Genomic DNA, 70,191 nt, shown 5'->3' with positions numbered 1-70,191 from the left:
GGAGCGCCCGCTCGCTCATCCCCCGCCCCGCCCCCGCCCCGGCCCCCGGCCTCACCTCTTGGCCTTCGCGCCCTTCAGCACCAGCTTGGTGGACTTGACCGAAGCGTACTCGGCCATGACGGCGGCGGAGGCCGAGAGCTCCCGAGCCGGGTCCAAGCCACCGCGAACGCCGCTCCAGCGAGCCCCGCCTCCGGGGCTGCGCAGGCGCACGAAGCACTTCCGGTGCGTCCCGCTTCCGGATCCGGCCCGGAACTTCCGCTCCGATCCCGCCCGGGGCGCTTCATCGCCCCCGTGTGGAGAGGAGGACCTATGGCAGGCGTTCCCTGCTTTTGGTGGCTCTGCTTCACGAGTAACGCTGCTACCACCCCCATTTTACAGGGGGGGAAACCGAGGCAGCCTCAGAGACACCGCGGGACGCCAAGAAGGGGCCGACCCGCGTGGGTGGAGGGAGCTTCCTCACTGGGAGGGCCAGCCCTCATCCTGAGATGCCGTGCGCACGTGATTCCAGAAGGGTAGCCCCTCGAGGGCAGGGCCGTCTCCCCTCCCCCTCCCCCATGGTATACAGCAGGCGCCTCATAAATGCTTATCATCAATGAAATCTCATTACTTCTGTGCTGGCAGGGTCGTCTTCGGCATGGAAGGATGACACAATCCTGGGAGTAGCCTCAGCACCCGCTGTCCTGCCTGTCTCCCCCTCTCTCCCCTCCCCTCCCCTTCCCTTCCCCTCCCCTCCCCTTCCCCTCCCTCCCCTCCCTTCCCCTCCCCTTCCCCTCCCTTCCCCTCCCTTCCCCTCCCCTCCCCTCCCTCTGCATTTTTGAGACTATACTCAGTACTGCTTTTCTCACCCTTTTCTGGACTAGGAGGGCTACTCCATTTCTCCTAAGGGATTCTTGCCCGTAGTAGTATGTGTAGTCATCCCCTGAATTAAATCCACCCATTCCTGTCTATTTGGGTTCACTGGCACCCAAGCTGTGGGTGCCTAATCTTTCCACCTCCTGCCTGACAACATCCAGCTCCCCTTGGTTCATAGATCTTACATTCCTGGTTCCTGTGCAACCCTGATCTTCACAGCTTCGGACCTTTCCTTTCAGCACCGGATGCGTCTGCAGCTGAGTTTCCTTTGGGCTTTGGCCCAGCTGCTTCATGAGTGCTGGAGCTCCTTGCGGTTGTCCCCTGCTCTCCCCCAGGAGCGTCGTGGGCACCTTATGAGCTAGTGCCGTCACAGTTTCATTGGACAGTAAAACGTGACAAGTCCTCCAAGAGAAGGTGTGCCAGAGCATCTTGTCTCCAGAGGAACCTGCGTGCGGGTCAGGAAGTAACGACTAGGATTAAACCTGGAACAATGGATTAGTTGAAGGTTGGGAAAGAAGTGACAGGGCTGTATGTTGTCATCTTGTCTATTTAACTTATCTAAGCAGAGGACATTGTGTGAAATGCCAGAACTGAGGTTGCCAGGAGAAGTATCAGTGATTTCAGCTATGTAGATGACACCGCTCTGGTAGCAGAAAGTGAAGAAGAATTAGCAGCCTCTCGATGAAGGCCGCAAGAAAGGAGGGTGTCAAAACTCAGCATTAAAAAAATACCCAAGATCTTGGCAACTGGTCCCATCACTTCCTGGCAAATAGAGGGAGAAGAAATGGAAGCATTGACAGATTTTAAATTCTCGGGCTCCAAGATCACTACAGATGGTGACTGCAGCCAGGAGTTACAAAATGCTAGCTCCTGGGAAGGAACGTTACGTTACGGCAAATCTGGACAGCTTACTGAAAAGCAGACATGTCCCTTTGCCAGCAAAGGTCCGTATAGTCAAAGCTGTGGTTTTCCCAGCAGCAGCGTATGCCTGTGAAAGCTGAATACAATACAAATCATGGTGCTAGAGAAGACTTTTGAGAGTGCCTTGGACAGCCAGGAGATCAAATCAGCCAATGTTGAAAGAAATTAACCCAGATTATTCACTGGGAGGTGAAATACCGAAGCTTAAATGCTTTGGCCACGTAATGACAGAACTCATTGGAGAAGACCCTGAAGTGGAGAAAGAAAAGAGGCAAAAGGAAGAGGATGAGATGGACAGATAGGGTCCGACTCGGAGAGATAGTGGAGGATACAAGGGCCATGGGGCCATGAGGAGTTGGTGGTGACTGGACAGCAATGAACACCCAACAAAGCCAAGATGTCCCCTGATAGATAAGGGCAGCAGTCATTGGATGAAGACCAATGATTGGCTGAGAAGGTGGCCCACACCCCTTTCATCCTCTTGTTCTTCCTGGAGAAGGTGACACGGAGGAAGTGATCGCTCTCTCTTCTGCACCCCTGTCATTAGAGGCAGCTGGCTGATGCGGGGAATATAACGCTAAACCCAAGTTCAGATGCAGCCTCAGATGGTCACTCAGGGCAAGTCACCTCACTTGTTTGCCTCCGTTTTCTCAGCTCTGAAATGGGAATGATCATATCACTCACAGGGCTGTTGTGAGGATCAACTCAGCACAGTGCCTGGCACCTGCTTAATCAGTGCTTGGTCCTTTCTTCCCCATCAGCAATGAAGTCTTGGGCCAGAAATACAAGAGCGTCAGGGGTGGGCCTTCTCTTTCCTCTCTTCCCATTGGCAGGGTGTCTTGCAGCAGAAGGACATGGCTGTGTCCGATGGAGCCGTATTGGCTGCAGAATCAAGAAGTAGTTGGCTCTATCTGCAGCTTGGCTTGGTCTGACTCCAGGGAGTAAGACATCCTTTCCAGGATAAGCTGATCATGCCAAATCTCATCCCTATGAGGCTAACTTAGCCTTGGATGCTCAGCTCTTTCCCACACCCCCTCAGTCTTCTCTGCCCTCTGATTGGAGGGCTGGGCGAAGCACTAACCCCTCCCCCCAAAGCTTTCCTTTACAGAAGGCAGTACTTGGATTTTCCAGCTCACTCCATCTCACTCACGTCTCTACTTATTTCTAATGCCATGAAACAAAATACCCTTTGGTGTCCTTCTCCCTCACCTCCCCTTCCAGTTTGCTTTTGTGTTAGATAGTAATTGCCTTGAGGGTAGGTACTACCTTTCTTTCTCTTATTTGTGTCCCTAGTGCCCAGAACAGGCCTGCAATATGGCAATAGTAAATTACTATCCAGTCCCTACATTACACAGTAAACACTGACTAAATGCCTACTGTGTGCCAGGCTTTGTGCTGTACAACTACAAACCAGATTTCTCACTCCATTAATATTACAGTGGTTGACCACAGTGGTAGTGCCAACAAAGGTTGTAGAAAAATATTTGTCTGAGGACAGCAGCATCCTCTAAGAGTGTGACCCCTTTTGGCAGAGAAAAGTCCCCCAAATGGGCTTCTGTAAGTCACAGATTCTAGAGATCTGGCTGAGCAACTGAGGCTGAAGGAGGCTACACCACAAGGAAACTCAGGAGGATTCCATGAGGGAAGATAAGAACTTCCAGGGCTTTCTCTACAATCTGCCTCACTAACACTGTCCTTACAGTTTGAGCCACACTGCGGGTGCAGTGGGGAGAGTGTGGGCCTAGAGTCAGGAAGACTCATCTTTCTGAGTTCAAATCCTGCCTCAGACACTTCCTAGCTGTGCGACCCTGGGCAAGTCACTTAACCCTGTTCACCTCAGTTTTCTCATCTGAAAAGTGAGCTGGAGAAGGAAATGTCAAACCACTCCCAGTATCTCTGCCAAGAAAACCCCAAACAGGGTCACAAAGAGTCAGAAATGACTGAACAAATCTCCGTGGATGTCATTTATATTTGTGATAGAGTATACTCCATATTTTGGGGGAAATGCCTTGTACCAACTGTCCTAGTTCTGAATCTATGATCCTGATTCCTGCCATGCCTTTTTTAGTAAACACCTTTTACAAGAAGTTCATTAAATCTGACTGGCTGACCATTAATGGTAAGTAAGTACACTGGTGGGGACTCATGAGGGCCACTAAGTCAGATCCTCAGGAATTGCTTGGAACCCTGAGAGGAGGAGCTGCTTCTCTGGGGAACCCAGCCTACCAGTAAAAGTGTGAATTGGGGGGATTTGCCCCAGAAGGGGTGTTATATTGGGCTGAATTGAAAAGGGCAGCAAATGACCATGTGCCCCTCCATCTGTACAAGAACAGGAGGGTGCTGGGAACAGTTCATGGTACAACCCCCTACTAAGAAGGCCAGAGATCTAAGAAGTGCCTGTGCAGGGCACCAGATCAGAGATCATGATGCACCTTAGTCCCAAAGCAGAAGATGGCATCTTCTCTCTGCCCCTGGAGTCCTCCAGTGCCTTTACACCTGCTGAAAGGCGGTAGGTACCCTGGCACTGAGATCCAAAGGCCTCGGTTCTAATCCTGCTTCCGATGCTCATTTCCTGTGTGCTGTTGGACCAGTCACACCCCTCCTTGGGCCTCATTTTCCTGCTTTGTAAAATAAGGAGAGTGGACTAGAGACTTGGAGCCTGTCCAGTACCCCCAAAGGCCACAAGGTGGTGGTGTTTCACCAGGACTGGAAGAGGGCCATTTTGGCAGCAGGTTGTAGGATGGATGGATGGAGAAGAGGCTGGGGACGAGGGGTGATGAGGGGCTGGTTAGGAGACTATTGTAAGGGCTTGACGAAAGAGGGGGGCGATGAGGGCCTGAAGAAGGGTGGTGGGCGTGGGACTGGAGAGGCTGGGAGACGGAACCCAGGGCCTGGAAGGATGGCAGTGCCCAGGCAGGAATGAGGACTTGGGGGAAAAGAGGGGAAATCCTATTCCACTCCACATGCATTGATCAAGTCCTCGCTGTACCAGGTGATATAGACACAGAAACAAAGAAAAACTAGTGTCCAACCTTGGGAAGGTACCTGGACAGTGAGGGGGGCACAGCTCAGAGCTCTGGAGTCAGTCCTATCTTGGGAACTGCTGACCCTGGGCAAATCCCCTCACTCCTAATTTCCCCATCTGTAAAATGGGGATAAAAGCACCTCCTGTTCACAGGGCTGTTGTGAGGATGAAATGAAATGAGATGATGTGTGATGGTGTTTTGCAAACCTTAAGCTCTAGGTAACTGCCAGCTACTTCAGAAGTTTGCTGGATCCAGACCCAATGGATTGTTAAATTTTCAGTATGGGCATTTTGAAAACGACAAACCCCACAAATCAGGACTTGATTTCTTTTGCTGATTGTCGAGTCTTAAGAGAGTGATGCCCCACATACATTCCCCTTTCACTTGCCTCCAGATTGGTGGTTAAAGCTCTTAGCAGCAGCCCCTGGCTGTTATCCTCCCGAGGTGAGGATGGTAAGCCCATGTGGGCATGGGGAACAGCATGCTCAAAGGGATTGATCCAGCAGAGAGAAGGCTGAGAATTAGGAGAAGGATGTTCAGGCAGCTGCTAATCCAGGACAGGAGTTCAGGAAAGGGCTTAGGGTCGGATGCATGGATTCCTGATCATCGCAAGAGAGGATGGAGAGAGAGGAGGGCTCAGGGCAGAACCGTGGGAACACCAGGTCTAAAGACAGCTAGAGCACTGTGGCCAGTGCGGTGGCTATTGTAGGGAGTAGGTCATCCAGAAGGACTGGGTCCTGACAGTGGTGACCGAAATGATAAAGAGATGCCGCAGGTCACAGAAGCCCCGGGAGGATTACCTCAGTGAAGACAAAGCAGACAGTGGGAGAATGATCACTGTCTTCAAGAATTGGAAGACTAAATTCATTCTGTTTGGTCTGAGGGGAGTAGGAGCAGGTGCGATGGGGAGAAGTCCCCAAGGGGCCAACTGAGTCTGCAGCTCAGGAAAGTCTCCCACCCCATGAGAGCCGTCCCGGAGACGAAGGGGTTGCCTAGGGAGGTGTTGGAGCATGCTTCTGTCTCTTGTGGTCAGCCCTGGGCCAGCCTGGATGCCCACTGAGCTCCCTTCTGATTCAGAGCCCATATGGGACCTCTGGTATGAAATGATCCAAATGGTAGACTTTTGTTCAATTCAGAAGGCTTGTGTGCAGAGTATCCTTTGGGCAAAGATGGGAACTGGCTGAGTTGTGGAGCCAGATAAGAAAGGGTCCTTGCCCCCTGGAGATTGTAGCCTAGTGGGGGGAAAGACTTATACCTTTCATACTTTTGTATGGGAGACAAGGGGGTAAAGTGCTCCCCATGGAGGGTCAGAGGACCTGAATTCAAATCCTATCTTGGTTTCTTTTACCACGTGCATGAAAGGAGCAGGTACCCTGATCCTGAGCTCACTGAAGTGAACATTTGGAAGTTAGCTAGTCTGATCCCCTCATTTTATTTTATTTTTAATTTAATTTTTCAATATTTTATTTTATTTCAAAAAGCCAATTGAACTTATTGACATACACTAAACTTTATAATTCTTGCCCCACCACCATTCCTGCCCTAAACCCTCCTCACGTCCTACCTTCCCTATCACTGTCAAGGGCATCATCATCATCCTCCCAGTCCCTCAAGCTCCCAACCTAGGAATCCCCCTGGACTCCTCACCATTTTGCACTCCTTATATACAAGATGGCGCCAAGACCAGGTGATTTCACCTTGGCATCATCTCTGAACACGCCCCCTTCTCCTGGTGTAGACCCTCATCACTCACCCGTTGATTGTTGCAATGGCTGCTGGGGGGCAGCCTGCCTCTAACCCCTCCTCCCTCCCCTCCAGTCCCTTCTCCATTCAACCCCCAAAGGGCTTTTCCTAAAATGCAAATTGGACCAGCCACCAGAGCTCTTCGCAGCCGGCCCCTTCTCCCATCTCACTCCCCAAGACTTACTCTCTAATTCAGTGGTGCTGGCTTCCTGGCTAGTCCTCTGTCTCTTGTTCCCAGGCATTTTCTCTGACTGTCCCTGGCGCCTGGGACACTCTCCCTCCTTGGTTCTGACTGCTGAAATGCCACCTTCTGCAGGGAGCCTCCATTCTGGTGCCTTCCCTCAGTGAACTGTTTCCTATTTATCTTGTCTAGACTTGGTTTGTACCTTGTTTGCTTGTTTTCTCCCCTGTTAGATCGCTCCTCCAGAGCAGGGACTGCCTTTGCCTTGTTTTTGTATCCTAGGTACTTGGCAAGTGCCCAGGATATTTCATATGAAGGTGCTTCATAAATGTTGATTGATTGGTTGGGGGCTTAGGAGCTCTGGTTTGCGGTGGTTTCTGACCTATCCAGAGGCTTGAACCTGGGGTAGTTTAGGGGAGTAATGGAAAGAACCCCAAAGTAGTACCACAGTCCTGAGTTCTAGTCCCAGCCTTGCCCCAGACTCTTTTGTTAGGTGATCTTGGTTTGGCTTTTCCTCTCTGGACTTTAGTTCCTTAATCTGGGAAAGGCAGAGGTTGGACTGAATGATTTCTAAGCCAGATCCCTTTGTGAAGTAGCTTTCAATTTCACCCACCCTCAGAGATCAGTGGAACAAACCCCCCTCTCCCTTCTCTCCTCTGCCCCGCCCCCCCCCCCCAGTATTCCTGGATCCCCTTAAGCATCTCATTAGGGCACAATGCCAGAGCATGGGCCATGTCTGGAAGGAGAACACCCTGTTCCAGGAGGGCACAGTCTGTTCTGATCAGTCATCTGATAAAAGGCCCAATTTCCTCCATGCCTTGGAAGAGTGGCACCCAAGATTAGGGGAGCCGATTTTGGAAGCTCAACCTGTGATGTGGAATGCAGCCAAGTGACAGAAGTCTGGATGGCCTGGCCAGATGATGCCTGAAGGTCTGGACACCCACATGGGCAAGCCAGAGTGGGTGTGGCTCAGCCAGGGAAGAGGGCACTTGTCCGGATGGTCTCAAGTCAATGGGATGAAGGGGAGGGGGCCTGGTGTGGGTGTGTTCTCCCAAGCCCAGACAGCCCTGCTTATACACTGAAGAGTGATTTCCCAAAGGGGGCTGCCTGAGGTCTTGGGGGTTGACCTGAGAAAGTCTGACAGACTGGAGCTTACCTTTGCTTTCTGTAATGGCCCAGTGCCACACAAACCCCCTCCTCTGCAATGAGGGGAGACCTGTGTTCTGAGTCCCTCCTCAGAGTTTGGAATCTAGAATCTGTGCCTTCCTCTCCAGGGGAGGAGAGGAAAGGGGAGGGAAGAGGAGGAGGGGAGAATGGAAGGGAGGGGAGGGGAGGGGCATCCTCCTGTGCACTGTTCTGCCCAGACCACAACTGGAGAACTTCATGCAGTCTGGGGTGTTACAGTTTAGTTAGGACAATGCTCGCCAGTAGGCAGCCCAAAGGGAAAGTCGGAATGCTGAGTTCAAGCCAAATAAAGGGCTGTAGAAGGGACTAGGGACGTCTATCCGGGAGAAGGAAGGCCCAGCACCGAGAGCTGCTTCATGCCTTCTCCTGGCCCTGTGCCCTGCCTGGTTCCCAAGGGGGTCACTTTGTAGGAAGATGAGAACAGAACAGAGAACAGGAGAAGGAACATTTGGAGCTGGATGGGCCAAAAAAGGAAAAGGACCCACATGTACAGAAATATTTCTAGCAGCTCTTTGTGATGGCCAATGGAAATTGAGGGAATGCCCATCCGCTGGGGAATGCTGAGCAAGTTGAGGTAGATGAATGTGCTGTCAGGAACGATGAGCAGGCGGACTTCAGAAAAACCCGGGAAGACTTCTACGAAGTGATTCTGAGAGAAGTGAGCAGCACCAGGAGACCACTGTATGCAGCAACAGCAACATTGTAACAGTGACAGCAACATTGTAACAGTGATAGCAACATTGTAACAGCGACAGCAACATTGTAACAGTGACAGCCACAGTGTGCCACGGCTGTTTCTGGTAGACTTAGCCCCTCACAGCAAGGCAAGGATCCAAGACAGTCCTAAAGGACGAATGATGATGCTTACCTACTATTCGCCTCCAGAGAAAGAACCGATATTGATTGAATACAGATCGAAGCATGCCAATTTTCGCTGTCTCTCTTTCATTTTTTTCTTTTATTTGAGTCTTCTTGTACAAAATGACTAACACGGAAATGTTTTACATGGTTGCACATATATAACCTATATCTGAGGAGAGGGAGGAGGGAAGGATAGAATTTGGAACTCAAAAGTTTGAATAAAAATGTAAAAAAATTAAAAAGCCTTCAGGTTCAATCTGCTCATTTCATAGGTTTGGAAACTAAGTCCCAGAGAAGGGAAGTTTCTCCCCCCAAATCACACAGAAGGTGAAGGAGTGTTAGGTTTGACCCTGGGCTGCTGCCTGCAGAGAAGTCAGAGGGGGCTGGGGGGGCAAAGGTGTGGGGGAGCCAAGGGATGGCTCTTGGAGAGGAACACCGGCAGTGGGGGATGGTGTGAGGTGCCCTTCTGACCTTGTCCCTTAACTTCGCTAGACTGGAAGGAAGAGCTTCCTCCTCCTTGACACAGGAGGAAACTGAGGCCCAGAGAGGGGAGCAGCTAGAGAGGTCAGAGCTAGGCGCCCCAGCTGCCCCTCACCTGGGCCAGGGTTGGGTCTTCCAGGGGACTGAGGCTCAGTGTGCTGCTCACTTTCCTGGCCTGGCTTGGCTCCAGTCTGAACCAATTAGCCTAAATGCATTCTGCTTTATACACTCCTCAAATGTCTGCATTCTGGAAAAGCTGCAAATGAAGCCCCATTGTGAGTTTGGAGTTGTGTTTCCTTGGAAAAAGTTCTGGCCCAAGAAAATGAAAGTCATACTTGGGAAGGCTGCCAGTGAGCCCCAAGGGTCTCCATGAAATTAAAATGTTGATTTTCCTAGAGAAAAAAAAGTAAGTGAACACTGATTTTGGCCAGAACTGTCCAAACAGGGGCCTCAGCCTCCTCCAGGCTCCCTTGCCAGGCCTGCCAAAGGGAAGTGGATATTCTCCAACAGTTTCCAGTAAAACAACTGCACCCCCACCCCCAGCCCACCCCTTGTCCCAGTTTTGGCACAGGGGAAGGAGCCCAGACCAGCTGGGGAGGGAGGTCCTGGATGCTGGGCCTGGCTCTACTTCTCTGAGGCTGTGTGACCTTGGGCGAGTTCTCAACTGTCAAAACTGCAGCTTCTTCTAGGCTTTGAGTGACCCCCATGGAGGTCCTTGGGACACACAGGAGTTTTCCTTCTGGGGACATGATGGGAGCAGGACATGATTGAGGTGAGCAACCTCCCCCCCTGCCCCAATCCCTATCCCATGATTAGGGCCTGGTGGCTGGTCCTTGTCCAGCCAAGCTGGGGAGCTTGGTGGTACCAGGTGGTGCCCTGGCCAAGAGGCAGAAGATATTCTAGGTTCTCCTTTGGAGCAGCACCTTTGATCTGGGAATGGTCCCTACAGCTCTTCTTCATGCTTCATTTTCAAACAAGTCCAGCACCACCCTCTCAAATGGGTCTGTTCAGGCTGATCCATCCCTGTTCTAGATGCTGGAGAGGACAAAGACAATTGTCAGAGTCCCTTTATGGTGATGTGACCTGGACACAGATATGGCTTATCAATGGGAGTGAGTGGATGGGACAAAGGGGAGAACCAGACAAGGTGCTCGAAGGTTGTTTGAGGGACAGAAAACTAGAACAAGACACTAATGCCTGGAAGAAAGATGTGGAATCTCAGTGGGGGAGAGAAGGGGAGCAAATGTCCGGCCTGCACCTGCACAGAGACATGGGGATAGCAAGTCAAACTCAGGACCTCTCTCCTGAGACACTCAAGAATCAGCTGCCATGTTTGAGAAAGCTTGAAGAGACATCTGGAAAGAACTGAGTTTATTTTATGGGAAGGAAAGGATTTGTATGAAATGTGAATCACCATCCTGAGAGGCCTGAATGGTGGAACTCTGGTTCCAGTGTCTGTGGAGAAGTCAGCCATTGTAGTGCATGGATGGAGGTGAGTCTGGTCGTAAACTTTCTCACCACTAATGCATTGTTGAAATATTGAAATAGATCGTTGTGGTGTTTGTCACACTTAATAAATTATATTTCCAGTAACAATGTTTATCTGAACCTATGAGATAAGGATATGATGTCAAGAGAGAGATGAGTGAAAACTTATGGGGAAAAGCTTTCTCCTGTATATTTATAAAATGGAGTGGGGGCTCAGAGTTAATTGATTAATTAATGAGAGAAATTGTGCATTTCTATTCATTTATGACTCATAACATATCCCTCAATTGACTTAGAATCCAAGTAGAGAATTACAGATGGTGAGCCTGGAGCAGTTAAAGGGGAGATGATAATTCCACCACACATGAGGAGGGGGTGTTGTCCCCAAAAGCTGTTACGCTTAAATATAATTTTCATAGACTCATGGAACTGGAAGAGAACTCACAGACTTATCTTGTCCAGCTCCCATATTTTACCATGAGGAAACTGACGGCCAAGGGGAGAGACCTGCCAAATAACACAGAGGGAATAGTGGCAAACCAAGCCACTGAACCCAGTTGTTCTGTCTTCAGACCCAGCATTCTATCAACTATATGATGATGCTGCTTAAAAATAAAAAAAAAATTCTTTCATTCAGTGTGCCTAGAAAGAGTGAATGACCCTGATGAAAAACCAAAAGATATCAATAAAAACTCCTTTTAAAGTCAGAATGGTTCTGAGAAAGGACAAACTGCCAACAAGAATATCCATTTCCTTTTCCTTTTATTTACCTTTTCCAGGGCAAGAATCTTTTTTTTTTTTATTCTGCCCATCTAGGACGATTTGACAATCAACTGCCAGTACATTTCACCAACTGTGGCATGAGAAAAACCCATGGGAGAGTCCACAACCCCAGCCTGTCCTTCCTCATCCTTCAGAGAGCTTGAACCACCAGCCTCAGCTGACGAGGCGTCGGCATATTCTGACACCAACAATGCACTGTTGGGTCCCTTCAGCCACTTGGATGCCCCTTGTTGCTTGAAGTGCCCTGGAGGGCAGCCTCTGAGGGTCAGGAGAGGGGGCTGCGAGGCGGGGAGAGCCCTTCTTGTGCTTTGTGGAGCTTATTCACTCCGTATTCCTGAAATGCAGACACAGTCTTGCCAGCCACTGGGCCGCTCAGTGACCCAGCATGGAAAGAGCATGTAGAATTCCCTGCGTAGATGGCAAATGTTCCTGCGTGGCAGAAAGTGTTTTCAGGACATTTGGCCTTAACTCCCAGCCCTTCCCCTCCACAGATGAAGCAGGCTCTTGAGCGGATTGGGTCAGGGTCCGTCCCCTCCATCCCCTGGTTGGGTTCCTTGGCAGCATAAATCACAGTGCACACATCACACATTCAAAACTACCACAAGAACACACGAGACTGTGGGCACCTTGGCAGGGGATCATCAGCTTCTCCCACGGTAAGCCCTTGGCTGCTTTCTGGAAACACCATCGCAGAAGACCAGACACACTCTATCTACAACAGACTCTGCACTGTTTCATGCCAAGATAAAAAGGGAGAGAGACCTATGGTCCTAGGTATGGACGCATCATTCTGTCTCGATCATTCTGTCTGCCTGGCACCTTTCACAGGTGGTCTGTAGAACATTACATGTCACCATCCCGCTTACACTGTACACACATACACAGAGAGAACGGGGACATGGGGATTCATTCACCCAGAGGCTCCTGGAACCTCACACTGGAGCCGTCTAGCAGATTCAAGTATTCAAGAGTGCGTGAGAGAGACAGAGGAACCGATACAGCTGGGTTCTCCTGGCTATAAACATTTGGCATGCCTGCCTATTCGCTTGGCCCCTGGCAGGGCTCAGGGGGCTCCTAGGGCATAAAGGCTGGCCTCCTAGTGGAGGGTTTGCTCTTTCCTCCCCCCAGTTGTGCCTTTCAGAGAGGTACTGAACTTTTAAATGTCTCTAGCATTCAGTAAGTCAATACTTTTTAGGACAAACAGGAGAGGACCTCCAGCTGACCAATGGCCTGGCCTCCTTCTCCTCTCACACCCTTTCCTCCCCAATGGGGAGACTTCCAATGAGACCCATTCCCCATCATCACACCACTGAGGCAGCTAGGCATGATCCCAACCCCTGAGAGCCTCATGTCCCTGGATAGGCCCTTGGAAGCATTTGCCAGAGGGAAGGCCCTGCTAGCTCTTTGCAGGAAATCACCCCAGAAAAGTCTTATTATTATAACCACAGGGAATGCTGCTGCCTGGACAGGAAAACCCAAACCAAGTTCTCTGGGGGCCTGACCTCCTGGTGTTAGGGAGTCAGGAAGGTTTTAGATGCCTCTGGGTGTCCACTTGTGGCAGTGGTTGGTGGTTGCAGAAGAGGTGTGCCTGACTCTTGAGAAGTCTTACAACAGGACAGACTTGGATGAAGACACCTGTCTCTTTGGTGACCCTTTATTGTCACGGAGCTTATTTGGTGGCAGTAAGATTTTTGAGTCAAGCTTTTTGGGCATTGGTGGGCAGGTCTTTAGCTGGGGCAAGTCCATCGAGCAGCCATCTCTCCCTTTGGGCAAATGGCCACCTCGGTGAGGGAGCTGACCACTGGGGGGGGGGCGGTGATGGGGTCACACTTCCTGTGACTTTGCTAGGTTTGACCGACATGAGGAAGCAGGCCTCTCACCAGCCTGCCCTGCAGGAAGAACTTCAGTACTTAGAGACCTGTGTCCTCCAGCTGCTGAAGCTTTGGGAGCCAAGAATTCACCCACAGGAAGGATTTTGGTTTTTATCAGTTGGCAACCTCTATTCATGGCCTGCTTGATGCCTCCATTGGGAGCTCTCAGGGCTGCTGTACTCTCACAGGCTATTCCTTTGGATGCCAATTCTGGAAGGAGCTATACCAAGCTGGAGAAGCTGCTGGGTCCAGGTTGGGTCTAGACCCCACAGAGAGACTCCCAAAGGATGAAATCTGGAGGATAAAGGTGGTTCCCTCCCGGGTAGAGGGGTGCATCTGGCCGGCTCTCTGACTACCAAGGGGACATGGCGCAGCTGGTCTATCCTGCTCAGTGGTGGCAGGAAGGGGGACAGATATCCCACCAGGGCTTGAGGAGCCCTCCTCTCCAATTCCACGGTGATAGAAGAGCAGGAAAGAATGAACATGGATGCCCCATTCAAGCCACCATGGCTGCACGTATGCTCATGAGCGTGTCTGCATGTGAGGGATGAGAAAACCAGGAAGGCAAGAGAAAGACAGAGACCGAAACCAGCCCCAAGTGGGCACAGTTCTCATGCAGAATATTGCACCCAGTGCGAACTAATGCTCGAAGCTTTCAACTGTATAAATCTCAATGTATTTTCATATTATAAAAATAAAGATAAACGTATACATATTTTACACTGGTCGTTGCTGTGCAGCAGCAGTGAGCTTCAGGCAAGGGTCTCTCTTTCCCATGGAACAGAATTGACTTCAGTCTCTGATCCAGCCATCTGGAGGGCAGCTATGGCTTATGTGTGCACAGAAAACAAAATCCCTGAGTGGCCATTAGACCTTCCTTCCCTTTCTTTCCTCCTTCCTTCCTCCCTTCCTTCCTTCCTTCCTTCCTTCCTTCCTTCCTTCCTTCCTTCCTTCCTTCCTTCCTTCCTTCCTTCCTTCCTTCTTCAGCTTTCCTCTACAAGTAGCTCTTCCTTGGCAGATCACAGTTCTGAGGTTCAGATTGTAAAACATTTGCTCCATAGTCTTTCCCTTTCCTTCCTTCCTCCCTCCCTCCCCAACCCCCCTTCTCCGAGCTCCATTTTCAAAGGCTCCAGGTTGTCCACTCCATCCTCTGAAAGTCCCTTCCACATGTGTCCGTGTTGGGAGACCAGCCAAGGCTCCATCCCCTGGATGCCAGCCAAGTCAGCCCAGGCGGGTTCAGGGCTGTCTTCCTCCTCGGGAATCCCCACAGTGTGACTTCACCTGCCATTACTGGTTCCTGTGCTTTTCACCAACATTCTTCCTGTGAACAGCAGGGAGGGAGGAAGAGAAGAGGCTGTTAGGGGATGCAGGAGTTGGGGAGACCATTTCTGACTCAAGGGAAAGGAGGCAGGTGGGATGTGGATGATATCTGCTGGACACGGGCAAACCATGGACCTCTTTAAGACTCAATTTGTTAACCTGGAAAATGGGGAGAGTAATAGCAGCTAATATTTACTTAGCTCTGTAAAGCTTACAAAGCACTTTACCTCTACTGACTCATTGGATCCTCACAACAGCCCTGTGAGCTAGGGACTATCATCACCCTCAGTTTTACAGATGAGGAAATTGAGGCAGACACAAGTTAAGTGACTTGTCCAGATACAAGCAGCTAGTATGTGAGAGGGCATGTGGACTTTCTGACTGCAGGTTGGTCCCTCTCTTCATCTTTATTTTTATAACATGAAAACACATTGAGATTTATACAGCTGAAAGCTTCTAGCATCAGTTCACACCAAGTGGGATATTCTGCATGAGAACTGTGCCCACAGTTCTCCCAGCCCACAGCCCCCACTATGGGGCTGGTTTCTTGGTTTCTCTCCTGTGTGGGGGTCTCTTTCTTTCTTGCCTTCCTGGTTTCCTAATCCCTCACATGCAGACACACTCATGCCCACACGTGCAGCCATGGTGGTAAGATAATGCTCGAGTCTGCTAGGTGGGCTAGTGCTTTGAATGTTGGACTTGGCATCGGGGAGACCTGTTTATGAAACCCACCTCAAACACTTACTGCCCTCTCCAAGTCTCCATTCCTTCATCTATAAAATCCCAGGCGGGTTGTGAGGATCACAGAGCCTGGCACACAGTAGGTGCTTAGCAGATGCTCATTCTTAGATTCTCAGACCCGTGTTGCTGAGCCCAGTGGTGACAGGGCGGATGCCTGGGGGGAAACACCAGCCATTCACTTGTGCCTGGTAGGGACCCTGGCTGTGGAGAGATCTGGACATTCCAGTGAAATTCTGATTGTGAATTTAGACTGAATTTGGTGAATTTAGATTCAGTGTAATTCTAAGAAAAATAATGTTTTTGAAATGGTAATAATAACAATTAATAATTGTTAATAAATGATGCTGGTGATCACTAGCACTGAGACAATCGATGCTGAGGGAAAGGCTGGGGGCGGGGCTCAAGGGGAGCTCACTTGGAACAAGGGCTGATCACGGTGGGTGTCGGGGGGTAGACCAAGGCCACGTTCACTCGCTCGCTGCCGTTCTTGGGGCAGATGATCTCAGCGACCCCCTCTGGCCTGGGCTGACTCAGCAACTCCCCTGCAGGAGAAGAGAGAGAAAGGCATTTGGTGACGCTCTGTCAGAGGTACAGTGCCAGCCCAGCCACTGCCCCCACCCTATGGCCTCCCTCCATGTACTCCTGAACATGGCTACAGTAGGTAAGGCTTCCCCTTCCTCTGGCTCCTCCTTTCTTTTCTCCCTCCTTCTTTTCCTCCTCTTCCTCCATCTCCTCCTTTCTTCCTCTTTTCTTTTCCTCCTCCTCCTCTCCTTGCCTCTCCTCTTCCTCTTTCTCCATCTCTCCATACAGTAAGAAGACCAAGCTCAAGCTGGCCTCAGCCACCATGACCACTGACCAAGGTACCACCAAGAGATATAGCCAGGCCTGGTCAGCTCAGAGTCAGGGTGGATGAGACCACAGAGCCAGGGACCAGGAGCCTGAAAGGAGAGGTTAATCAGGTCACCAGATGCCCCTCTATGGGAACCAGCCAACACATGACATAGGGATTTCTCACACATGACATGTGAGAAAGCAAAGCCTTGAGAGGGAAGGAGACAGGAACAAAGCTACCCTGGAGCCCAGGCTCCCTGACGCTAGAATCAATGCCCTTCCCACTACAACACACTGCAACTGAGAAAACCCATCATGGTTTAGGTGAGAAGTAAGAAGGGTCTAAATGGGGGGCAATGGTGGTTGTGTGAATGCAGAGGAGAATATGGATGGGAGAAGTGTGGTAGGGGCAGAAATGACAAGATGTGCCACCTGATGGAGAGGTGAGAGAGAGAGAGAGAGAGAGAGAGAGAGAGAGAGAGGGAGAGAGAGAGATAAGAGGACCCTAGGCAGAGCCTGGGGGAGGGGGGCCATGGTTGGGGGATGATGAACCAGGGAAGAAGGCTGAGAAGGAGTGGTCAGATAGGTGGCAGGAGAACCAGGCCCAGAGGATGGAGAACCAGAAGGAGAGAATGACCAGACACCAAGGCTGCCAAGAGCACTGAAGAGATGAAGCCTGAGAGAAGGCCATCAGCTACTTTGGTGCAGTCCCAGTTGAATAATTTCTTTTTTTAAAAATTTATTTATTTATTTATTTGACATTCATTTTAACAAAATTTGGGGTTACAAATTTTATCCCCTTTTATCCCCTCCCCCCCCAAACACCAAGCATTCTAATTGCCCCTATGACCAATCTGCTCTCTCTTCTATCATCCCTCTCTGCCCTTGTCTCCATCTTCTCTTTTGTCCTGTAGGGCCAGATAACTTTCTATACCCCTTTACCTGTATTTCTTATTTCCCAGTGGCAAGAACATTACTCGACAGTTGTTCCTAAAACTTTGAGTTCCAACTTCTTTACCTCCCTCCCTCCCCACCCCTTCCCTTTGGAAGTCAAGCAATTCAATATAGGCCAAATCTGTGTAGTTTTGCAAATGACTTCCATAATAGTTGTGTTGTATAAGACTAACTATATTTCCCTCCATCCTATCCTGTCCCCCATTACTTCTATTCTCTTTTGATCCTATCCCTCCCCATGAGTGTCGACCTCAAATTGCTCCCTCCTCCCCATGCCCTCCCTTCCATCATCCCCCCCACCCTGCTTATCCCCTTATCCCCCACTTTCCTGTATTGTAAGATAGGTTTTCATACCAAAATGAGTGTGCATTTTATTCTTTCCTTTAGTGGAATGTGATGAGAGTAAACTTCATGTTTTTCTCTCATCTCCCCTCTTTATCCCTCCACTAATAAGTCTTTTGCTTGCCTCTTTTATGAGAGATAATTTGCCCCATTCCATTTCTCCCTTTCTCCTCCCAATATATTTCTCTCTCACTGCTTGATTTCATTTTTTTAAGATATGATCCCATCCTTTTCAATTCACTCTGTGCACTCTGTCTCTATGTGTGTGTGCGTGTGTGCATGTGTGTGTGTGTAATCCCACCCAGTACCCAGATACTGAAAAGTTTCAAGAGTTACAAATATTGTCTTTCCATGTAGGAATGTAAACAGTTCAACTTTAGTAAGTCCCTTATGACTTCTCTTTGCTGTTCACCTTTTCATGCTTCTCTTCATTCTTGTGTTTGAAAGTCAATTTTCTTTTCAGCTCTGGTCTTTTCATCAAGAATGCTTGAAAGTCCTCTATTTCATTGAAAGACCAATTTTCCCCCTGAAGTATTATACTCAGTTTTGCTGGGTAGGTGATTCTTGGTTTTAGTCCTAGTTCCTTTGACTTCTGGAATAACATATTCCACACCCTTTGATCCCTTAATGTAGAAGCTGCTAGATCTTGTGTTATCCTGATTGTATTTCCACAGTACTTGAATTGTTTCTCTCTAGCTGCTTGCAATATTTTCTCCTTGACCAGGGAACTCTGGAATTTGGCCACAATGTTCCTAGGAGTTTCTCTTTTTGGACCTTTTTCAGGCGGTGTTCTGTGGATTCCTTGAATATTTATTTTGCCCTCTGGTTCTAGAATCTCAGGGCAGTTTTCCTTGATAATTTCATGGAAGATGATGTCTAGGCTCTTTTTTTGATCATGGCTTTCAGGTAGGCCCATAATTTTTAAATTGTCTCTCCTGGATCTATTTTCCAGGTCAGTTGTTTTTCCAATGAGATATTTCACATTATCTTCCATTTTTTCATTCTTTTGGTTTTGTTTTGTGATTTATTGGTTTCTCATAAAGTCATTAGCCTCCATCTGTGCCATTCTAATTTTGAAAGAACTATTTTCTTCAGTGAGCTTTTGAATCTCCTTTTCCATTTGGCTAATTCTGCTTTTGAAAGCATTCTTCTCCTCATTGGCTTTTTGAACCTCTTTTGCCAATTGAGTTAGCCTATTTTTCAAGGTGTTATTTTCTTCAGCATTTTTTTGGGTCTCCTTTAGCAGGGTGCTGACCTGCTGTTCATGCTTTAACTTCATGTCTCTCATTTCTCTTCCCAGCTTTTCCTCCACCTCTCTAACTTGATTTTCAAAATTCTTTTTGAGCTCTTCCATGGCCTGAGCCCATTGGATGGGCTGGGATACAGAAGCCTTGACTTCTGTGTCTTTGCCTGATGGTAAGCATTGTTCTTCCTCATCAGAAAGGAAGGGAGGAAATGCCTGTTCACCAAGAAAGTAACCTTCTATAGTCTTATTTCTTTTCCCTTTTCTGGGCATTTTCCCAGCCAGTGACTTGACCTCTGAATATTCTCCTCACACCCACCTCACCTCCGGATCCTCCCAGCCAGCGCTTGGGGTCTGAGATTCAAATGCTGCTCCCCAGCCTCGGGGCTTTGGCAGGGGCAGGGCTGTTATTCAGTGTGAGATTAAGTTCAGGTGCTCAGGCTGGGGCAGGGCCGCCTCTCGGGCTCAGTTCCCTCCGGGAGTTTATGCACAGACCTTCAACAATGGATCCAGGCTCCTGCCTGCTTGGGGAGCCCTGGTCTGCCGCTGCCTCAGCTTCTGCCTCCCGAGGGGGCCTGAGTTATGGGGGCACCCCACTCCCCTCTCGACCTGCCAAAGAGACCCTCTCACTGACCCCCATCACCTGTGGGTGGAGGGACCTGTGCAGCCGCTGGAGATCCTGTCCCTGAAGCCTGCTCGGATCTGTTCCTCTTGGTGCTGTGGCTGCGGCAGGGCTGGGCTGGGCTCTGCGTCCACAGTGCGACGGACCTTTTGCGAGAAGTTTGCAGGTCCCTCTGGAACAGAAATCTCCTTTGCTCCACTGTTCTGTGGCCTCTACTGCTCCAGAATTCGCTGTGAGTTACTTTATACAGATGTTCTATGGGTTGTGGGTTCAGAGCTATGTGTATGTGCGTCTTTCTACTCCGCCATCTTGGCTCCGCCCCCCAGTTGAATAATGTCATCAGAAACCAAACTTGGATGTTTAGAAGAGGGTAAAAGGAGGGGAGGTGGAGACAACAAACATTCTTTGTAAGAGAGTCTCAATGGTTTGCTGAAATCTAAGTAAACTGTAGTCTTGTAACTAGTTGTAACTAGGCAACATGGCAAAGTAGGTCTAGAGCTAGCTTTGGAGCCAGGAGGAGTTGGGTTCAAGTCCTGCCCCTGATATGTTCTAGCTGTGTGATCCTGGCCAAGTCACTCATCTTCCAGAGCACCCCCCACCCAGTAGCTAAGACTCTAAGTTGCAGAGGGGTCAAATGACATTGGTAGAGGGAACTTTCTCATCTGGGGTCCTCTATGCCAGTGGAATTATACCACCACCCTGTTATCCCTCATCCAGCTACAACATTCTCCAGATCCACTCCAGTCTAATCCTTGTCAACAAAAGAGATGAGGGGGGTTCTGGCACGACCTATCCTTGAACAAGCCCCGCTGGGTCTCTAAGATCACAGCCTCCTTTTCTAGCTGTTTGCCAGTCATCCCTTTAACAGACCTCCTAGACCTTTGCCAGGAATCACAGATGGCTGGCCCAGAGTTAGGGGATTCCATTTTCTTCCTTGTCTGCAAATCAGTCCACCCTTGCCCTTCTCCAATCTTGTGACAACTCTCCTGTTTCCCACAGTCATTCAGAGATCCCTGATAGGGGCTCAGCAAACACAGCCGACGACTCTCCGAGCACCCTCATCTGGCCTCCATGGCGGGAGCTCACCAATGGCAGCCAAGGGCTCTTTCAATTCCGCTACTTATCCTGGGTTTCATCTCCCCATTAGTCATTTTTGTTCCATCCTCTCAAGCACAAAGACCATTCTCCTGGGCAGAGAAAGCAGAGTAGTCACTGGACAGCTCTGCCTTCTCTCAGTCTTCATTATCATCATCCCATTCACCCCCATCAGCAATCCTATCTCTTCTTTGACTCTCCTCTGTTCCCCAATATTACTTACAGCCTCTCTCCTGTTGTCCTCAGCCTCCTTGGCAGCCTCTGCTCTTTCTGAGTCTTAGCCTGGTCGACGCCATTCCTGCAGGACTGTGTCAGGTTTCTGGCATCAGTCCTCTCACCCACCTGCCCTGGTTTCCATGATCTGTCCGCCCTGTTCTAAATCTGAGTGGGATGGTGAGCTGCCTATGTGTCCACACTGTTTAGGCAACTCTCCCTTCTTCTTCCTCACCTGAATTTAGCAAGCTTTTATAAGCACTTTAAGGTTTGTAAAACACTTTCCATATATATATATTATATATATGCATAGGCATATGTGTGTATGTATATAACACACACACACACACACACACACACACACACACACACACACACACACACACATGCACACACGTTCCAAGGGTCCCTACTGATAATTTCCCCAAACCTTGAAAATCTTCTGCACCTAGCCCTACAGAGCATGTCTATGTTTGTCTGTTTTCCTCTCATATCTCAGAAGTTCTTTTTTTTCTTAATTTAATGTTTTAAAAAATATTTTTATTTTCCCCTAATTACAGGTAAAACAATGTTTAACATTCATTTTTAACCTCTCAGGTGTTCTAAAACAGTATATATTCCAATAGGACAGGGACATTTTAATGTGTGTGTGTGTACGTGTGTGTGTGTGTTCCCATCATGTACCTGCCACACAAGCAGGACTTAAAGAATGCTTCTCTATTGAGAGAGGGATCACTTCCCTTCCTTTCTAGCCCATTAGCCAATGTCTTTTCGTTGTTGGTGGTGAAAATCAGACGAAGAGTGGAATGCTCCCCACATTGGTTCCTTCCCCTTTGAAAGGGCAGAATTAGCATTAAGGCAGATTAAGAAATTATCAACAGTTCTGTTTTTGGGGGTGGAGAGAGCGCACTCTGGCAGGAGAAGAGCCAAATACTCCATCACTGCGAAGTTGTGATTCTGGGCCAGAACCCTCAGCTGTTACCAGGACCCCTTCCCCGCCTCCTCTGCCCAGGGAGTCTACAGTGTGCTCTGATGCCAACATCGCTAGATACCATAGAAGGGCACTGCTCTGCAGCAACAACAGCCTTCAAGATCCCCAGAAATTTATGGGAGCAAACGCCAGGGGAAGGTTCAGTAACAGAACTGATATCGAGCCCCTGCCCCAGCTTCCCCGTCTACAATACGAGGACCTGAGGGTCTTCTAGCCTTAGGGCCGTGATCCCAGAATTCAGCGGGAAACAGAAATTTATGTGAAAGGAGAGAACAGATCCACAAGCAGGTCTTTGACCCAGGGAGACGCTGCTGCCCTCATCTCTGGCTGCCATCCTCTGCTGCTGCCTCTTCCCTCGCAATGTCTCTGGCTCTGCCTTTCCATGTCCACCCTGCCGGGGTTTTCTCTCCTCACGCACAAGCACCTCAACCCTCCCTCCCTTCTTCCTCCTTCCCTCTTTCCTTCCTCCTTTCCTTCCTTCCTTCCTTCCTTCCTTCCTTCCTTCCTTCCTTCCTTCCTTCCTTCCTTCCTTCCTTCCTTCCTTCCTTCCTTCTTCCCTCCCTGCCTCCCTTTGCCTTTTCTTCTTTGCCTCCCTGCTGTGTAGCCCTAACTCTGTGAGTCTGTGATGAAGTCTGAGCATGGGAAAGGGAATAGCTGTCCTCCCATGCCCTCCTCAGCCCTGGCTGGGGAGGGGATGCAGCTCTGTGCAAAAGGTTAATTAATGACTGGCCCTCTGGGAATGGGGACGTAGGAGAGGAAGGGGAGGGAGAAGTCAGTCATGGAAGGTTAGAGTGACTGGCAAGAGATACAGGGCCTGAGGGTCCCCTGGAAACTCTAGGATAAAGGGCTCCTACCTCTCACACATACACCTTAGTGATGGGGTAATGAGGACAGATGACAGCTACAGAGGCTGCCTGGAGGTAGCGATTCAGTGACATCTGGGGAGGGATGTGAGGACAGAGAAAGAGGGAGCACTGGGGCCTAATCCCCAGAAGACTGTATTCAGAGGGAAAAGAGTCAGGCTTCCCTGGCACCAGGAGCTACCTGGAGCAAGGCAGGGTCAAGGTGTCTGCAGACTCCACAGTGTTCCCTCTGGCTTCCTACCCCTCAGTGTGGGGAGGGCAGGGACACAGAGAGAGACTAAGACAAAGAGAGAAATAGAGACATGGAAGGGGGACAGAGACGGGGGAGAGAGAGACAGACAGACAGACAGAGACAGAGAAAAAAAGAGACATGGAGACAAGAGACAGAGAGAGAAATAGGGACAGAGATGAGAGAGACAGAGAGAAAAAGAGTCTGAGACAGAGAGACACACACAGAGAAACAGAGAAAGAGCCTGAGAGACAGTGAAGAGCCAGAAAAATAAAGACACAAATAAAGACAGAGAAGAGACAGAAAAAGAGAGAAATAGAGAGGGAGGGAGAGAGAGAAGCGGTTCTCCTGGGAAGGGGTCTTTCTCCCTTTTTGTGCACCAGAAGGATGCCATCCTCATGCTTACCCACACTATTACCTAGTATTTCTATAACTCTCCAAGGCTGGCAAAGCACTTCACAAATATGATTTCACTTGACCCTCAGTACAGCCCTGGGATATAGGGGCTACTATCATCATTACTTAGCAGATGAGGAAACTGAGGCAGACAGCTTCCTTGGGGCTGGTCTCTTCTCCTTCTCTGCTCCATATCACTTCCCCAAGGGCCAAAGCTCTAGGCTGTGCCATACCAGGCCTGCAGGGCTTGGCTCTGACCTGGGTACTGCAGAGCAGCTGGGTAGCACAGTGGATAGAGCACTGGCTGTAGAGTCAGGAGGACCTGAGTTCAAATCCAGGCTCAGACACTAGCTGTGTGACCCTGGGCAAGTCATTTCACCCCAACTGCTTCCTCCCCCTGCCCCCTATGCCGCCAACAGAGCAACCAGGCTGAAAAAGTGGTTCTTGCTACTGGAGGAAGCGTGAAGGGAGAGCACTGCAGTGGCTGGAGAAGCCCAACGTGAGCGGGAGAAGGGGGGGTGCATCACGGGGGAGTGCATCACACTGGGTGTGCAGCACAAGGAGCAGCTCCCAAGGGGAAGGGGGCTCCTCTGCAGCCTCCTTGTACAGGAGGTGCTTACTAAATGTTTGTCCACTTGACATTCTAAGAATGAATGCTGCCCCACAGTGGAATGGGCTTCCTGGGAAGTCGTATGTGTGTGTGTGTGTGTGTGTGTGTGTGTGTGTGTGTGTGGTGCATGTGTATGTGTATGTGTGGTATATATATGTGTGTGTGCATGTGGTGTGTGTGTGTATAGGACATCCTCATCATTCCATGCTCTTTGTAGAGAATTCTCCTGGCTGGCCCCTGGGGACCCCCTCGTGCTGGGCCCAAAATTCTGGCTAACTTCTAAATGACACCGCTGACCTGAGCCGGGGCTCACTGCCTGGTCCTTCCCCACGCACCATTTGTCCTCCCCCTCCCCACACTGAGCCTCTATACCTAACACTTGGCTGTGTCTCACTGTGAAGGGCTTATATAAATACAAACCCACCCAAGAAAGGAAAAGCATTTCCCTTTTTTCTATCCTGGAGAGAGTCCCAGCCACCCTGGCCAGGGATCAAAGGGGGCACAGCACAGTGGGGGGGGGGGGGGGGGGGGGGGCGTGGCCCGCAGCCTCCAAGGCGGGTCAGGAGGAAGCAATGCCCCAGCAGAGGCTCTGGGGAAGGTGCTCCCTCCTTATTTGGAGAGCCCAGCAGCCCAGGCCTCTGGGAGGGCTACCCTTGGATCTACACACCTTCTGAATCCAGCCTTGGGAGCCTCGGCCCATGCCAGTGCTTGGGCCAAGGGGCACTGTTTGGGGAGCGGGGATCAGCCTGACCGTGGAGAGTAAAGCAGATCCAGCACACTGGGAAGGAAGGCCCAGGGAGGAGCCTGGGAGTCCAAGGGGAGCCTGGGGGCCCAAGGGGAGCCTGGGGGCCCAGGGAGGAGCCCTGGGTTCAAGCCCTTTTGAGCTGCAGGCTCAGCAATGCCCCTGACCTCCTGCAGGAGGAGGATGCAGCCCCCAGACCTCATCGCCTGATCTCATGGCATCCCAGGGCATCCTGAGATGATGGATGGTGATGATGATGGACATTCTGGAGAACTGCAAAACCCTGGCCATACATGGCCTGAACCTCACAAGAGCAGGGATGATAGGGTGCCTGGCAACAATTTCACAGAGGCTGAAACTGAGTCTCAGTGAGGTAAGTGACTGCCTAGGGTCACACAGCTAAGAACCAGAAGAGGTGGGATTTGAACCCAGACCTCCCTGACGCCCAGCTCATTCCTCTGTCCGCCATGTGGCCTGTGCCACTGTGACTCCCAGTAGACAGAGAAGTGGACCTCTAAGTGGGGGATGGCCATGCCCAGTGTCACAGAGCTCTGTAGGCCAGGGATCAGAATGAGGCTGCCCTAGGTCTGACAGTATCCCTCTCTGTCTAATATCCCCTAGGGCCCTTCCTGAAAGAATCTCCAGGCACGACCCCACAGCTGCCAAGACTCAGAGGAAGCTCAGGGGCTGTTGATGGCTGGGGAGCACAGGGTAAGCTTCTGGGGTTATGGGATCTGAAGTTGGTCAAATCCTGGCATACCTACCTCCTGGTGTGGGTAGGCACAATATCTAACACTGGCTACCCAGGTCATGCCACACGCAGCTGCCATTTACATTGCACTGTGTGCTCGGCACTGTGCTGAGTGCTTCCATAAAAACGATTCATTTGATCCTCACAACAACCGTGGAGGTGCTCTTAGGATCCGTACTTTACAGGGGAGAAAACAGAGGTTAAGTGACTTGCCTAGGGTCATGCAACTAATTTGTATCAGAAGCTACATTTGAACTCAGGACTCTCTGACTCCAGGCCCAGAGCTCTATCCACTGCCTCTCTCAGCTCTGGGTCACCTGCAGACCTGATGAGCTCACCATCTCTCTGCCTCTCCCCAACTCCTTGACAACAACGTCTGAGCCGAGCACAGATCCCTGTGGTCCTCCACGGGAGACCTTGAGCCAGGGTGACATTGAACCAAGGACCACTGTTTCAGCCCGACCATTGAACCAGTTCTGAATACACATAATTGAACTCTGTATCTCTCTGTCTTGTCCGCAAGAAGAACACGAGGTTTTTTATCAAATATTTTGCTCAGTTCATGGTAAACTGCCTGCCATACAATGACCACAAGGCCCTGCATTCAGGGGAAAGGAGCCAGTCTTGCTAGCACTGGGAACAGCCCCTGAATGTTCCCTGTGCCTCGAGAATGCTCTGGCACTCTGACTCCCCAGCTGTCAGTAACCCTGCCAGGAAAGGAGACAAGGTGAGCCCAGCATGACCTGTGCTTTCCGAAGCCAGGCTGCCTCTTGGTAGTCGCTGCTTCCTTTTCTAAATGTTCTCCAGCCATCTCTTTAATGTCCTGTTCTAGAATCTTCCCAGGAATCCAAATCAAGCTCACTGGCTTATAATTTGTAGACCTTGCTCCCCTCCCTTTTCTGAAAATTGGGGTGTTTGTCCTCCAATCTTGCAGTACCTCTCCTGCTTCTCATAATTGTTCAAATATCACTGATGGTGGCTGAGCTGCTAACTCTTTTAGGATCCAGGATGGGGCTCATCTGAAGTATCCACTCCTGAGATCCTCAGTCCAGCATGACTAGGAAATATGGAGAGGTCTCAGGGCCTGCTCCCTGAGAGTTCTTGTTTAGTAATGCCAGCTAGTTGGGTACCCTCCCCAAGCCATAAAGCCCTTTCCTGGGAGCTAGCAGTCAAGGGACCTTTGCTGCTGGACCACTTTCCTCTTACATAACTGGATGCTTAGCCTTCATCCCAGCCAATTTCCATTTCATAGACAAGAGGAGGGGGCAGCCTGGGATGGGAATGAATGTGGGTAGACAGTGGATATGCTGAGCATCAGTGGGGAAGCCTGGGCATCAGGGACCTTGGGCAGAATCCTTCTCCTTCCTGGGTCTCAGCTTCCTATTTTGTAAATTCAAGGCCCCTCTCTGGCAGCCCCAACACTGAGGGATTCTGGACAGGCTGACCTCCAAAGACAGAATTCTCAGGAAGTCTGAGTTCCCTTTCAGAGCTGAGTGTCTATGAATGTAGGAGACAAATCCCAGGGCAATCATGTGTGCCCTGCTCATTCATCAGTATGATTTTATACGACTCACTGTGTGCATGGTTTGTTTTCTAAGCCCAAAAAACACCCACCGGGTCAGCGATGTTGAAATTATCCTGTTGGGATTATAAAAGGATTTGGCCTGGGCCCAGCAGGACCTCACAGAACCTCAGGCACGCCAAGAATGTAAGAGATCTCAGGCTAGTCCCGCTCCAGTCTCCAGAGAAAGTCTGCTAATGTTAACCCCATGCATGCAATGGCTAATGGTCACTTTCAAAACATTCCCCGGGGTCAGAGTCTTCTTGCAGCCTAGGAGGACTTTGCCAAAACATTATTATCTGAGAAAGCGACTTACAGTTGGCCAGGTCCTTGAAGAACGTCCAAGCCACCCCTCCCATTTGACAGAGAAGGAAACCGAGGCCTTGGGAGAGGGGACTACATACAGCTAGTAAGGGAGGGAGGTAGGCCTCCAACATTCAGGTCTCCTACCTAAGGATACTCCACAGAAACTCTTCCTTTCTTTCATCAGCTGTAATTCATTGTCTGCAGCTTAGGTTCCTGCAACATACTTTAAAAAAACAATAAATTCCCGAACACCTTTGGCAAAGAACTTAGCAACTCTTGTCTCTTTTTTCCAGGTGACTAACTTTCCCTGACCTGGGCCAGGGTTTCCAGAGAGCACGAGGACAACTGCCTGGTTCAGTGAAGAACTTGTGAGCAGTGTGACCTGAGGCCAATCCCTTTGCTTTCTCTATAGTCAGAGGATGATGATTCCCCAGGGCGGTGTAGGAGATGTTAAACCCAGGCTCTCCTTTTTCCCTCGAGGACCTTAGACCAGTCCCTTTTGCAGCCAGGAGGGGCAGTGGATAGAGCGTCCCACTTGGAGTCAGGAAGAGCAGAGTTAAAATCCAGCCTCAGATGCTGACTAGTTGTGTGACCCTGGGCAAGTCACTTAATTCTGTAAAATCTGTCAGTTAACATCTGTCAAATGAGCTGGAGAGGGACACATCAGACCACTACAGTATCTCTGCCATGACAACCCCAAACGGGATCACAGAGATTTGGATGTGACTGAAAACGACTGAACAACAAAAAGCATTTCTATTCCTTCTCTGTAAAGTGAGGGGGCTGGACCAACGGTTCCACCATGCCCATTCTAAAACACTCTAGACCCATGGAAATGCTGAATCAGCAGAACTCTGCAAGTTGAAGCCCTGAGAGACAAGCTAGGAGATGAAAGCATCTTTTAAGTAGGGCAGAGTGAACTCTGGGGGGTCTGCTCCCCACCGCCAAACATCAGAGCTCAAGGGCAGACACACACACACACACACACACTCACATACACTCTCTCTGTGTGTATCTCTGTCTCTGTCTGTCTATCTGTCTGTCTGTCTGTCTCTCTGTCTCTGTCTCTCTCTCTCTCTCTCTCACACACACACACACATGTTTGCGTGCCCATCTGCATTGTGAGTCTTGGGGTCAGCAGAGGAAGCAGGGAAGGCCCTAAGATATTGCACAAAAGAACTCTGGTTGTCACGAAAGCCGTCCTGTCCTCACATCCCATAGGCTTCTTTTTCTGCAAGTTTCTCCAGGGCCAGCTGGCTGAGGCCCTCAGGACAGGCCTGGGTTCTGCTCCCAGCCAAGCAGGCTTTCCCAGATGTGAGGGAGATAAGGTGCTGAGTACAGAAAGAGCCCAACAAGAAAATAATCTTTTCCTCCCTGTGCACTGAAGCACATCGTTGCTTCTTTGCCTCAGTGGGCCTTCGAGCACACCATGCTCGGGTCTGCTGCCCCTCCACACTGGTGAGGCTGGGACTCATGGACTCCCAGTCTGTCCTCATATACATCGACTTTAGAGACTACCTGGTCCAACCCCCTCATTTGCCGAAAAGGATCAGGCAGACAGAGGTAAAATGACTTGCCCAGGGTCACACACTAGGAAGTGCCTGAGCCAGGTTTGAACTTGAGGTTCAGGATTCTATCCATTGAATCTTCTAACTACCTCAGAGAATAGTCATTGATGGTCTGATGTTACCTTGAGAAAGTGGGTGTCCTTGGGGCCTGGACTTGGGTCTGCTAGTCTATGCTTTCATCAGTGGCTTGGATGAAGGCACAGAAAACTCGCTCATGAAATCTGCTGCTAACGCGTCAGACGACAAAGTCTCATCCTCCCGAGATTCTGAAGGGACCATGGGCACCATCCATTAACTGGCTCAAACAGGAGGGAGATTGGTTTGTGATAAACAGTAAGTTTTATGCTCAGGACCACCGGGCCGAGAGGGAGAGCTGACAGGAGTCTCTGAGACCCAGGGGTCTGAACCCGTCTTTGACAGATGAGCAAGTTGGGGTTCAGCAGGTTAAAGAGAAATTTAAAAGACAATAATAACAACAGCTAACCCTTCTGTAGCCTTTACAAATACGGTCTGCTTTGACTCTCCTGACATCCCTGGGAGGTAAGCACTGCCATCATCCCCCTTTCACAGGTTTCACCACCTTCCCCAGGCAAATCCACCAGGATTTACCAGGTTCTTTCCTCTGGCTCAGGCAGGCTCCAAGTTATGCCCAGGGGGCTTTGAGGGCACAAGACATTTCAGCTGCCTGATCTCATTTGATCCTTAAGTTGCCTTGGGAGGTAGTGGCTACTCAGATATTATCCACAGTCTACAGATGAGTAAGTAACCTCAGAGAGGTTTTGGATTTGCCCGTGGAGCCCAGGTGAGGAGGACAGGGTGGGTGTGAGCCTTTGGCCAGGTGCAAAGGCCTGTCTTATCTATCCTCCAAAGTTGGAGGAGAGAATCAAAGCTTAGTTAAGCATTGCCACGGAGGGTACAAAGAAATACTCTCTGCTCTTAGATGGTTTCCCTTCTACTTCTTCACAGCGGAGGGGGAGCTTGTCTTGTCTCATGTGTCACTACCCAGTCTTGCACTGTCTTGTGCTGGGGTCAGTTCCAAACTTGGCCAAGACCCTCCCCGACTACAGCTCAGCCCCCAGAGCTCTGGGTTTCCTGGTCCCTGATCTCTCGGGGTGACTTGGGGTCCTGTGGCCACTTACTGACTCCCTGTGGGACTGACCCTTATTCATACATAGAACTGTGGCTTCTTCTCTATCCAGTGGTCTCCTTGGAGCAGGAGTGAAGTGGCCCAAGTCACCTTTCCCTCCTTTCTCCCCATGGGGAGTATAGGGAGAAGAAGGCTGGGGAAGATCAGCAGTCGGGGGGCACAGGACACACTGGCACAAGGAGGCAGGCCAGAGAGGGACCAGAAGTCAAGTGAGCCATCCAGAGTCTGGGGACACCGAGAAGTCAGTGGTCCAGTCCTGCATCTGTCTGAGGTAGGTCTGCTCTCAGGGTCCTGAGCCCGGAGACCTGAGGGAGAATCCCAACTTGGCCTCAGCTTCTCCACCTGTAAATGGGGCAATAACTACTGCACTGCCTGCCTCACAGGGGTACAATGGGGAGAGATGATGATACCCAGCACCCACAGTCTCCAGAGTGCCCTCCTCAGCACGTCCCTGGTCGGAGGCTAGTTCCAGGATTAACATCTCCTTTTTACAGATGAGGAAGCTGAGGCTCTTTGGGGTGGTCAATGCCAGGGGAGGGTTTCTTCCGCTTGTGGGCCCCTGTGCCCAAGGCCATTGAGCACAGCTGCCCCGACCTGTCTGCACCCACACGGGAACAAGATCTGCTCTTTCCATCATGATTTTTTAATGAGACCACCGCTGGAAATGGAAAGAAATACTGAGCATTTATGAATATTCATCAGCCTCCTTTCCCTTTCCTTTCTCCCTCTGGGTTTTGGTTGCGGGGCAGGGTTCCTAGTTAAAAATTAAAAAGCATCTGTGTAACCTGGGGCAGGCGGGCTGGCAGCCAGGGGCAGAAGTGGGGAAGGGGCCCTCTGCCAGGAGGGTGCTCTTGCTCACCGCCCCCTGCTAAAGTAGGCACTCCCTGGTCTTCTGGAGGAGGGTGGGGGTAGGCCCCCAAGCCAAAGATCCCCCCCTGGGGGTTCTCGTGCTCTGCCAGGGGTCAAGAGCAGGAGTGAAGGGCAGGTGGGGGTGGAAGGGGCCACTGTAAAGTTAATTTTAGGCCAGTTCATCGGCTGGGCTGCTGAGGACGTGCAGTTCCCAGTACTGGGCTTGGTCCTTCTGGGGGTTGTTTCAGGGAAACATGGGCAGGTCCTGTGCCCGCGGCTGGCAGCTGCTTCCACATGAAGTCCCAAGCTTTTCTTTCTGCAGAGTCCCTGAGCATGCTAATCCCCCTTCCCTCGCCAGCTCTGAGCCTTTCTGCACACAGTGACACGTATGTGTGTGTCTGTGAGTATGCATGTGTGAGTATATGTGTCATGTGTGAGTATGCATGCATGTGCGAGTGCATGTGTGTAAGTGTATGTGTGCGTGCGTGTGTGCATTGTGTGCATGTGTGTGTTTGTGTGACTGTGAGTGAGTATGTGTGTGTATGTGTGTGAGTATGCGTGTGTGAGTGTGTGTGTGTGTGTGTGTGTGTATGGTGATGGGGCACAGTGCCCTCACTAGCCTCACTCTCCCCAATAGAATGGAAGCTCTCCAAGAGCAAGGACTATTTCATTCTTTGCATTTGTATCCCCGGTGCCTAGGACAGTGCCTGGTAAACAGCCAGTGCTTAATAAGTGCTTTGATGACTGATTGAACTGGGTCTCTGTAACTCACTTTTAAGAAGGATGATGGAATGATTTCCTGACAGATGCTCGAAGCTGGGAGGGCTGGGAGCTTCAGCATCTGGTTAGGTCACCTTGCATCTGAACAAGAATGCCCTCTGAAATGTTCTGGACAAGGGGTCCCTGAGTCTCTGCTTGCAGCCTCCCAGGGATGGGGAGCTCACCACCTCCCAAATGTCTGCTGAGTGGACTTTAAGGGGCTCTGAGGACTGAATCACTCCACCCAAGTGATGAGGGCCCCGCTTCAGCCTGCCTGGCTGAAAGGACTGGCCAGGCCCAGGGGGCTCCCAAGGGCTCTGCTTGGCCCTGACCAAAATGCCAGCCTGCAGTCCATGCCTCGGTCAGTCCTCACCTTCCAGTCTGGCAACCTTTAGTGAGAGCCTGCTCAGCTACATCTGATCAGGTGGTGCCCCCACCCACTCACCTCAAGAAGGTGCCCTGGCCTGTCCTGGCCCTGCACACGGCCTCCCTCATGCTACTCCTTCCTGACCCCAGGAAGGTGGCCAGCATCTTGGGGAGGGGGCTGGCCTGGTTGCTCTTTTTTGCATCTGTAGACAGGACTTTTGTTGCCCTTTTACTGCGATAAAGGGCTGAATTCATGCACTAAGGAAGCTAGACTGAGTCAGGAAGACCCCAGGAGCCAAGGTCTGACAGGACAAGCTGCCTCAGCCCTTTCCATTCTGACCTAGAGGAGGGCCAAGGAGGAAGCAGCCTGGAGGAGGCTCAGCCTCCTCGGACCCTGGCAGGTTTGTGTCACTGAGGCAGCCGGGGTCCCAGGCTGTCCCCTTGAATGTATCGTTCCCCCTTCCCGCATCTTGAGGAGGTGAGTGGAGACTGTACTAGGCAGGGAGTCAGTGTCAGGACTGAACCCTAAAGACTCCTGTCCCTGCCTCCCTGTGGCATCTTGGACAAATTCCTTTGTTTCCTGGACTTCAGAGGGATGGGGTCAGAGGGCTCAGGTTCCTTCCTACTCAGGAGCCCAGGATCCTCTGGCTTCCTGTGACCCCTCCTGTCTTTAATGGCCCACCCCAGGAAGTAGGCAGTGTTTCCTGGAGGCTACTGGCAGAGGCCAACCTAAAAAGTCACACAAGCATCTCACTTAATAAATATGCTAGTAAATATATAACCGTATCAAGCTCTATCATCGTCCCCTTGTACAGCTGTGCAGAAGAGGATTCTTGCACCAGGCTAGAGTGGAAAGTGTTAGTCCTGTTAAAGATCACTGTGGAAGTCATCAGCACGAGGGCTATTGAGCCAGAACCAGGAGTCAGGGAGATGCCTCTCTCACACTCTAAAAAACTGGGGAAGGACCACAGCAGGTGCTGCTTATGCCAAGGAGAAAACTGTGCCCCTGCTAAGTGGGGCATTGCAGAGAGCGGGGGGGCTCTGGGAAAAGAGCGATGCTAATTCAGAACAGGATAAGTGCTTATCAAGGTGGAGGGGGCAAGACTGGCTGGACTGAACAAAACAGTACCATACTGGGGCAACTCTGGCTTCAGAGAAACCTTGGAAGACTCAGGAGGACTGACGCGGAAAGACGCCCGCAGGACCAGGAGGACAGACTATATGGTGGCACCAACAATATCAGAAGAAAGAATGAGCCCCAGAGGCCCCAAACCTCTGATCACAGAATCCCCGACTCAAAAGTCTATGAGAAACCAAGAAGCCTCCAACCTTGAGGCGCCAGAGAGGAAGGGGGTGGGGGAGGGCCCAAGAAGGAGACGTGACCACAGCCGCATCGTCCTGTGGAGCTCAGCATCCTGGCTCAAGGGAGGGGGAAAGGTGAGCTAATTAGTGAATGAAGGTCCACTGGTGCCTCTGAAAAAATGCACAGCCAAGTTCAGAAGGGACAGGCGCAAATGCAGCAGTCTTGTTACTACCCTGAGAAGCTTTTTCTGTTTATTTCTTTTGTCTCACACAGCGACACTCAGGGCCAGGCTGGAGGCTTGGCCTGTTCTGACTCTGAGCCGGGCTGGCTCTCCTCTCCCTATGCAGCTTGCTGCCACCACCGCTCCCCATATTGGTATCTGACACCTGACTGGCTAAGCCTGCCCTGGCTCAGAATGCCAGAGCTTGAGGGAGCCACCAGCTGTGGCCACCTGGGGAGCACGGATTGCAGGTGTGAGCCATACACTGGGCTATCCACCAGCTGCTCGTAACCCACTAAACAGAACAGGTCAGCTTCTTACACGAGCATTCGTTCCTCCTCTTTGTATGTAGAAATGTTTGTTTAAAGATGGCTAAGTTCACAATGAAAAAGAAAATTTAATTTGAAAAAAGGCCAAGAAGGCCGATACCCTTTGACCCAGAGATCTCATGGCCAGGCACTTGCCCCACACGACAGCAAGGTGGCTCAGTGGATAGAGCTCTGGGCCCGGGGTCAAGAAGACCCAACTTCAAATCTGACCTCAGATCCTTACTAGCTGGTGACCCTGGCCAAGTCACTTCTCCTTGGTTTGCCTCAGTTTCCTCATCTATAAAATGGGGCTCATGACAGCCCCTCCCTCCCAGGGGTGCTGAGGATCCAGCACAGTGCTTGGCACATAGGAAGTGCTTCATAAATGTTAGTGGTGATGATGATGATGCCGATAGCCCCCATAGACACCAAAACGTTTATAGCAATGATTTTTTAAAAATTTTGTTTTCCTTTTGTGTAGCTAAGAACTAGAAATAAAGCAGATGCCCATCAGTGGGGGACTCACTGAACACGAGGTGTATGAGTGTCTGGAATCCCCCGGGCTGTGACTGGCTGGAGGGTGGGTGCTGCAGCTCACGTTGTTGGTCAGTGGCCAGCTTGGGCATCTTTCCTAAATTGCTTCCCCCCCGCCCCCCGCCCTTTCTTTTGTTCTTTGCTACAAGGGGAGGCACAGGATGAGGGAGAGGAGAGCTGGGCAGTGGAGGGAGGTGCCGAGTGTCAGGACAGGCATGGCAGGTCCAGGAGGGCTGGGGCTGCCTGGGCCATCCTCCTTTTCAGCTCTTCCTTTGTCCATGACAAGGTTTGTGTTTGTCAAGTTCAGAATAACAGGTAAAAATGCACGAATAAATACCACAGTCTAGGAAACAGGGCAGGGCTCACGATTTCCCTGGGGTCCCACTGGGGGATGCGCCATACCTTTGGTCCACTATGAACCAACCATGATTCACCTGGGACTTAAGGTCGCCACTTTTCTTTCCTTTTAAAAATTTAAATTGTTTTTATCTTCTCTTTTTGTATTACTTGAGTCTTCCAGTTCTCCTGCCCCCCCCCCCACTTCCTCCTAGAGAGTCTGTCCTTAGAACAAAGAGAAGGGAAAAACCAGATCAGCAAACATTTTGCCATGATATGTAGTACTCCACACCCATAGTGTCCCCTCCACTCGATGTTTACTTTCAAAGGAGAAATGAAATGTTTGGAGCCAGGACTGAAGGTCCTAATGACTGGGGGCACTGGCCCTCCTCTAACACATCTGGATTGCATGCCCAGGGCCAGTCATCAGACCTCTTGGTCACTGCAGCTGTGGAGGACTCTATACTGGCCCAGGGAGTTTTCCCCCTTGGGAGCCCCCGAGCCCAATGACATCACAGGTTCCTATCCCTGACACTAAATAAAATAGGAGGCTGGGTCAGGGAAGGAGACTTTTGCATTTCTGAATCAGCCAAAGCAAACAACAGACTGTTGGATCAAGCGCTCCTCCTCAGGTCAGTGGGTGACTAAAGAAACGGGAAGCCATTGAGGTTCACCCTTTCCTAAGTCACCCTGGTGCCCTACCAGCTGCCCAACTGGCATGGGACCTGAGGAGGGAGAGTTATAGTCAGCAAAGCTGGGTTTCAGAAGGAGGAGAAAAGACCCCACCAGGAATCATGTGGAGACCAAAGTGTGGGCTGCTGCAACTTTGTCTCATGACCTTGGGCAAGTCCCTTCCTCTCTCTCAAGTCATAGTCTCCTCAGCTGTGAAGGGAGGGTGTTGGTATTAGTGTGTTAGGCCCCTTCCAGTCTTAACAATTCAGAAGTGCCCTGTACACAGCAGGTGCATCATAAAGGCTTGGAGGTCCTTGAATTGGATTTGGAGTCTCCACGCTACTAGAGAGATGTGAGGACAGGAGTGAGTGGGCTGCAGTATACAAAATGGAGGGGAGGGGTGGCACTGTTTGTTCCCCAGTACCCCCAGTTTAGTGATGATCCACAAGTGAAGAGGAGATGTGGCTCCTAGTGTACTGGTACTTTCAGCGCCTCTCTGTGCAAAGACTGCTCCAGGCTCCAGGGGACACTGAAGCCCTTAGCCCTGGGGAATAAGCACATCTTCTCCCAGGTACTTGCTGGCAGACTTGACCTTTGGGGCATTGCCTCTCCCTTACCAGAGGCCGCCCAGGTAACCAGAGGAAGGGTCCAGGCTCAGTCCGGGGTCTGTGCTCGGGGTGGGTGTGGGGCCAACAAGTCCTACATGACTGAGTTCAGCGCAGCTCTGGTTTGAGAATGGCGTCGGGTGACAAGGAACCGCTGTCATCAAAGACTCCCCACTTTGGCATCTAATCTGTGTTTCTGTGGGCAAAGAAAGTCTATCTGACCCCAGGGGAGCTAAAGGCAGGACCTGACAAATCAAAAATCTGTGCCAAAGCCCTCCGCTCTCTGAGGATTTGGGAAAACTTGGTCGGGGGAAGGTGACCTGCTTCCTTGAGGTCCTGGACCCTGCGAAGGGCAGGAGGAGGAACAAAGCTCAGCAATCTTTGCTGTGTGTCCTGTCCACATACAAGACTGTGTGAAGGAATGACCGTGTGAAAGAATGACCATGTGAAGGAATGACCGTGTGAAGGGGTGACCGTGTGAAGGACTGACCGTGTGAAAGAATGACCGTGTGAAGGGCTGACCGTGTGAAGAACTGACCGTGTGAAGGAATGACCACATGAAGGAATAACCGTGTGAAGGAATGACCTTGTGAAGGGCTGACCGTGTGAAGGGCTGACCGTGTGAAGAACTGACCACGTGAAGGAATGACCACGTGAAGGAATGACCATGTGAAGGAATGACCGTGTGAAGGGATGACTGTGTGAAAGAATGACCGTGTGAAGGGATGACCGTGTGAAGGACTGACCGTGTGAAGGGCTGACCGTGTGAAGGAATGACCGTGTGAAGGGCTGATCGTGTGAAGGGCTGATCGTGTGAAGGAATGACCGTGTGAAGGACTGACTGTCTGCTCCCACCTCATCTACCTGCTTTCCATGAACCAAACAATTCGACCAAGCTCCTCACCCTCAACAGAAACAAATCCTGGAAGATGATCCCTGACAAGCTCCCAAGGGAATGAAGGTTTTCTAGCCCCTGGGTTTGCATGTCCTTCCAATGAACTTAGGGAAGTCTGTGCTGTGTAGGTCCCTGGATCTCAGAGGCACCTGGCATTTCTGCCATGATGTTATGCTCCACCAATCCTTGCTGCAGCTGGACTGAACAGAAGGGGAGCCCAGCACTGGGGCATTGTGGGATGCCACGCATGCTGGCTCCCTCCAAGGAGGGCCACACGAGGGGAGAAGATCTGGCATTTAGAGGGTGTTGTGAAGTGTGCAAAACCCTTCACATAAGCTAACTCACTGAATCCTCACAACCCCCCTGGGAGGTAGGGGCTATCCTGATTTCCATCTTACAGATGAGAAAACAGGCTGACAGAGGTGACAGGACTTGCCTGGGTCACACAGACCCTGCCAGAGGTGGGATTTGAACTCAGGTCTTCCTGACTCCAGGCCTGGCTCTCTACCCACTGGACCACCTGGCCCCCTCAGTGAAAAAGAGGGGGAGTCAAACATGGGGGTGCTGGGTATCCTCCTTTTTACATACACAGAAGCTGACATTCTGGAGGTAAAGGTTAGTGTCCAGCTCAGACGTCCTCGGTCTGAGGCTGGAGCTCAAGAAGCATGGAGGGTGGCAATCTGCCCTGCTGAGTGCATTTCCATAGGGAAGTTCATGGATCAGTCAAGGAGTTGAACAAAAGGTTTCCAGGTTGACCCTCTGAATGTGTTTTACTATCCCCTTCCTGCAAGAGAAGGGAGACCCCAGGACCTTCCCAAAGACTGTGCAGGGCCTCTGATTTAAATGACTCTTCATTGCCCTCAAAAGACCCTGCCAGGCCCCTCCCTGGGACATTCCTGGGGAAGCAGATGGAGTGGGAGGTGGGAGGGAAGGTAAGAGAATGAAAGAGAATGAAAGAGAGAGAGAGAGAGAGAGAGAGAGAGAGAGAGAGAGAGAGAGAGAGAGAGAGAGAGAGAAAGAGAGAGAGAGAGAGAAAGAGAGACAGAGACAGAGAGACAGACAGAGACAGAGAGAGAGAAAGAAAGAGAGAGACAGAGAGTGAGACAGAGACAGAGAGAGACAGAGACAGAGTGAGAGACAGAGAGAGAGATACAGAGAGAGAGAGGGAGGAAGAGAGAGACAGACAGAGACAGAAAGAGGGAGAGAGAGAGAGGGAGAGAGAGAGGGAGAGAGAGAGGAGAGACAGAAAGAAAAACAGAGAGAGAGAAAGAGAGACAGAGAGAGGAGAGAGGGAGAGAGAGACAGAAAGAGAGAAGAGAGAGGAGAGAAATAGAGGGAGAGAGAGAGGGAGGGAGAGAGAGAGTGAGAGAGAGAGAAGAGGGATGACAGGGAGAGAGAGAGAAAGGGAGACAGATACAGTGAGACACAGATGAGAGGAGAGACAGAAAGAAAAATATTGAGAGAGACAGAGGGAGAGGGAGGGAGAGAGAAAGAGAGGAGACAGACACAAAGACGGAACAGACAAAGACAGGGAAAGAGAGAGAGACAGAGATGCCCAACCTCTCCAGGTGGACGGAAGGGCTTTGCCTCCTTTACATCACTTGCGTCAGAGGAGGCAGCTTCAGGGAGACCTCAGACCCTAGGCCTGTTTCCTAATCTATAAAATGAAAGGTCTGGATTGACGCCTTTCCTTCTCTGAATCTCACAGCAGAGATCACTTCATTTTGACTTTGTCCTTCCGATGCCCAGCTCAGTCCTTGGCACACGGTAGGTGCTTAATAAATGAGTGGCCTTTTTAAAATTGCATCGAGTGACCGCAAGGCTGTGATTCTACCTTCTTGGCTTTGTCATTAGTCTCTTTTCACCCGTTTTCATTGATCTGGCTCTAAGATCTAATTGACGGCTTCCATTCTGGCCTCTCACAGAGGCAAGAGTGCTGGCCAGAGACCCTCCCTCGCCATAGTCTCCCAAATGATCTTTGAAGAAAGCTCTGATCAAGGTGAAAACCAGGAAGTCATTTTTATGTTTCTATAGAAGGGCATGAGGCTCACAAACACATTTCCACAAAAGACAACCCTTCCCCTCCGCCATCTTCTCAGGAGGCCCCCTGCCCCAGAAGGACTCTCCTTGTCCCAAGGAGAAGGGCCAATGCTTCCTCAGTCACTGGAACAAAGAAGACCAGTGGCACAGCACCAACAGACAGGCCTTGGCTGGGCATTCACACATAACCCTTCATACTCTGGCCCCACCTGCCTCTCTTTTCTCATCATCCATCAATCTCCTTGACCTGACTGAGGCTCGGCCGCACTGGCCCTCTGACTACCTCCACACATGGTACCATCTTATGTCTTTGTCCTTGTGAGGGCTACATACCCCACACCGCTGATACTTCTTCCTCACTTCCATCTCTTGGAATCTCTAGTTTCCTTCTCAGTCCAGGGCAAGAGCAGCTTTCCATGTGAGGCCTGTCGTGATCTCCCCGGTGTCCTGGGCCTTCCTCCCTCAAATTGTTGTTGAGTCATTTTCAGTTGTGTCCAACTCTCCATGACCCCATTTGGGGTTTTCTTGGCAGAGATACTGGAGTAGTCACTTTACAGATGAGGAAACTGAGGCCAGTGGAGTTAAGTGACTTGCCCAGGATCATACAGCTAGTAAATGCCTGAGTCCAGATTTGAACTCAGGAAGAGGAGTCCTCCTGATTCCAGGCCCTGTCCTGTATCCATCGCTCCATCTTACTGTCCCAATTACCTTCTATTTATATTAGATGGCTTATACACATATCTACAGATGTATGTATGTGTGTATACACACGTACATACATGCACATATGCATGTGTGTGTGGTGTCCCCAATAGAAATATGGCTCCTGAGGTTAGGACTTACTTCAGTTTTGTCCTTTATATCTCTAGCATCTCACTGGCACACAGTAGGTATTCAGTAAATGTTTGCTTGATTCTCAAGTTCACTTCTCAAAGTCAGTTTAGGAGGAGGGAGAATGAATTACAAAGCATCTACCAAGTACTCGTGAAGTCCACCTCATTCTGGTTCCAACCAACCACTTCAGTTTTAGCTCCCAGCCTTTCCCTTCACACTGTCTCCATCCAGGCCAAACTGGAGCTCCCCCATCCCTTCTTCTCTGCCTGATTTCACCCATCTCTCTGCCCCATTCTTTGTAATCATAATCAGTCAACCAGCACTGATTCTTCATTTTCTACTCTGTGCATCCCTGGGAGGGAGTAAAATTATTACAGGCCCATTTTATAGAGGAGAACACCGAGCTCTTCGAGGTAACTCACCCAGGGTCATGGAATTAGTAAGCCCCAGGAGTCCTGACCCACGAGCCCAGCAGCCTTTCCACTAAACTATGGATTTCCCCCTATTACATCACATCCTTCCTTCAAGGCCCAACCCGGAGGCCAAATGGTCCATGAATTGGCCATTGAAGGGACAAGGGCTGGATCAGTGAATTCGCCATGGTATAGAGAGCTCCCAGGGGAAGAAACACTTTCTGCCAAGGAGAATCAGCACCCTCTCTGCAACTTGGAGTCTTCGACAATTAGAGACCTGCCCAGGTTCACACAGCCAGGATGTGCCGGGGGCAGGATCTGAACCTAGGTCTTTCTGACTTAGTTCCAGATCTCTTTATCCCTTATGCCAGGCTCATGACATCTCCCATGTAAAACCTGGAGAATCATACCTATGCCACAGAGGGTATTGGCTCTCATGTTTGCCATAGAATAGGAAATGATAGAGAGAAGTAATTTGTCCAAAGCAAATAAATGACCCCCAAACCCCTCAGCCCTTGAGAGTTTCCATCTGCCAGGCTAAGCAGGGAGTACTGCAGAGCCAGGTCCTCAGAATGGCTGCATACATTTATTTTATTCCCATTCTCTCAGGAAGCCATAATCTGTTTGTGGATTTCTTGGATCCCTGCTAGAGGACGTAGAGAGTCTGGCCCTAAACCTTTTCCCATCCTGCTCCTGTTCCTGCTGCAGACCAGGACCAACTTTATGGGCCCCTTTCTGTATGCTGTGGATGGGTCACAGTGCCAGGGCAGCACACCCCAGCACTTGGTACCTAGGTCACTCTCCCCGAGTCCCAATGACCACAAATGACCTCCAGGCAGAGGACCAGAGTCCTAGAAGAAAGCACAAGAACAAGGAGGTTTGGACCCCTTGTCCTTTGAGTCAAGGTCTGCCCTCCCACCCTTTGCAAGTTTTTCTCACATTGCTTCCTTGCATGTCCAGTCTGTGCTTCATCACGCTGGAACACATTCCTAGGTGTGCCTTGCACTGTCCAGAGCACTGGATCCCAGCACGTCCAAGATGGAGGGGACTTCCCTGGGACTTGGGTTGCATCACTGTCATGAGAGCTGGACTGGGAAGCACAACAGCTTGGGAGCTCCTTCATGTTGTCTTTTCCCCAGGGCATGGAGTAGAGGATATGTGTGTGTGTGTGTGTGTGTGTGTGTGTGTGTGTGTGTGTGTGTGTGTGTGTGTGTGTGTGTAGGGGGGGAACGGGGACTTCAGCAAAGGCTCTGCAGGCATTTACACCCTCTGACAGGCTTGCATGAGGTTTGTTACCTTGTGGGGTGTTTCTCCTTCCTTCCTCTGTATCTGGCGCATCCTTTCTCTTTCTGAGGTTGCTGAGTTTTGAGATTTATGGGTGGGGGAACCCCATTCTACCATACTATTTGACCACAGGATCTGCAAGACAGCAAGCTTCCAGCAAAGCTTTAGTCAGTCTCTCCTGCTTGCCCCATAGCCCAGATGGAGAAATGGAGGCTGGACAAGAGGACAGTTAAGTACCCTCTAAATTGCTCAGAGGACCAGATCCCCTAAGTTACTCACTGGGTCTATAGCCCCTGAGTAGGGCGTCTTTAGTAGACTGGATATGGAGAGAAGGTCTGGCTGACTAGGGGGATGGTGGGGCCCTTGGTGACAATGGAGACATCAGGAAGAGAGGAGAGCTTTGGGTGGGGGACAGAACGACTTCAGTTTTGGTCATGTTGAGTTTTTACAGAACATTTAGCTCAAGATGTCAATAGAATGTTGAAGATGCAAGATTGGAAGTCAAGAGAGAAGCGAGGGCTGGACCAGTAGATGTGAGAATCATCCACATATCATTGTTGATCGGTCATTTCAATTCTGTTTGATTCTTTGCGACCTGTTTTGAGGTTTGCTTGGCAAAGATACTGGAGGGGTTTGCCACTCTCTTCTCCAGCTCACTTTACAGATTAGGAAACTGAGGCCAACAAAGTTAAGTAACTTGCCCAGGGTCATCCAGCTAGTAAGTGTCTGAGGCCACATTTGAATTCAGGAAGAAGACTCTTTCTGGCTGCAGGTCCAGCACTCTACCCACTGCGCCACCTGACTAGCCTGGCATAATATAAGCAATCAGTGCTTTTCCATTTGGCTCTTTATCCAACTACTTCAGCATTAGCATACTTAAGGCACTCAGCCTGCCCCCCACAAAGCCATTTAATGTTGTAGAAATTTTTTTTTTTCAGAAATAAGGAAACACTAAACAGTCTGGCTGGCTGTTCCAATATACCAAAAATCACAATACTATCCCAATTAATTTATGGATTTAATGTGACACCAAAGGGATGCTTCACATAATCAGATAAGATTGGTGGGTTGGTTGTTGTCCTTCGTTTTCGAAGAGGACCTAAATGACATCACCATGATAAAGTGAAGTCTCAGTGCATCCGACTATGGCTGATCAGACCAACAGGAGCTCGGAATGCTCTACCACAGGTTGGGCACAGATAGTCTGTGTGAATATTTGGGGTGGATACTCCAAATTTGCGCATCCTGTGTTTACTTTGTGCTGCCTCAATTCTGCTTTGATAATAGAGCATATCACCTTTTCTCATGTGGGCACACCACACTGAGTGGTCCTGTGCCAGTGTCTCCCATGTTGCACAACCATCCAAAGTTCTTGAGAGAGACTTTGAGAGTGTCCTTGTATTATTGCCTTTGACCACCATGTGTCACCTGCCCCATGTGAGCTCTCCATAACACAGTCTTTTTGTCAAGCGTACATTTTGCATACTAACAACATGGCCAGCCCATCAGAGTTGTGCTCTCTAAAGCACAGTTTGAATACTTGGCAGTTCAGCTCGAGCAAGGACTTCAGTATCTGGTACCTTATCCTGCCAGGTGATCCTCACAATCTTCCTAAGACAGTTCAAAAGGAAGTGATTCAGTTTCCTGGCATGGTGCTGGTAGGCTGTCCATGTTTTACAAGCATACAGCAATGAGGTCAGCACAGCAGCTCTGTAGACCTTCAGTTTGGTAGTCAGTCTAATACTGCTTTTCTCCCAAACTTTTCTTCAGAGCCTCCCAAACACTGAACTAGCTCTGGCAATGCGTGCATCAACCTCATTGTCAATGTGTGCATCCCTGGAAAGTACACTACCAAGGTAAGTGACCTTATCCACAGCATTCAGAACTTCTCCATTTGTTGTAACCAATGATTCCATGTATGGATGGTGTGGTGGTGGCTGATGGAGCACCTGTGTTTTCTTGGTGTTAATTATTAGGCCAAAATTAGCACAGGCATCAGAGAATTGATCCATACTTTGTTGTATTTCAGCTTCAGAGGCTGCATTGAGTGCACAATCATCTGCAAACAGAAAATCATGCACCAGCACTCCCTCCACTTTGGTCTTAGCTTGTAGCCTTTTCAAATTGAAGAACCTACCATTAGTATGGTAGTTGACCTTGATGTCGTGTTCATCCCCACTGAAAGCATTTGACAACATGGCTGAAAACATCATGCTAAAAAGCATGGGAGGAAGCACACAGCCCTGTTTCACTCCATTAGTGACTGGGAAGGCACAAGAGCTTTGTCCACTATCCAGAACCCGGACAAACATGCCATCATGAAATTGATGTACAATGTTGATGAACTTCTCCAGGCAAACAAATTTTGACATAATTTTCCATGAGCCCTCATGACTAACAGTGTCAAAGGCCTTGGTCAGATCTACAAACATTGTGTACAGACAGACCTCTGTTCTGTTCCTGGCATTTCTCCTGGAGTTGTCAGGCAGCAAACACTATATTGACTATTCCTTGCCCCTTTCTGAAGCCACATTGGCTCTCAAGTATATGACCATCTTCCAAGTGAAGGATCAGCCTATTAAGGAGGACTCTAGCAAGAATTTTGCCAGCAATGACTGAGAGACCCCTCCCACCCTGTGATTGTCACAGGACACCGTATTCCCTTTACCTTTATAGAGATGGACAATAGAGGCATCCTTGAAATCCTAGGGGATAACCTCCTCTTGCCAAATAACCTAGAAAATTTCAGTCAGCTTTTGTATGAACTATGGTCCCCCTTGTAAATCTCAGCTGGAACAGAATCAGCACCAGGTGCTTTGCCACATGAAAGGAGCCTAATGACCCTCAAAACCTCTTCTTCAGTTGGAAGTTCAGCTAAGGAGAGATTGACTTTAACCTGAGGTAAATGGTCAATGGCCTCAGCATTGATTGATAAGATAATGAGATGTACATGGAAGCATAAACAGACCAGACTGTCCAGGGAAATGAGGGATGGGGAACAGAAGAAGCATTTGTACAGGCAGATTTCAAGCTATATAACAATGTGGTAATTGTGAAACTCTTTGGTACTGGATTAACAAAAAGAATGAATCAGATAATCACTAACTGAAAGCTACTATAGCCAATGTACCAGTGTTTGATAAGCAACAAATCATAAAACTCAGGGAAGGAATCCAGGGATCCATAAAACTGCTGGGAAAATAGCAATTTGATGAAAAATGGGACTTCATCCAAATCGTATCCCATTCATTCAAATAAATCCCAAATGGGATAATCATTTAGACATAAAAGAAGGTATTCTTCAAGAGTCAGATGCTCCAATCTGAGAGGATGTAGCTGTGTGCAGATGGAGACAAGACAAGCTAACAGGGGAGATTGGGAGAAGGGAAGAAAGAGGTGTTTTGCTCCCATTGAGTTGGGAGGGCAGCTGCCCCAGGAGGAGCTGTCCACAAGGTAGCTAATGTTCCAAGAGGAATGCTCAGGAGACAGACAGAGGCTGGGTATGTGAAATCAGCCATCATCTGAATAAAGATGGCTCCTGAACTCATAGGCATGTATGAGGTCACTGAGGGAGTGCACGTCTAGAGAGAGAAAAGAAAGTGTCCAGGGGGGTGAAGCCAAGATGGTGGAGAAGAAAGACACACATACTCTAGCTCTTACCCCACAGCCCATAAAATACCTGTAAAGAAGAACTCTCAACAAATTCTAGAGCAGCAGAAGCCACAGAACAACAGAGTGGAGGAGATTTCTATTCCAGAGAGACCTGATAGACTGATGGGAAAGGTCTGTCACTCACTGGACGCAGAGCAGAGGCCAGCCCTGCCTTGGCCATGCAGCACTGAAGGGAGCAGATCCAAGCAGGCTTCAGGGACAGAATTTCCAGTGGCAGTGCAGATCTCTCAACCCATAGGCACCAAAAGTCAATGAGAGGGTCTTTTCAGCTGGCCGAGAAGGGAACAGGGTGTCCCCACAACTCAGGCCTCCTCAGGAGGCAGCAGTAGAGGCTGCAGCTGACAAGGCTCCCAAAGCACACAGTATCCCGCATCCATTGTAAATCCCCTGAGGGAACTGAGCCCTGTGTGGCAGCCCTACCCTTTCCTAAGCAGCTGATCTTAATCTCACACTGAATAGCAGCCCTGCCCCCGCCTAAAGCCCCTAAGGCTTTAGAGTAGCTCATCTGAATCTCAGCCCCCAGTGCTGGCTTGGCAGAACTGGAGGCAAGGTGGTAGTGGAGAGGAAACTCAGAAGTCAAGTACCTGGCTGGGAAAACGCCCAAAAAAGGGAAAAAAAAAGAAGACCATAGAAGGTTACTTTCTTGGGGAACAGGTGTCTCCCCTCATCCTTTTGGATGAGGAGGAACAAGGCATACTGTCAGAGGAAGTCAAGGCCTTTAACTCCAGGGTCTCCAAGGAGAACTTAAACTGGGCTCAGGCAATAGAAGACCTTAAAAAACAAGTTAGCAGCTTACTAAAGGAGAACCAAAAAAATGCTGAGGAAAATAGCAGCTTTAAAAAGAGGCTAACTCAATTGGAAAAAGAGGTCCAAAAAGTCAATGAGGAGAAGGAAGTTTTAAAAAGCAGAATTAGCCAAATGGAGGAGAAGGTTCAAAAGCTCACTGAACAAAATAATTTGTTGAGAGAGAGAATTGAGTTCAGGGAAATGAATGACTATGAGATAAACCAAGAAGTTAGTAAACAAAACCAAAAATTTGAAAAAATAGAAGATAATATGAAACATCTCATTGGAAAAACAACTGACCTGGAAAATAGATCCGGGAGAAACAATTTAAAAATTATGGGACTTCCTGAAAGCCATGATCAAAAAAAGAGCCTAGACATTATCTTCCATGAAATTATCAAGGAAAACTGCCCTGATGCTCTAGAATCAGAGGGCAAAATAAATATTGAAAGAATTTACTGATCACCTCCTGAAAGAGACCCGAACAGAGAAACTCCTAGGACTATTGTAGCCCAATTTCAGAGTTCCCAGGAGAACATACTGCAAGCAGCTAGAAAGAAACAATTTGAGTATTGTGGAAATACAATCAGGATAACACAGCTTCAACATTAAAGGATCGAAGGACTTGGAATGGGATATTCCAGAGGTCAAAGTAACTGGGATTGAAACCAAGAATCACCTACTCAGCAAATCTGAGTATAATACTTCAAGGGAACAGATGGTCATTCAGTGATATAGATGACTTTGAATCATTCATACTGAGGAAAAGACCAGATCTGTATAGAAAAATCTGACTTCCCAAGACAAGAATCAAGAGAAGCATGAAAAGGTAAACAGGAAATAAAAATCATAAAATATTCTCTAAAGCTGAACTGTTTACATTACTACATGGAAAGAAAATATTTTTAACTCTTGAATCTTTTCTCTGTATTTGGGTAGATGGAGAGATTGTACATACAAATACACGCATACACTTATATAGATAGAGAGTACAGGGTGTGCTATATCAGAAGAGATGATATCTACACACACAAAAATAAAATAAAATAAAAAATTGAGGGGTGAAGGAGGAAAATACCAGGAAGAGAAAGGGAGAAATGGAACAGGGCAGGCTATAGCTCATAAAAGAGATAAGAAAAGTCTTATTCAATGGAGAAGAAAAGGGAGAAGGGGAGAGGGGAAAAATGAAGCTACTCTCTCCACATGTGGCTGAAGGAGGGAATAACATGCTCACTAAATTTGATATGAAAATTTTTATCACACCACAGGAAAGTAGGAGAAGAGGTGACAAGTGGGGTGAGGGGAATGTTAGAAGGGAGGGCAAATGGGACAAGGGAGTCACTAGAAATAAACACGTTCAAGAAGGGACAAGGTCAATTGTGGGGAAAAAATAAGGGGGAATAGAGTAGGACAGAGGGCAATATAATTAGTACTACACAACAGGATTATTATGGAAGTTTTTTGCAAAAGAACACATATTTAGTCTGTATTGAATTGCTTCCCTTCTCAGTGGGGCTGGGGAGGGGGGGGGAGGGAGAGAAGTTGGAATTCAAAGTATTAGCAACAAATGTTGAGAATTTTTATTGCATATAATCGGGAAATAAGAACTACAGGGAATGGGGTATAGAAATGTATCTTGCCCTACAAGAAAAGAGTGAAGATGGGGATAAGGGAAGGGTGGGGTGTGATAGAAGGGAGGGTACACTGAGGGAAGGAGTAATCAGAATGCAAGGTATTAGGAAGTGGGGGGAGGGAAGTGATGGGGAGAAAAATTGGACATGTTACAAAGTGAGGTAAAAACAATTAGTATTAAAACAATTGACTGAAGTAATTACTGAGAATAAATCAATGACATCTTTAGTTTGGAGAAAAGGATTTCAGTCTAAATTTCCTAGAGGAAGGTAATCTGGGGTAAAATTTGGCATTGATGGAAAAGTCAAGGTTTTAATGGTAAATTTGATTTTATGATTGCCATTTAATCAGAAACTAGAACATGGATAGAAAGGCATGTAAGCCACTTAAGACTTGCCTCAAAAGATGTTCCTTAGCGAAAGTAAAATTATAGTCAAATTTGAAACCTGGTTATTGGAACCTGCCATTTTCAGATGCTATGGGACTATTAAGTGACTGTTCTTCTGAGTCTCACTCCAGGTATGGATAGAAAGAAAGGTGGTCTGAGCCTCCAATCCATGATGACAGTAAGCTGGTGAGATGCTGGTATGAACTGCAAAAGGTGATCTCATGGGAAGGGTGGGAGAGTGGCTGTTCAGCCTGGGCTGAGGTAGGATTCTCCTGACTCAATTTCCCCACTGACACCTGGCAGACTTTAAGCGTGACTGAATGCAAGTGGACAATCTACTCCTACCTGGAACTGACATGATGTTGGGGAGATATTGTATCCCTGCAATGTCCCTACTCTTGGTGGCAATTTCCTACAGTCAAAAGGTTTGTAAGCTTAATACCAGATCTATTCAATTACAGTTTATTGGTAGGGGAACATCCGAGGTTAAGTCTAAAATTAAGCTATTAAGCATAGGACTTTAGACCAACAACAATAAGTTAGAGTCCTTTAATTCTTAGTAATACTGTGGAGACAATTAGGTCAAGAGCTTGTGAAGTTAGCAACATAAATATTATCTGTGTCTCGGTTGGTTAATGTTTAAAAAACAAATTCTTTTGTGGTCCATACTGTAAATGCTTTAAAAAGAAGTATTACCTGACCAAAAGTTTGAATTGTTTTATGTGTTATAAACTGTGTTAACAATGAAAAATAAAATTTCAAAAAAAGGGTCCAAGGCAGGGACTGCCCACCACAGAATGGGACCGGTGGAGGACATTTCTGGAGAGCTGAAACCCCCAAAGTATTTAAAAGAAAACATTGCTCAGACTGTGGCTCTCAGTATCCCCATGGTAGGAGGGAGGGAGAGAGGGGAAAGAGAGGGGAGAGTGGGAGGGGTAGGGAGAGAGAAAGAGGTGGGAGAGGGAGGGAGGAGTAGAGAGAGAGAGAGAGAGATAGTGACAGAGAGAGAGAGAGAAGGAGAGAGAGGGGGTAAGGTAAGGGTTAGATTAGGAAGATTGTTTTGGCTTCCTGTGAGCACCTGGATTGGAAAGGGATGACAATGGAAGCAGTTAGTCTAATTAAGATTTATTACAATTATCTAGTTGGGGTGACGAGGACCTGAGGGTGATGGGGAACTCCTAGGTAAGTGATCAGGAGGGCGCTGATGGTGGTAGGTAGAAATGACAAGTCACTGAATGGATGGTTAGGGGTGAGAGAGAGGGAATGACTATCTGAATCTAAGGTGGCAGGGCATCTTGGTGACCATCTTATCCCAAGGGACTCTAAAAGAGGAATGGGTTTGGGGGGAGTGAACAGTGTGAGAGGCAGCCCTAATCTCACTTCAGCTAACTGGTTTCACTGAATGTAGAGGCTCTTTCCAGGATTTTGGAGGGGACAGGAAGGAGATGTAGAGGATGCCAGCTTGGGGACAGGCAGTATCAAGGCCAGGGAAACTTAAGCAGGCTTTGATCCCCTGGGCGTGGAGCCAGTGGTAGACAAGGGGAGGCGGAGGCTGAGAAACAGAGGAATAAACTCCAGGAGGAGAGAGGAGGAGGCGGGTGATGGTTCAGGTAGAGGAGATGGCCTTGACTGGAAAGGCTGCCCTTGAAGGCATTCTTCCTAGAGATAGAAGTGAAGGAGGAGAGGACAAGTATGTGTGCATGGAGGGATCTGAGGTGTGGAGTGTGTGGATGGGGTTGGGAGTGGGTGGACAGACAGCTTTGATTTTCAAAGTAAATCCACTGGCTGAAAGAGAGAAACATTGGGGGCTTGAGGAGAGAGATGCAGTTTTGGAACAACCTCTCCTGGACTGTGACAAGAATCCAGGTAGGAAGAATGAAAGAATTACCGTGCAGCAGTGAGGACCCCACTGAGCAGAGGTCACATGGATAGGTAGTGGGCTGGTCAGCAACGTCCCGGTGCTTCCAAATCAGTGGAATTACCCAGGGCTGAGGTTTGGCAGGGTGTGAATAACTGCAGGACAAGGGATAAGGGACAAATAGTGGTGGGACAGGGTGAGGGGCTACAGCTGAACTGGTTTACCATACAACCAAAACTAAAGGAAGAGATGAGGCTGGGGCAGGGGCAAAGGGTTGGGGATGGAAGGGATGCAGGTCAAGGGGATAGTAAAGGAGAGGGCTGGAAGGGGAAGGGAGAGGGATAAAGGAAAGGGCCGGAAGTGTGTATCAGAGTGGGGAATTTCGGAGTTCAGGATCGCCGAGGGGGCTCTTTGGGGGTGACTGGGAGACCTGGATGCACTGAATCACTTATTTTCTTATACTTTTAGTATAAGCCAAAGAGCAAAACCTATTTAAAGTTCAAGTCAGGGACTGGAGTGGGATAGAGATGGACATCATGGGGGACTGAGATGAGCTAGGTGGCCTGCAGTTAGAAAAACCCGGTTTCAGATGCTCGCTAGCTAGGTGACCCTGGGCAAGTCACCTAACCTCTGTTTGTTTAGTTTCCTCATCTGAAATACAGAAAATAATAGTACCTACTTCCCAGGGCTGATGAGAGGATCAAATGAAATCATATTTGTAAAGTGCTTAGCATAATGCCAGGCACATGGTTGGTACCTAATAAATCTTCCTTCGTTCCTTCGTCTCTCCCTCCTTCCTTCCTTCCTTTCTTACTCCCTCTCTTCCAAGTCCCTGAGGATGAGGACAGGTATCAGGATGGAGAAGACAACAAGCCAGGTACATCTTAAGAAAAAAAGTACAATGTGATTGGTGGCTAGCAGGGGCCTGGAACCAAGATTTGGACAAGGCAAGACAAAAGTAGGGAACGAATGAGTGGAAGGGCAACAATGATGCGCTTCCTCTGTGCCAGGCACAGGGTGATGGTGCTGCCGTGCATGCTCATGGGCTCTGGGCTGCCTGGGGTCAGGGTCAGGGCTGGGAGGAGAGGGAGAAGCTGCCTCAGTTGGACAGGGCTGTGGATCCCTGACTGGAAGGAGGGCAGAGGCTGCCAAGGCCAGGGCTCCTTTCTGAATCTCGCCCGGTGACCAGAAGAAGCCCTTCCCCTCAGTTCCACATGGCTAGTTTTGCGATGTGGGTTTGCTGGGGTGAGCAGAGCCTCAGAATCACTGTGCTGTGTGCTTAGCTATGACATGGCCTCGAAGGAGGTGAGATTTCTGAGTGATAATGCAGAACGAAGCTCCAGACCCCCCCAGTAGGGAGCAAAGGGAAGCACTCCCATTGAGATGGGGCTAGAGGGGAATGGGACTGGTGGAAGCAGGTGTACCTGGGGGGCTACCTAGAGAAAGGAAAATTCAGAAAGTGCTTTCCTCATAATGAGCCAGGTGGCCTGGTGGGGCATTCACATTTCTTCCTGTCTTACAGATGGGGAAACTGAGGCACAGAGAAATTAAATGAATGGCCCGTGGCCATACAGCTACTGAGTGTCAAAGATGGGATTTGAGGTGAGCATCTCTTCAATCATTATGCTGCTGATGTCTCCCCTTCATAATTTCCCCCATCCCCAGCCCCAGAGACAAGAGAGCAGGAGTCCCCCCAGAGAAAGCCAGGCTTCCAGGGGCCCCTAATCCCTAATCATCACAAAGGGCATCTTTTCACTGTGGGTGCGGTGTGACACTTTCCACACCCACAGGTTTACATTTATCCTGCAGAAAGGAAAAGTAAAACCATTTCGATCTTCCTGCTAGACATTCCACTCAGATCTTTAATAATGAATGCTAAACACTGTCAAGTTTCAGTGGCAACAATGACAATGCTCTGCCTGCTGAGGGATTACAGGGCAAAATTCCAGGATCTAATTTAATGCCCATTTCCTGGAGAAGAGCCCACTCATTACCCAGCTGCTCCTGCCCTCCAGCCTTCCCCCTTGATGCAATCATTCAATGCTCTCACCACCGCTGGTCTTCAGATTAACTCTGGAAGAACTAGGGCAGGTCCTTAAAGTCGCCCCTCCCCTCGGTGTAAGATGTCTCCCTTCTCTAGACCACGGTGATGTGTACCTGGGGCAACAGCTATCATACTGTCATATGCATCCCAGTTCCTCTGCATGGATCTTTTGTATATTTCCTTGAGTTGGACCATGGTCAGAATCTACTGGAACCTTGTTCTGATGCTGCACCTTGGCATGGAGTGACCCATGCCAGTCTTGCACAACCTCTGTCCCAGCCAAGGACCAGCTAAGCTGGCTACCACTCCTCCCTCCTAGGCTGGCTGCTTGATTCTTTGGCCAGGGAGCCCATAGAAAAAAATTCAAAATGATCCTTGGTCCTGCAAGGTCCCCTGCCTTTCCTTGCCTCTGCATGATGGTGGAAGAATGGTGGGAAAGGACAACATTTTTAGACCACCTCCAGCCTTAGTTTGGCAGCTGGAGCTCTCAAGGAGAGATTTTTGTCCAATAAACGAGTCAGCGCAGCGCCAAATGGGCTAAATTATAGCCATCCTGGCATGATTGCTACTCATGAAACCCAAAGAGACTGGGAATGTGTGGTTCACTGGTGCTGAGGTTTTTCAGCCAAGAAATCACAGGGTTAGACACCTCTCCTTTACTTGTACTCATAATCTTTATTTGAACATTACCTTTCTTTCCGAATCTATCTTTCCCTGGCCAGGCAAGCCATCCTTTGTAACCGAGTTTTGAAAAAGAAAGCAGTCAAACTACCTTGGACACTGCCTGCAGCATTCCACACCCATAAACCCCCACCTCTGAATCTCCTCAACTCTCCTGGGGTGGGGGAGCTCAGCGGTTGCAATTATGCAATGTCCACTTTTTCTATTTTCCTTCTGTTCTTTCCATTTACACAGTTGTGGTCACTATACACACTATTTAAGTGGCTCTTTTGGCTTTATTCTTTGTCAATTCATGCCAGTCCTGGAACCACCTCGGACTCTGAGAGAGAAGCTTTTGCCTTATCCTGCTCATGACCAGGCTGGCATTTCACCCTACACTACCCTTTCCAACATACCCATTTGTATCCCTCCTGAGGGGTTGTCTTTTCCCATTGACATGTAGCCTCCTGAGGATACTGTCTTGTTGCTTTGCTGTATTCCCAGTGTTAAGTCTAGTGCCAGGGCAAACAAATCCAAGTAACGCAGTAAGTGCCTAACAAATGCCCCATCATCCCTTCTTCACTCATGTCTCCCCGTGTTCTCCACATTCATGATTTCTTATCCTGCACTCATATTCCAGGAGCTGATTTTACTGTTCACTCCAAGGTAATGAGAAACTTGGTTCCATGAACTGCTTAGTCAGTGATCATAGCAATGCTCTAGGAAATGTTTGAGAAAAGATCCTCCATGAAAATAATGACAGCTTACTCACCAAAGTCTATACCCAAGGGGGAAGAGGCAGAGAAACGCTACAGAAATCTTGACGAGTCCCAGGGAAATCTAGATATGCCTTAAAAATCACTAATGTCAGTGCAGAGGTGGGCATGGAGGAGGACAAAAAATGTTGGAGAGAAGGGACACCTAGAAGCTTCTCATATGTAGATTGTGAAGACTTTCTTTGAGAGACACTGGAGGTGCTGGACATGGCAACCACAGGAAAGCATCCTTAAAAACTAAACGGACTGTCTTAACAGACAGAACCGTAACTGACTGGTTACTGGGGACCGGACAAGAACTAGGGGTCGGTGCCTAGTCAGATGGCCATTCTCTTGGACCAGTGATCAAGGTCAACACCAAATTAGAAGAATGGAAATGAGAGGATATGATCAGCAACGAAAGCTCGGACTTGACCTATGTAAACAAGCAACTGATGGAAACATGGATAAAGGAGCAGTCATCAACACAGCCCACTGCCATTTCATATGGAGGGCCAATGGATGTAAAGCAATCTCTACGATGAGGAGGTCAGGAGAGGCTAGAAAGTGTTTCAGTCATTAGAAATTTGATCTCTTTGCAAAGTGAAGCAGTCAAAAGAACACTTGTCTAGAATAAAAGGGCATTTACAAAGGCCCATGGGAGGATGGTGGAACATCATGAGTAGTACAGCCTCGTAAAATAATGATGATGTGGCGATGATAATGGTACCTAAAATTTAGATAGTTCCTTAAGGTTTGCAAAACACTTTACAAATACCATCTCATTTTGTCTTCACCATAATCTTAGGACATGGGTGGTATGATTATTACTTCCATTTTACAGATGAAGAAACTGAGGTAAACAGATTCAGTGACCTGCCCAGGATCAAAGAGCTAGTATTCCTGACTCCAGGCTCAGATCTGTCTCTGCTGCATCATCGAACTGCCTCCAAATAACAAGAGACAAGAGCTGGCTGAAATCTCGGTGTGAGACAGGAGGACAAGGAAAAGATGGAAGGTGGGAAATATTTGTGAAGATTTCCATAAGAACGGTTTTCTGCTAGCTCTGCCTTCCCACCCTGGCTTTGATACCACACCCCTCTTTTCCCTTCCCTCCCCACCTCACTTTTCCCTTGGGTGTATTATCTTTCCTCATTAGAATGAGCTCCTTGAGGACAGGGATGTGCTCTCTTTTTGCCTCTATCTGAGTTCTCAGCCCTATGCACAGGACCCCTGTTGGGACTTAATCAATACTTATTGCTTTGCCTGGTCTTCATCAATAAAAGGGAGTGCACCACATTTAGACTCAGACACCTCAAACCCAGATGCATTGCAGGGGTGCAGTTGAATGAAAAGTACAGAGAGTGCACAAAGGTACACCAACATTTTACTTGGCTTATTGTCGATAGACTAAAAAGTGGCATTTGATGTGGCCAAGCTGAGCCATCACTCCTTCTAGACTTGGCAGACACTGGGAGAGGAGCTAGATCTGGGCAGCTGTATAAAAAAGTAGCAGAAAGCGTTTTCTGGCACCTGAGTCTCTGTGCCGGATATCTATGAGCTAAGTGCAGCAGGAGACAAACCACTCATGGGTCCAGGAGTACCAAAGAAGCTCTCCCCAGCAAGAAAGACCTTTCCTACCCCTGCCTTGTTCTGAAATCTACATGATACCCCATGATGGGGGCTCAATCCATGTGGGACCCACAGAGCCAAATCAAGGACAAGGTTCAGTGCCATTCTCCTCTTCAGAGACTGAGCTAAGAAGAAAAACCATCTTCAAAGCCACAAATGCCAGTGGCTTTGCTGCACTTTGCAAAGAGCATATTATGGGGCAGAGACACTAAATGTGGAGTCGAGAGCTAGTATCTTAGTCTGACCTTTCTCTTGGCTCACTGACCTGCCCCCTCAATGCCACTCAAGGGCTCTAGACCTTTACTGATCTATAAAATGAGGGACCCAAGCCAAGTGGTTCCTATGCTTTGGTCTTTTCTGGACTCCAGGAGGGCTCCTGAGTCTGCAAGGGAAAAGGAACAGCAGAGACATTTTTACCCAGCAAATCATCCTATCAATGCCAGTAGTTCACTATGCAAGGTGGCTGGACACAGTCCCATATGAGGCTCTGGGTTCTGGGCCGATCAGAGCCTCTGCCTCTCTGTCCTGGCACGTAGTGGAGCACAATTCACAAGGAAATTCCCCACGTTTCATGTGGCCTAAGGAGTTGTTAGATTGGTGGACTGGAACCTAAGGGACACTGTGGGTCATCTCATAACTAAACATGCTCCAGCCTTGGTGTTTGTTCCGTAAGGATGGCTCTGGGTCCGAGAGGCTGCCATCCTATCATCATCAGAATCCTTCTCCATTTGGGGGTCAGTCAAAAGTCCTCAGCAGCTTCCCCTCTAGCAGCCTCCCACTGGAGCTAGTGCCCTCCCTGAGTCCTCCTGCCCATAGCTGCCAGATCCACGTTCTTAAAGCTCAGGTCTGATCACACTGTTTCCTCACCCAAAACCCTGCAGTGAGTCCCTCTTACTGAAAGAACAAACTATTTGAAATCCTTCACAGTTTGGAGGCAGGTTGAGTGCATGTTCCTTTCCCTTACGCTCTCTATATTCCAGACCAACTAGGTGATGGCTTCCCAGTACTCAGCATTCATTTCCTGCCCTGGTAACTTTGCATAGGCTGTGCCCTGTGTCTGGAAGGCACTCCTGCCTCACGTTTCCTCTTGATAACCACAACCTCCTAGGCACTGCTAGGACCTGGTCCTTCCCCTGGGGGTGGGGGGGATGTCTTCACCTGTCAAATGAGGAGAGGTGTTCTGGATGGCCTTTGATGCTAGGACCCAAGTTACCAGTAAGCTGTCTATTTGTGTCACAAGAGGGCGTTTCCATGCTGGAAGCTCCTTAGAATAATGAAAAGACCATTTCAGACCAAAAAGGGTAAGCTGATCTTCTCTGTTGCTCCTGGTGGGGAGAGGGGCTGAGGATAATGGTTCCAAAAAATCACGCTGACTTCCTCCTCAGGGCAGCTCAGGAAGCCACCCGGGCACTGCCCTCCCCCCCAGCCCTGACAGAGGAGGAAGCTCTTATTGGAGAATCGGCCCAGTCAAGCAGCCAGGGAGGCTTGCCACCAGAAGCCCAGAGGCCAGCTGGCGCATTGTTTGAGGCTCTGGCCCACAATCCCTGTTGGGTAAACCAGGGACCTTCTGGCAGTCACCGATCGCTCCAAGGTCAGAGAAGACCTCTGAGTTGGCTCAGCTACATTTTCCCACCCACCCGCCAACTGGACAAGGAGGCCCTCTCTACAACAGCCCTGCCCATTTGAGCCACAGTTTCAATCGGAGTCTTTCAGGTAAGACTCTGAGCCCTACAAGTGTAGCCCTCCTGAGGGCAGGGCCCCTTTCTTATGGGTCTGTGTGTCTCCTCCAGGGCCCAGCATGGGGGTCTTTACTGAAAAACACAGTGAGCCTGCAGTTCCTGGCAGAGTATGTCAGAGATAATCAGCTCTCTGCCCCCTCGGTCGAGGAAACAGCTGTAGCCTTCTCAAGAGGTGCTCAGAGCATCTGGCTCCTCATCTGGGAGCCAGGAAATCCCTAGGCCAAGTCTGGCCTTAGCAGGGGAGGCAGGCCATGGAGGCCTGGTCTACCTGGGGTGGGAGGGTGGTCATTCTCTAGAAGAGCTCACAGGATGGGAGTCACCCAGAACACAGCAGCTGCACACCCAAGAAACCCTGGGAGAGAGTGACAGCTCGCTTTCCTCCTCCCTTCCTCTTCTCCAGCCTATCCCTTCTGTACAATGCACCATGGAGCAGAAGTAAAAGGGGCAGGTGTGTTCGGGGACACTGCTGTGGATGGGGTCCTTGTGAAACAGGAAGAATGTTTCTGGTCACCTCTCCTAACCCTGCTGGCCAATCTATATTCAGACAGAATTGCCCCCTCTCAGAGGTTTCCAGACCAGCCTGCAGCTGAGTCAAAGCTCCCTCTCTGACATCACTGTGGGACAAGAAGTCCAGAGGGGCCTTTGGACAGTCTTCCAAAGAGGGAAAGCCCCCTCAATCCTGACTCTTCTGACATCACTGGGCAGACTTGCCTTGGGCTAAAGAATGCATCTCTCCCTATCTCTCTTGGCCTCTGCTTGCCTATGTATCTCCACATCTCTGTCTCTCTCCCTTCTTCTCTCTCTCTGTCTGTCTCTCTCTGTCTCTCTCTGTCTCTGTCTCTGTCTCTCTGTCTCTCTCTGTCTCTCTCTGTCTCTGTCTCTCTCTCTGTCTCTCTCTCTCTCTCTCTCTCTCTCTCTCTCTCTCTCTCATTCCAAAAGAATCTTTGCAGAGGGCTTCTCCTGCACAGTGTGCTCCACATCCCTCCCTGCACTGAGAAGCAAACCTTTCCAAAGCCTGGTGCTCTTCTATCTCCTCCCCACAGACCTGGCACACTCAGACCCACCAGCCCCAGGCGTTGGTGCTGCAGCAGGTCTGCCAGGGAGGTGAGTCACTCACTTCCTGGGGCTGCCTCCAGGTTCATTTTGGCCGAAATCCTGCCTTGTGAGAGAGGGTGCTAAAAAGACCAGGCCTGAGCTTCTGGCCTCTGAGCCCATCCACCGGAGAAAATGACCCCAGCTGGAGTCACCACTGTGGCCATGGCTGCTATGGGAAACCTGGAACAGTAACAGCATTCTGGGAGACCCATCACCCTCCTTGGGGATGGAGATGAGTCACATCGGAGAACCCAGGAGAGGAAGACTCTTCCCCACAGGCCCTCCTGCCTCTACTCTCTCCACCACCCTCCATCCGTTCTCCACAATGTGGCCATGCCCATCCAAACACTCCCCTGCTCTACGCCCTCCCAGAGCTCCCATTATCTCCTGATCCTTCCACAGAGCCTGCAGTGTGCCGGAGCATCCTGTGTCTCTCCTCTCGATGATCACCCATCATCTCTCCTCATGCAGTTTTCTTGGATGACACCCTTCCTAAACTTCCCTGCATGACTCCTGGGGGACAATGTGCCACTCTGCCTATGGCTGTCGTCTGCCACAAAAGCCTCCCAACACTCAAGATCCTCTACCCTCACTTAGTTCATGTCAACCCATCAATAAGCTCTGGCCTTGATTTCCACCACACTTCTTAGCTGTCCCCACACCATGGCCCCTATCCTTCCCAGCATCGATTTCTGAATCATCTCGCTCTTGGGAAGCTCCTCAGGGCAGGAACGTCCTTTTGCTTGTGCTATGTTCCCAGCATCTGGCACTTAGTAAGCATTTGATAAATGCCCTTGGTATGACCTGGCTTGGTTGGGTTTCTCCCCAAGTTTTCTGCAAATTTCATTTTCCTTCCTTGATTTCTTACTTTTTTGAGACAAGGTTATATGTGTCCTTCTTCCATATTCCTCCATAAGCTTTTACAAATGAGTTTATGTTCAAAACTAGTGACCCCCTATCTCTGGCCTCTTGATAATGAAACCAAGGCAGTTCCTGGGGTTGCCTGTTCTTTTTGGGGTGACCAAGTCAAAGGGCTTAAGTTTCCCCAGAAAACGCTGATGGTCAGCTAGTTTACCTGTTTCCATTTCCCTCGTTCAGATGGGCCAGGTAGGAATTGCTTCAGTTATATGGCATATAAGCATCTTTGCTCTGTCTTCCAATTTGGTGGAGATTTTTATTTTTCTCTAACAAGCTGATAGTCTGACCTCTCATGGACAGCTGATCTCAAAATGACCCCTCTCTGTTAAAATGTCACTTTGAATCCAAACGATTTCATTTTCTATGAAGATATTGGGCTCCTGCTGTGCCCACCAGCATCTCCTGACTCTCAAAGGCAGAAGAAAGCATTCATGAGACAGGGGTAGCCGGCTTCCGAGAAGGCATGAGCTCGCACTTCTCATGTTTGGACCAAGCTTTTGCCCGCCTCCCCTGCACCCACCTTTGTAATGAAGTCCCTAATGATGGTGGTCATGTGCTGATTACATGTGGGGGGTCTTCTCTTGATCTTGGTCAGACTCTCTACCTCTTCATTTTCTCCAACAGCTGTGGAGGCCAAAGTTGTAATTACCTCTGCATTTCTGAACATTGCTAAAGGGACCACGGCCATGCAAGATGAGCCGGGGATGAGACCTTTAAACAGACACACCACAAACCAGCTCTTCTGGAAGAACGCGTGAAATCTCCTCCTAGCTCCCAGCTTTGTGTCCAAGAAGGTTCAGGTGACCCAGTCCTTCTGCGGTGGACACTGGACCAGGGCATCACATCTAGAGTCCCCACAGTTAATACATCACTTCCCCAAAGTCACCTTCAACAGACTTTGGGGACAGGCACTCTGTGTTGATGCAGGTCTAAGAGCTGTGGGATTTTCAGTATGCTCTGTCTGGCCGCCTTCCTGCCAAACTGCCAGGCTCACTATAGGAGCCAAAGAGACTCTATGAGACTGAGGGACATTTTGTAATTTTCTTTGGTTTGTGAATCCCTGTTGGCAAAGAATCCATTATTTGGTGGCCAGCCTTTCCTCCCCTCCCCCTCTCCAAGTCCTCGGCTAGACCCCTCCTCAGACTGGCCACACAGACCATGGCCCCAGAGCCTCCCCAGTGGGGCCCCCAAGAGCTTAGAGTTGCTTCTACAAGGCAAAGAGAACATTTAGGGTTAGGGATCAATGGTGGCAGAGGTCAATAGGACGATGGAGTCCTATCAAAATCCCAAACACACCAGGGTCAATGAAACCAGAGGGATAGCCTGGGAGAACCAAGAAAGAGGGGATGGGCTGTTTTATAGGTCACCCGGCGGCAGATGTACTCCTAGCCCCAGGGAAACGGAGACGGAGGAAGACCCTCACCTCTTTTGCTTCATTAGTCAAACTAAGAGCGCCATTCAGGGGAAGGAAGGACAAGCAGCTCTGTCCTCATGAGTGGGACGCCAGTGGGAAAAGGGGCAGGAAGGGGAGGGAGCAGAAGGGGGCTGCCAAGCCTAGCAAGGACATCCAGCAAGAGGAGAATGCACACCTCCAGGGAAGAACAAAAGGAGAACCCCACCCTCCATCAACAAAGCTCCACTCTTTTAGTCATTCAACAAACATATGAAGGCCCTACTCTATCCAGGTCTTTGGAGGTAGATTGGGCTGGGGAGGAGAGTTTCCAGAGTATAGCCAAACTGCACTCCCACCCGTCCTCCGGGAGCATATGCTCTGGCAGGGGGGTGAGACCCTGAGGCCCCAAATATAAGCCCAGTGCAAGGTACAAGGTGGGGGGTACTTGGTGGGCACCTTAGAACAGGCACAGATAAAGAAGCAAGAGTGGAATTGAGCAGAGGGAAGCCCGGGAGCTCAGAGAAGGTTGGATGCTATTGAATTTATTCAGCAGACTTTTTTTCTTGGCATTTTAAAAATAGGATCTATCGATCTTTTGTTCTGACATCTTCCAGCTTTCCCTCTGTGTCTCTCCTTTCTACCCTTCCAGCCAACCCTTATTAGAAAGAAGTTTTTAAAAAGAGAAAAAACAAGTCACTGAAATTGATCAGAAAGTTTCAAAATTCCACGCACCCAACAAAGATTCTGTAAGCATGTTCTAGTCCAGAGCCCCGATCTGGAGGTGGAAGGAAACACAAAGTTTGTCTAGCACACTCCTGCCCTCATAGAGCTGAGGGGGCACTAGACAGGTGTAAGTACAAAAGGAATGGGGACAGGGATTGGACCTGCCAGGGAACTCCAGAGCAGGAAACACCCTCTCCCGATTCAGGACAGAGCTTTCTCTGCAGCCCACAGACATAGGGAGGCTCCTACAGTTCCAAGGTTGTGTGTCACAAAGCCAGGATGTCTCAGTGGTAGGACTCGAACACAGGAGTTCCTGGCTCCAAGGCCAGATCCCTGTAGACAATACACACTGCCATTATATAGATGTAATTCAAAGCCAAATACAAGAAATGTTTCATTTTTCTCTCTTTTTAATGTTCATTCTCCCTACTCATAGGAGCTTATGGGGACACACTCACAAATAACCAGGATGTAGGAAAAGAGGGGGTAAAGTGTCCAGAGGGACCTGGGAACTTGTCTTGCCTCCTGCCAAAGATTCAGGCAGGATTTTGTTCCCTGCTCAGATACCAGGGCACTCTGGAAATAACGAGTGTCCCCAGAATTCCCAATACTCCCTCAGGATCCTCTGGATTCAGAGTTGCAAGTTCCCTGGGCAATCACCAACCCTGCCATTTTACAGACAAGAAAACTGAGGCCCTGATGAGGGCTGTCACTTATCTAAGGTCCAAGAGGCAGAGTCAGAACTGGAACTCAGGTCCTCTGACCCTAGATGAAGAGCTCTTCCCCCAAATCTCAGGAAAGCAAACACATTTATCTTAAGCTCTTAAATAAAGAGGAACTACTGTTAGGGGATTTTTATAGAGATAGGCACGGGTGAGGGACCTGAACAAGGTTTCACGAGAGGCTCAGAGGCTTTAGCAAAGAGTGGTTGGCACACACTAGGTGTTTCATACATGCTTCTTCCCTTCCCCACCTCCCTTTGGCCAAGACAAGGGAATGGACCTGCTCAAGGTTACACAGAAAGTAGGGTCTCAAACGTGTGCAAGGTCTGGGTCAACTTGAAAACATCGTGGAAATATGTGCCCTTGATTACTGGAAGCCTGATGATTACAGTTACTGCTAGAGCAGGGATTAAAACTCAGGCTACTGCAGATCTAGGCTCTTTCTGCTGCAGGACCAGCTGTTAATACATTTTTCAAAAATCATCCTTTATTGATCTTTTTTGTTTGGCTATCCCTCAGTATCCCTTCTGTTCCCCCCTCAGAGAGCCACCCCTTGTGACAAGGAATATAATATGAGCTTTTCTTTCTTTTTTGCATTTGAACATTTGACAGCCCTTCGCCCAAGCCAGCAGTGAGAATGATGACAATTTCTTCAAGGTGATGTGGGCCTGACCTAGAGGTTCCAGCAGATTCCTCTGGCCCAGCTTATCCTTGCTTTAACGAAACATAGAGAAGCCTTCACTCTCTTTCTACAATTCCTTCCTCAATTATCCTTTACACTACGCTTACAGAAAGGAGAGGGGACCCCTCCCTCTCCATCCGGAGCAGATGAGGCAGAAATCCATGCACAGAACTGTACAAACAACCCACGCTTTGCTCCCACCCCAGCAACCTCATCATTTCAGGCTTTTCCAACCAAATGTTGGTTTACCTCTTGTAAAAGTCCCATTAGAAAAAGTCTCTTCTCCCTATGCAGACTTAGTGCCACCTGCAAAGACAGGTCATTGACTGGAAAGGGGAAGGGAGACAAGGAAAAAGACCCCAGCTTGCTTTTCCAGCACCAGAAGGGAACCTGGTTAATGCAAGGACCAACATCCCAGAACCCTTCTGACATAGTCCAACAGGGACCCCCAATGACTGCCTACAACCTAATTTGTAATGTCCTGGCAAGCACTTCCCCACTTTTGAGAATTCTTGGCTTCCACGGAAGCTTAGCTCATGCCTATAGGAAACCAGTGCTGGTTCCCCTGAGTCATCCGTCCTTCCTAAAATGCGTACGCATGTATATCTCAACATCTATTTATATATGGATGGCGTGGATATGGAGAGAGCCAGATACAGATGTAGCTCTTTACATGTTACAGCCCATTCTTCACACAAGGTGAATACAAGCTTCCTAAGAACCAAGACTGCACTCAGCTTTGTCATAGCCACAGCTTCCGGCACATAGTAGGTGCTCATTAAATAAAGGAATCGGATTGCTTAGCAACTTCCTTCTTTCCCCCAGCCTTGGAGCTGAGGGAGATTGTATGGAGAGTCTCTCTGCCACAAGCCCCGCTGGGATGAGGGTGCTCCAAGCCCCAGCCCTCTTTCTGAGACCCCTCAGGCTACTCTTTCCTGCCTCCTCTCTTCTGCTATTTCTTGTTTCTTCTCTTACCTAAATGTTTCACTCTTTTCTGCCTGTTCTGATCTTTCACTTTCTCTTACTGCTCAAAATGGGCACTCCCAATGGCTCTGACCTGAGCCTTTGTCTCTCCTTATACTATCTCCTCAGTTCCCATGACTTTAATTATCACCTCCATTCAGCTGATGCCCAAATCTATATGTCCAGCCCTAACCCCTTTCAGGACCTCCAGTCCTGAATCTCTATCAGACACTCTATCTAGACATGGTTGAGAGAGTCTTGCCTGACAAGTTTAATAGCCATGTGACTCTGGGCAAGTCACTTAACCTTCGTCTGCCTCAGTTTTTGCATCGGCAAAATGGGGGTGGTGGTGGACTCGAGGATGTCTAAAACTCCTCCCACTTTTAAGAAACCTCTAAAGTCTGTTCCAATTCTATCTTGGGATTCTCTATCCAAGCCCGCATAATTTTTCTACTTCTGTCCAGGGCCTTCATCCATGTTTGAAGTTTCAGCAATCTCCTCTCCACTCTGCCCCCCAAACTCCACCTCTGAAATATCTTTTGCACCTCTCCCCTCCCCTCAATTCCTGAAGACCCCCACCCCATTCAGGTCATTACTTTTTCTCACCAAGATTACCATCAGAGGCCCCTCTCAGCTGATCTAAGGCCTTCGGTGTCCACCTTCCCCTCTCCAATGCCTTCTCACAGCTGCCCAAGGACCTAACTCCAGGCTTCCTCTGCTCATAGGTACCCTATGCTCAGCTAAGCCACTGACTCCTTATCCTGCTAGTCAAGGCCCTGTAAACCTGGCTATCAGTCAGACTCCCACCTCCTTTTCACTATCTTTTCTACATGCCAGTCAAACTGATCCTGCCCCCTCCCATGTATCTTGGCACCTTTGCCCCCTATCTCTTACACCTGAAAGCAACTGTCTCCCCTGTATCCCTCCTTCACTCTGCTCCTTCTTTCAAGAATCTCTTTTGAGTTCACTTCTCCCAGGAAGTCTTTCCTGACTTAATCTGACACCACTCCCTTTCCAAAGCAATCTCTCTGCCATCAACATTATCTGGGCATCTTGCCTGGGTCTCTTGGCATTTCTCTCACCCTCTCCTGTCTTCCAGGAGTGTGTGTATGTGTGTGTGTGTGTGTATGTGTGTGTGTGTGTTCCCTCTCCTTACAATGAGGCTGTAAACTCTTTGTAGATGGGTCCTTGTCCCATATGCCTTTGTCCCCCAATGCCCCGTACACAGCAGGTATCTAAGCCATGCTGGCCCCTTGCATTGGAGGAGCAGATATCCATTCTCTTCTCTAAGTTGTGATCCCCTAGGGGCCAGTAACAAATGCCTGCCTGGCTTCTGAGAACAGAAGAAGGAATTCAAGAGAGACCTGGGTGCAGGCAGGGTGGCTGGGGTGATGAGATAACAGAGGATCTCACAGGCTCAGTTAACTGGTAATCTGGAGGCCTTTTCAGGGGATGAATTAGCCTGGACTTAGATCTGGGGCAGCCCATCGGAAACGCCTGTGTCCGGTTCCTCCACAGTCCCAGGAGGAGAGGCCCCCTTGTATGCACTCAGCTGAGGACACAGATCAAACAGGGAGGCATGAGGCTTTGGTTTCAGTACCCTAAATGCAGCAGGAGGGGGACGCAGTAAACAAGGCCAGGGCGGGGAGTGCCAAGGTGGGGTGGGGCAGGACAACAGTGACACAGGCTAAGATATAACCAAATATGTTTCTGATTAGGGCATCTGGAACGGTGTCAACCCCTCCTGACGCATCCTAGTAGAAAGTGGTTCTCAGAGAAGGATGGGACTTTGGCCATCTGAGTGGAAGAAGTCCAAAGCTACCCCTAGGCCCAGATTTCCCCCACTTTCCTAGCATAGGTACACAAAGATTTGGGAAGCAGCAGGAGGAGGAAAGAAGTCAAATGCCTGTCTGTCTCACATGACCCTCCCACCCCCAGGCATACACCCAGGTCCCCTCAAAGCAATCCAGTATGACCACACAGCACAAAAGACAAAAGCTAAGCTAGGTTCTAACTCTCCAGAAGCCAGGCCTCAGAACACCAAGGAAATCCCCTTTTGCCCACCAGTGCCAATGCCTCCTACTTGGGGGAAGCCTCCAGGCCTCCCCAGCCTGGTCTCCTAGCCACTCTGAGCTTAAGCCCATAGCTGTGCCTGGGAAAGGATCCCCTGCCAGGCCTTGGGGGCCCAATCTACCCTTCCTGGAACCATTCACCCATGGCTCAGGCACCCAAGGAATTTTCTCTGGTTCTCCAGAAGACTCAAAAGAAAAGGAGGGTGTGTCTTTTGACACAGAGGCCAGAATTTACAGAATCTAATCAGGAAAAGACAAGAGGAGATCACAAACTATGGAGCTTGAAGTCAAGACAGCTTAGGCTACCCCAGATCTGGGACAGAAACATTCCTGGCCTGTGACATAATAAATTTGGGGGGAATTAAAGGTATGGGAGGGTGACCAGGCCAAACACCTCTGCTCAGTGCTCTGAGGTCCACCTATTCTGGATGTCTGGGACTCACACCTCTTAGGGTTTAAGAAAACAAATACACCCACAGACAGCCCCTGGTGCTCAGTCCCTTCTGCACCAAGCCTGGAGCTGCACCTTATGCTGGCCCAGCCTTAGGTACTGAGGACAATTCGTCCTGGGAAAATTGCCAAGGAAGGGGGGATAGTAATAGAGGAGAAAATGCTTCTGGCTTAGAGTTTGGGGGCAGGAGCCCAGGGCCGTAGAGCTGGAAGGTCAGCCCCCTTCTTTTACAGATGGGGAAACTGAGGCCTAGGGGCATGACTTGCCCAAGATCAAAGATGAGATTTGGACTCCTCTTTCCACTGCTACTTGATGTCTGGGTGGCTTTGGACAAGTTACTAAACATCCCGTCTGTAAAATCTAGGAAAAGGACAGATGATCACTAATGTGCCTTCCAGGTTTCAAATGCGAATTCTGTGAGCCCCTGTGACTCGGGGAAGTTCCCTTTCCTCTCAGAACCTCGATTTCCTCGGGTATAAAATGGGGGCTTGTTGGATGGGGAGACGTCCAAGGTCCCCTCCACCTTCAGGCCCAGAGCCCTGGCCTGCCCAGCCTTAACTCTCCCAAACAGCTGTTCTTCGCTGGCCGTGAAGGAGGCCAGCCCTGGACTCCGTCCCCCGCCCCCGCCCCCCATTTCCCAGCAGCCCCGTCCTGCCCTGGAGCTCACCTGGGAAGGCGTGCGGGTTGGGAGAGCCTCTCTTAAGGCACTTGGAGCAGAGGATGTGCACGGTGTAGCAGAGGCCGGGCCACTCCTGAAGCAGCGCGTCCAGCTCCTCGAGCAGCGGGGTGATGGCCTGCCAGGCCGTCCATATGTTGGGCAGGGAGGCGTGGCTGGCGATGGAGAGGGTGTCGGGCTGCAGGGTGCCCCGGCCAGGCCGGTAGCTCACCACCACGGGCACCTTCCCTCGGTAGGCGAAGATCTGCAGCTTGCCGTCGGAGCGCTGCACCACGTGCCGGTTGATCTGGACGCTGTAGCGCGCGAACAGGCCCGGGGGGAACAGCACTGGGAAGCTGTACCGGATCTGCAGCTGCTCCGCCGCGAAGGACTGCCCTGCCAGGGCCGCGGCCGCAGCGCCGCCCGAGCCGTCGAGCCACGCCTCGGCGGGCGGCACCTCGTTCTGCACGTAGCAGGGGAACTTGTACCAGGAGGCCGCGGCCCCGTTCAGAGCCTTGCCCTTGGCCTTGTTGAGGCAGTAGCAGAGCCCCATCTTCTCCAGCAGCTCCAGCAGCAGCTGCAGGTCCTGGGGGGCTTGCACGTGCGGCCGCAGCAGCAGCCGGATGACGTGGGCAGGTAGCAGGCCGTGCAGCAGGAAGCCCTCCACGTAGTGGTGCAGCTGGGCGGCCCTCAGAGGGTCCTGGCCCGCGTCGCCATCCCCGGCCAGGGCTGCGCCGGCGCCTCCGTCCCCCTGCGTCGGCGGCTCGCCCTGGGCCCCGAGCAGCAGCTTTCGCAGCAGCAGGCTGGCATCGCGCTGGAAGAAGACGTTGAGGATATCGATGAGGCGAGGCAGGTTGTGGAAGACGTGCTCCTTGAGGGCTGGGCTGTCCTCGAAGTAGAGCAGCTTGCCGCTCTCGTGCAGGTAGGAGAGGGCGCTCTGCAGCCGGTCCTCCGTGAGGCCGGCCTGCAGGCCCAGGCGAGCCGAGTCCCACCAGCTGAGCCACGGGCGCTCGGCCTGCGGCCGCTGGAAGTGCAGCTCCTCTAGGACGTGCCAGGAGCGGGGCAGCACGCGATGCAGGTTGGGGAAGATCTCGCGGTGCTCGGCCACGGACAGCAGCTTGGCCCGCAGTCTCTGCAGCTGGCCGGGCGCCCTGCAGCTCACGGGCAGCACCGGGGACAGGATCTGCGGCCGGTGCTTCAGCAGGTACTGCAGCTGGGCCTTGCGCCTCCGCAGGTTCTTGTCAGACACACCGTAGTAGGCCGCGTGGGGACTGGCGCAGCGCAGCTCGAAGTCCCGAGCCAGGGCCTCATCCACCGCGCTGGCCAGGCGGCCGAGCCCCGCCGCGTCCTGCTTCTCCTGCACGGCGATCTGTCTGTGAATGTCCAGGCACTTTTCCTCCAGCTCCCTCTCTCCGCACAGGTCCGCGTGGGTGCCCACGATGCAGACCACGGCGTGCGGCACCCGGGCCCCCACGCAGCGCAGGAAGGAGCCCACGGCAGAGGGGAAGCCAGAGGGCTCGTAGGTGGCCAGGTTGACCACCAGGATGTACAGGGCCCCTGGGGACAGGAAGAAGGGCTGGATGACTTCATAGCTCTGGTCCCCAGCCAAGTCGTAGACGATAAAGCGCAAGCCCCTGGCTGCATCGGCCGTCCAGCTGGTCACTTCGATGCCCTTACTGTTGCTGGAGGCTGAGTCCAGGCCCGGGGCGCCCTTCTCTCGGCCCCTTCCCGCCCGAGGCCCCTCCTCCCGGTCTCCCTCGGTGAGGCATCTGCGCAGGGAGGTCTTGCCTGCGGCCTTGCGACCTAGCAGCAGAAGCTTGAGGCGAGGCTGCACGGCGGGCTGGGAGTGGGCCAGCTCCTTCTGGTAGGCCGCGATGTAGGGGATGCCCTTCATGCACACCTCATAGGGTGGCTGGATTAGCGGGTTGTCTTTGACCTTCCACAGGCCCACACGGGACAGCTGCCCGAAATTGTCAGGCAGCACAGCTATCTGGTTCCCCTGGAGCACCAGCTCCTCCAGGCCCGTCAGCTCCACGATGGAATCAGGCAGGTAGCGGATACGGTTATTGTCCAGCCAAAGCGTGAGCAGCTTGCTCAGGCCTGAGACCAGGGATGGCACTGCCGTGAGCCGGTTCCGGCTCAAGTAGAGTTCCTCTAGGCTGGCCAGAGGCAGCAGTGCCCCCGGGAAGTCCTCGAAGTGGTTGGAGGAGAGGTTCAGCATCCTCAGCTGCTGCAGCCGACTGAACTGGGCGGGCAGGGCCCGCAGCCCGTTGCTGTCCAGCATCAGGCTCTCCAGGCTGGCTAGCTGGCAGAAGCCAGGGGGCAGGGTGCCAAGCTCAGCCCCACTCAGCCAGAGGATCTTGAGAGCGCGCAGGGCCCCGATCTCCTCCGGCAGGCCCCTCAACCGGTTGCCCGACACGTCCAGCTCCTCCAGCGTGGCCAGCTGCAGGAGCTGAGTGGGGAAGGCCGTGAGCTGGTTATGGTCCAGGTCCAGGGTGCGCAGGGCTCGCAGGCGGCCTAGGGCGTCGGGCAGCTGGGGCAGCCTGTTGAAGCTGACGTCCAGCTCCTCTAGGTGACCCAGAGCACCCAGCTGAGCAGGCAGGTCGGCCAGCTGGTTGTGGCTGAGGTTGAGTTTGCGCAGCTGGGGCAGGGCGCTCAGCACCTCGGCGGCCACAGCGCCCAGCCGGTTGTGGCTCACGTCCAGCTCGGTGAGGCGGGTACCCAACTGGCCCAGCAGCGGCGGCAGCTTGGGCAGGCGGTTCCGGCGCAGGACCAGACCCCGCAGGAGGGGCAGGCTGCCCAGGGCGGTGGCCAGGCCAGCGGGGAGCTCGTCCAGGGCATTGTTACCTAGGTTGAGCACCTCCACGTCGGCGAGGTCCGGGGGCAGCACGAGCGGCGGCGGCTGCTGGGCCGGCGTGGGGCTGGGTGGCCGGGGGCCGGGTCCGGGACCCGGGGCCGAGGAGGGAGCGGCCGCGGCCCCGCTCAGGCTCAGCTGCCGCAGGTTGCCCCGTAGCTTGCGCGCTCGCAGGGCGGCCTCTCGCCACAAGCGCGCCGTCTTCAAGTCTCCGCTGCCGCTGCCGCCACCGTCCGTGCCGGCCATGGCGGGCCCGCTACATGCCGGCCCCTGGGGTCCGCCGCGGCCGTGGCCGTGGCCGTCGGGGCAGCGGCTGGGGGGGCGGACCGGGGAAGCTGGCGGGCGGCGGTGGCGGCGGGGAGGCTCAAGGGGCTCGAGGGGCCGGGCGTCACGGGCATCCTCTCCCCTCACATGGCCCGCAACCGAGCCGAGACGCTGCCCCCACCGGCTGCCTGCTGCCCAGGGCCCGCTGCCCAGCGCCTGCTGCCCACCGCCCAGCGCCTGCTGCCCACCGCCCACCGCCCGCTGCCCACTGCCCGCTGCCCACCGCCCGCCTCCCGCTGCCCACCACCCCGCCTGCGGCTCCTGCTCGGCAGAGGCTGGTGCTGTTCCCGCAGCCGGTGCTGCCGCCGCCCGCTGTGGCGCTGGGGCTGGTGCGGCTACTGCTCAGGCCTGGCCCCGGCCCGGCCCCGGCCCCGGCTCTGGCTCCTGCTCCGCCCCGGTTCCTCCGCTCCGCCGCGGCTGCCTTCCTGTCTCCGCCCCGCCCGGCCCCGCCCCGCGACGGCTGCAGCAGCAGCAGCAGCGATGGGGGGAGGAGAACGAGGAGGAGGGGGAGGGGGCCGGGGACTCTGGGGCTCCGGGAGGGGGGACGCTCACGTGACCACCGGGGGCAGACCTGGGCTGGGCAAGGGGGTAGCTCCTCCAGCTGAGCGAGTCCAGGGTCTGCCCAGTGGCCAGCCGCCGGGGAGGGGCTAGCTCAGGGCCGGCCACCCTCCCGGGTCCTTTGTTAGATAGCCTGCACCCCGCCCGGCTTTATTCTCCCGGTCTCCACCTCCCCGCTACCTTCGCATTCCTAACCTGACGCGGGAACCCCCTGCCCCCAGCCCCAGGCTTTCATTAGCCCCCAGAGGGAGGCGGGCAGCCGCAGGGTGCGGGAGTTCCTC

General features: G+C 50.6%; 2 protein-coding genes across 4 annotated transcripts in view; both read right to left on the bottom strand.

Annotated features, from left to right (window-relative positions):
• FRG1 (FSHD region gene 1) overlaps positions 1 to 619 on the bottom strand; it is a 6,428-nt gene extending 5,809 nt beyond the window's left edge. Inside the window, exon 1 of the mRNA XM_072625588.1 lies at positions 56 to 619. Coding sequence (XP_072481689.1) covers positions 56 to 117 — 62 coding nt within the window. The 5' untranslated portion in view covers positions 118 to 619. The remainder of the gene's footprint in view (positions 1 to 55) is intronic.
• Positions 620 to 11,482: 10,863 nt separating this feature from the next.
• MFHAS1 (multifunctional ROCO family signaling regulator 1) lies at positions 11,483 to 69,274 on the bottom strand. 3 transcript variants are annotated; one of them, XM_072625586.1, is made up of 3 exons: positions 66,187 to 69,274; positions 15,868 to 15,994; positions 11,483 to 14,712 (listed from the first exon to the last, which is right to left on the bottom strand). In XM_072625586.1, exons 1-3 carry the CDS (start codon positions 69,272 to 69,274, stop codon positions 14,679 to 14,681), a joined length of 3,249 nt encoding a protein of 1,082 aa, XP_072481687.1. In that variant the 3' UTR covers positions 11,483 to 14,678. The 3 variants fall into 3 exon arrangements, with proteins under 3 accessions (XP_072481687.1, XP_072481688.1, XP_072481686.1); XM_072625587.1 differs by lacking the exon at positions 11,483 to 14,712 and adding an exon at positions 27,346 to 27,424 and having other exon boundaries at positions 15,867 to 15,994; XM_072625585.1 differs by lacking the exons at positions 11,483 to 14,712; positions 15,868 to 15,994 and adding an exon at positions 57,399 to 60,962.
• Between the last annotated feature and the right edge of the window lie 917 nt (positions 69,275 to 70,191).

This window comes from Notamacropus eugenii, chromosome 7 (genome assembly GCF_028372415.1).
Source record: "Notamacropus eugenii isolate mMacEug1 chromosome 7, mMacEug1.pri_v2, whole genome shotgun sequence".
Taxonomy (NCBI): Eukaryota; Metazoa; Chordata; class Mammalia; order Diprotodontia; family Macropodidae; genus Notamacropus; species Notamacropus eugenii.
Note: the sequence above shows the minus strand (reverse complement) of the source record. Positions and strands in the feature narration are given on the sequence as shown.

Excerpts from the sequence above, each read along its gene's own strand:
- MFHAS1 (XM_072625585.1), bottom strand. The coding sequence starts at position 69,274 with ATGGCCGGCACGGACGGTGGCGGCAGCGGCAGCGGAGACTTGAAGACG. Across the intron at positions 60,963-66,186 it reads CAACCCGCACGCCTTCCCAG|GGATCTGGCCTTGGAGCCAG; the intron begins GTGAGCTCCAGG and ends TATTGTCTACAG.